Raw genomic sequence first — 72,089 nt, 5'->3', positions numbered from 1 at the left:
TTTCGGAAGGGTGAAACATATGCATTACTACCGAAACGCATGCGGAAATGTATTTGCATCATTGTGATTGAATCTCGGTAAAGGTAAAGTGTTCCACTGTGCTTAGCACCACGCCATGAAGGCGTATAGGGGGTGTGGGGGTAACGCCCCGCACTTTCTTGATCCGGTCGTGAGTAGGGGTGATGTGATCAGCATCACGCCCCTGACCGCCTTTACCCCCCAGGGTTTCCCCCAGGTACCCATGTTATTCGACGCTGGGTAGGCGCCGGGGCCGCTTCCACCGTTAGAAAAGTTCCCGGATTTGAACCGGCCGGGGATCGAACCCGGGACCTTTAGCATGGTAGTCAGACGCGTTACCGACTGAGCCACCGCGGCCACTTGAATCTCGATAGCTCCAAAACATTTTACGACACTGGCGATCCAGGTGGAGCATCGGCTAAGCAAGATAAGCTCTCTAAGTGGCTTCCAGATTTTATTGATGCCTTGTCTGATTCCATATCATAAAAAGTAACGTCTTAATAACTGTGTAAAGTTGCACCATTCATTTTGAATTACCCTCTATAGTTGTGTTTCGCTATATAACATTATTCTTTTATGTAGTGATAAACTTTACTTTAAAACCGCAGACTAAAGCGATAATAGTGTCCAGCAGAGAACCTCAACTTTGGCTCCAACCAAAATATATTAAGTTGTAGGAAAAATAAATTTACCACAATTAATTAATTAATCCACTACCAAATATGTAAAGCCTTCACGACGGCACCGTTGACCTTCATGACGGAGTGGTTAGCACATCGCACTACGACGCCAGGGGTTCCGGGTTCGAATCCCGGGTAAGACATGGATGTTCATGTGTGTCCTAAATGAGAAAAATTGACAATTGAGAAAAAGGCATATGCGTGAAAATAGAGAAATAGAGTGACAGTGGAAGCTACCGCTTAGTGGCTCTCCTTTCATATATAAAAAAAAAGTGGTAGCGTCGTCGCCTTGTAATCAAGGGCTCCCGGGTTCGATACCCGGTGTGAGGGACATAGTGGTTCGGATCCCACTTTTAACTGTAGATCCAGTCCCGATTGACCTTACTGTGCATAAAGTGGACTTTAAACACCAACTCAGACAATTTATCAAAACCAAGTTAAAATTAGAATGTTGATGCAGGAACATGACAAATTCAAACTTAAGTGGTGTTTTCTGAGGGTACGACACTCTTACGGGGTAATATGCCTAGTTTACCCCCTGATAAATATACCTTGCTTCCCCCTCCCTGGAAAAAATCTGCGGACGTCCAAGATTAGGGGACAATTGCCCCCTTGCCCCCCGGGCGCACGCCTATACCAACCCCCACGCGAACGTCGTTCATCCGCTACTATTTGATAATCAGATTTTTAGTAGATCTGGTTTCCCAAGCAACAATCTCCCGATTTTTTCAGTCTGACCTGGCAACACTGCCCCGAGCACCGACAATAGGGAAGATGCGCGAATTCTTTTGACCGAAGGTTCTTTTCCTTGTGGTCGATCTATAGCGTTCGTGCAGCTGGAAACCTCTCATCGTCTGATTCGTGAATAATCGTGCATTGACGCATTGTAATCATAGCAGAATCATAGCAAATCACTCTGTTCAAGCTTTGCTTATATACTATGTCAGCATTGTCATTATGTATTCATGATTAAATTCTGGCATTGACGCATACTGGGTTGAAAAAATAGGTTATGTCATCATACCGCTGTTCTCGAATAGGTTAACCCATGCAGCACAAATCTCCACTGGATATCCATTAGATATCCACAATGTCCAGTTAGATCCAGGGATATTATGGATTGGATGTACATGGGATACCATCCTGGATATCCTGTTGATCTCCAGTGCTGGATATTTATGTGATATACTGTACGTGACCACTTGTTTTTTCAAAAACTGACATAAATGTTTCAATGAGAGGAAATATTCATTCATAGTGTATAATCGTTCAGATATATGTTAAGGTTCAAGCTGTGATGTAGTCTTCAATCATTGTCTGACCCAGCGAGTCACGCATGCGCACAAGGCTATTCGAAAGTCATTTTTCTTAAGGGGGAGAGGGACAATTTCCCCTAGGTCTTTCTCGCTGCGGCAGCTGCCGATCACTGTTGCCAACTTCGCTCTTTTGGAGCCAGATCTGGTTCTATCGTGTACTCGTTTGGCTGTGAACTGTGGCACCCGCCCCTGCCCCACTATGATGCCACCACTGGCTCCGGTTCACAAAAACCAACTTTTGCCATGAGTGTACATTTTGCACGTGACGTGATATTGTTATATTGACTGCGTCACCCACCCCTTTCTTACCTCTCCAGCTACTTTTATATAGCGCCGTGGCTGAGGTGAAGATGTCAATATTGTTATCCAAAAACCCTTTATTTTGGATTTTATATGAGCATCATTGGATTATTGATATGTGTAATGGGCGGTGAAAATTAAGAGTAAATATCCATCACTTTAAAGCTAACGGTAATAGCAGCGCCCCCACCCCTCTGACACCTAAAATTACCTAGGAGGCACTTTATGCAGCCTTCGTTAATCTAGCTCCTTGAAAGTCATCTTTAGCTCTATTAATGGTGAAATTCAGATCTTTTATGCACATCAGGTTCGGCAACACTACCAGGATGGCCGTAGAGGCAAGGAGAAATGCATTAGGCTTATGAGACTAGTATTTTATTCGTTCCCTCGGAAATATAAAACATCCAATGACGTAGAAAAGTACATGGAAGGGGAAAGGACACGTTGATATGTCATAGCAGTAGGAAAAGTCGAAATTACCATTTGATTAGCAGTAACTTGAAGTTGAAGTTGATTTCCCATAAGGAATACATGGAATTCTGTAAATATTTATTAATCATATTTTTCAAACATCGTATCTAGCTTAGTAATCAACTGTAAAAACAGTTTCCACTTGCATCATGGAGAGAAATTCATACTCTCTTGCATGCTAATCACTTTTTAAATAGCAGTGCCCAATCCGATGATACTGAAATAAATGCACAACTGGTACCTTAAAACTCTTGTCTCTCTCGCCACGCCAGTTTGTATTGGGGGAGTTGACATGATTACCCGTTGTAATTGAGAATAAGCTGAAATTCGGTGCATACTCTGTTTTTCATGGATATGTGCCTTAAAGATATGTAGACAATGTGACAGTGTGTGTGTGTGGGGGGGGGGGGGGGTGGTTGTGTGTGTATCTGTGCTCGGTAGAGAGAAAGAGGTACAGTCAACAGCAATAGAAATGGGGCACCTATATCCTGAAATACTCGCTTCCCTGCAAGGTGTTATGTGTGTTGCCTAAATCTACGGCGGTTGTAGTAGTTGCCATTGGAAATTTGCTATTAAAATCCACTTATTCGCCGAAGAGTTAGGCAACAACCATAACAGCCTTGCCGGGAAGCAAGTATATCAGGATTTAGGTGTTCCATTTTTATTGCCGCTGACTGTACAGAGAGAGGAGTAAATGTTATGAACATACGTGTGCACGAGATCTGTGATATCCGTAAGTTTAGTCCAGGGAAGTTCTTTGCGTACACAAAATGAGCGAAAAATATCATAATGTCCAGATTATTTCCAATTCTAGTCCATAATATATCCTTATCGGCAATTAAATAAAACAAACATCCAGATAACGTCCCGCCCACATGAACGCAGTCACACTAATGCCAAAAAAATATAAAGAAATGATCTACACAATGTCGAAAACATGTCAAAAAGTGATGAAGGAGGCCTCACAGAAGCCTCCATGCACAGACCGAAACTTGAACTGGGAACCTTCGTTTGTGAGATCGTGAGCCAAAGTACAAACGCTCGTTGTGAGTTCATTTCAGTCTCAGTGAATTGATTGATTGATTAAGTCCACTTTATTCACAGAAAGGCCAATCGGGACTGGACCTACAGATTAACGTGGGATCCGAACCACTGTGCCATGTGCCTCCACCTGGTATCGAACCCGGGGCCCTTTGATTACAAGGCGACGACTTTACCACTACGGCATCGGGGAGGCTCTCAGCGGATTGAAGAATCTTTGAAAAATAGCTTTTTTAACTATACGTAATTTCCACTCTTACGGCGGTCGGTCCTAGTTCAGGCAAGGGAAGTGGGGAGCGGGTATTCCGCCTCAGACCAACCAGACAACATCGGTGGGCCGAGAGTTAAGCCGCGGCGGGAATCACTACGTGAACCTCGTTCAACTGGCTGTTTCTTTTCGTGGTGGATTGGTAGCTTCCCCGTTCCCAACTTCACTTGCCAGCATTAGGATCGGCCGCCGTAACAGTAGAAAAAAAGAACTTTAGTACATGGATATGGATTATAAGTTATTTTGCAGTTCTGTGCCTTTTTAACAAGTTTTATCTCTCTAACCGTAATAGTTCGGGAGATATTGCTCCCTTTTCTTCCGGCTCACTGGTGCCGATACGCTCACATATGCTCGTCGGAGACTTTCTAGTCATTCGAACGGAGGCATCTTGTAGCAGGAAATGGAGAGCAAGCGGTTGACCACAGACACACATACGCATGTACAGCATCAAGAGTTTTCGCAAGTTTAAAACTGTCACCACTTATGAGCAAGTCGCCCCTTCTTGTCCGGCACTTTCTTTTCCTTTTTTTTTTTAACTTTCCCTCCCCCAACTTCCCTTTCCGTTCCTCGGTTCTTCATTAGCACGCGGGTAATTTTCCCTTACGCATTGTGCGTCGGAGGATTCGAGGCTATTCTGGGGCCTCCACGGTTTTAATGAGACGAGCTTCCCTTCCCTTATCCCAACACCTCTTACCATGTTTGTCTATAAATTCTGCACTGCGACTCATCACCCTCCCACCACCACCATAACGTTACATCCCCTCCCCCCTCCCTTTCCAACCGAACACCTTCCTATTTTCTGAAAGACGCTTCCATCACACCAGCAAGTCCTCACATGCATCTAATGCAAAAAGGAGAGTGGGGGGCAGTGTCCCCCCTCTCCTTCAACCCCCCTCTCCGTTGCAAACCACCAGCAACGGCCTCTCTTTCCTACCAATAGACCTCTACAACGTGTAATATACGAAGGCGTATTGTACGTGCCAGCTAATTTTCGTCCTGAAACCGCGGGCTTGCCATTTTCCCGCCTTATTTCCAACATTATCGCAATAAGCACATTCCCATCTCACAGAGCCTGCGTTCATCTCTCAGGGCGCTCAGCTCTCTCTCTCTCTCTCTTTTTACCCCCGGCCCCCCTTCCCCCCCGCTCCGACAGTCGCCGCATCCACAGAAAATCAGCCCCCCCGATAAGCCGTTACGTCCTGCCCCTACAACAAAGGCCTAATTAGCCATAAACTCTCTGATTTATAACGGCACAGAAAATGCAAATATGAAATATGAAAATGAAGATGGGTGTAATAAAAGTGATATACGAGGCTCTGCAGGGCCATTTGTGAAGGCGCCATGAGTCACTCGTCAGTTTTATGTGTGAACGTCCATCATTCTTTTGACAGGCTTCATTGCTGTGCGCGGGGCGAGCCCATTCTCATCCGGAGGGGGGGCGGAGGGGGCGGGAGAGGCTCGGGAGGAGGAGTGGTGGGGGGTTTTGAGAGAAAGCCAAGCCTGGAGCGCCGTGCAGCGGTAGGAAAGGGAACTAAAGAGGGCGCTGGGCGTCAGTATGAGAAGAAAACCTGTCAAAAGTTACTCTGCTGGCCAGATAAACTCGGCTTGCGAAGGTTTTATTTCGTTACGTATCTCCCCCCGTCCCCCATTCTTTCCTTTTCGCAAAAGGGGGGAGGAAAGGTAACATTTTCACACCAATAATAGGGAAGCGGAGGGAAAGGAGTTGCGAACGACTGTTAAAAAGGAAGACCGAAAAAATGAGGTGAAGTGCAGGGGGTGGGGGGGGGGGGCCAGAGGAGAAACAGGACTAATTCCGAGCCCCCTTTCCCCGAAGTTCTAGCGTGTCCCGACTGCGCCAACTTAAGCCGGCATCTAATTTTCAGTTAATCTCGTAGAAACAAGAATTAACGACGCAGTTTGTGCATATGAAGGCACTCATTACGGCATCTTGTACGGCAAAACTTCATCCATTATATTATACACTTAACAACAAACTGGTACTTTTGACTTTCCTCTCCCTGCGTGCGTACATGTATGTGTGTGTGTGTGTGTGTACATTTCCAACACCCTAAGCTGAAGAAAGTTTAGGGTTTCGCAGAAGGACACCAGTAAAGTAGCTGGATATTTTCAAAAGCACCGCACCTCAACTTTCAGGGGGTGCTGTGGTGCAAGAGTAACGAAAAGTCAGTGTTGAGGGAGACAAAAGCAGTCGAACTGTAACTGCTAAGTTTTCCGATGTAATTTTGTCACTCTCGGAAGAAAAAAGAAACGTGATATTTGGAGTTTGTGCATAGAAAAGGCTATTTCTGATGATGCGAGAGTAGGTGTTGAAATAGGTTGTTCGTTTTCATGATAATGATGTCATTAAAAGTTTCCATATCGTCGGAATTCATGTGCTACGGGGCTGATGAAAATCGATTTCCCGCCTGTTTGTACGTCACGTTATGTCTCCGAAACCGTAAGCCGCAGAAAGTTCAGGTTCTCGTCGTCGCCCTCGCCGAATTATGTCTAGTATTTTTTTAAATTTATTTCTGTGCTATTTTGCGTTGCTTGACTTTCGTTGCTTAACGATGATGATGATGACTGAAAGTGCCCGTATCAGGACCTGGATTTGAACCCGAAACCTTCGATGTCGAAACTCATAGTCGACTACTGAACACCGATCAATGATTTTAAATTTTTCTCATACAGTTGTGGATTATTTAGTACGTATTAGTTTCATTATTACTGGGAACAATATTCTTTAGCTCGGCTATCTATTGACGGATTGATTGATTTGGTTTGTTTTACTTCGCCTTTCTGCCAGTATGGCTAATCGTGAAGATGAGGATAAGTGATGATATGATGAAATTGATGAAGGGACACTCAAAAACAACTTCCACGTTCAGGTTGGGATTCAAACTCTGGACCCCTGTAATCATAACGCGCTGTACTAACCACTCCGCCACTTATGTCGGCGCTCGACCACCGAGGTAGATGCTGCATATGCCTTTGTCGTGTGCTTGTGTGCCTAGGTGCGTGCCGTGTGTGTGTGTCACTTGACACTCCAGTCCACCCTGTATATTGTCTGTCCTTTACCGAGGCGAGACAAGTCTCCGACTCCTATCGAAATTCGAGATAAGACTGAAACGAAAACGAGACTATGGTAGACCATTTCGAGACTTCTCAAGGCAAGGTTGAGAACGAGCAAAGCCTCTCCAAAATCAGCATGATAACGAGACTAAGGGAGATTTCAGCCCGAAGTGACAGGCGACACATGTCGTTTGGAACGAGCCAATCAACAACAACGTTTCACACCGTATCGGCACGGCAGGCTGCACAAGTCAACGTTCGACTGGTGAAATCCTCAAGCAACATGTGTTGCGCGTTGCTTCGGTGTGAAATCTCCCTTAGGGAGCTTTTAAGACCGAAATGACAAGCGACACTTGTCACTTGGAACCCAGCTTTCAAAAATAAATGTAAATTTTCATACCGAAGCTTCACATAACACTCGGACTGGGCCGTTTTCGCGTCTCACTTATCGCACTAAATTCAAACACCTTCTTGGTCGATCGCCGTATTTCGTTTACTGACGTCATGCTAAATACTTTCGTTGTTAGGCTAAACGTAGTGCATTTTATGCTAAGAGATTTATACCTAAGAATCATAACCTAACCACGAAAGCATTCCGCGCTTACGTCAGAAGATGGAATACGGAGCTTCATAAAGCTCTTGTGTAATGTGATGAGTAGATACCGGATTTTTATGTATTTTCAAAGTACAAAATATGTACATAAATATGTAACAATAATTGATAAAATATGTACCTAAATATGTAGTATCAAAAAATATATAATGTTAATAATAATCGAGCAATTTCATGAATTCTGCTCCCCGATGGCGCAGTGGTAGCGTCCTCGCCTTGTAATCAAGGAGTCCTGGGTTCGATACCTGGTGGAGGCATATAGTGGTTCGGATCCCACTTTAAACTGTAGGTCCAGTCCTACTTTTCACATCGCAAATTATTGTAGAATAGGTAAATATTTAAGAGAGCTCTTTGTAACTTTCGAAACAAATTGTAAAATAAAGCGTCTACAGAAAGAACAATCGAATGAAAATACATAACTACTTTTGTACTTTTTATACAAGGGAACATATTGTGTAACTCGCTACGTACCGAAATATGTTGTTTTATGTAAATGAGGAAATAAGTAAAATATGCTATACATTGGCAAATATGTAAAAATATGTAACATAAAACTTATGCAATATAAATCCGGGCTCTAGTGATGAGTCATACCCGCCGTTATCTCAGTACATCGCATCGTATCACCTAGGTTTGTTGGTCGGGAATGTTTTGCTTTACACTGAAGGGACCGTTGTCACTTGTCGCTTGCCGCTTGTCCCTTTGGTCTGAAAGCTCCCCGAGACTGGTATAATATTCTACAAAACTACCTAAACTAAATTTACTCAAGTATAAAAGTTTCTGAGTCAAGAACAAGTACAAAGAACATATCTGCCCTACTTTTATGCTTAAGTCATATATTATGTTCAATTGGCCCATGTCGCTTGTCGCTTGCAACTTGTCGCTTGCAACTTGTCGCTTCGGTTTAAAATCTCCCTCACATGGAACTTTCCTTACTACCTCCTATTCTCGAGACCTGTGCTCAGCTTTATTCTATGAAAACGACTAATTACATCCTCCAGACTGCATCGATTCACTATGAAACAGGGAAAGCAAAAATTTGAAGCATACTTTTTCTTACCCACCCCCTGCTTCGAAAAAAAAAAGTTCGGACACATGCGAAACTTTTTCTCTGAAACAAAACCCTGTGTGGAACTGACGAGTGAATTCCAATTTCTGATCAATTGTCCCCTACATAAAAGCTTTATTTTTCCTTGTACACACTCACCCCCAAAAAAGGCTGCATGTACACTTGAGGTCAGGGGGGTGGGGGCAGAGAACGAGTCAACAGTTGCTGCGTGTTAACAAAGCAGAAGGAGGGAGGAGTGTTGAAGCCTGGAGATCAATTATGGCTCGGAAATAAGAAATCCTTGAAGGAGAATTTGGAGAAAAAACAATAAGGGACCCTGTTGCGATTAGATTGGTGTTTGGAGGCAAGCCGTTTGCTTGCAGGTTGCCGCAGAGGAGAAGGGAGGGGGGGACAGCTCCTTTGCTGGAGGTTTTCTTCTCATTTCAATGAGACAAGTGTCTGGTTTTATTTTTCTTGTTTTTATCAGGTCACAGTATAAAAACGTTTAATGAACAATATATTTCAGGACAAATGAATATATTTTAAAATGGGCTAGAGCTCTTTTTCCAGCTAAGGATGATGTCGAGAAGGTAGTTGGTGACTCTGAGAAGTACAGTTGATTCACCACCCATGGGTAGCAGAGTTCCCAAATGTGTTTAGTCTTGACATTTGTACACTATTATTATTATTATTATTATTATTATTATTATTCACCTCTTCTGTGCTTTTGTTTCGACACATCTCTTGCAATCAGCGAAAAACTTTCAATATTTTTACCTCAGGATGGCAGCAGGAGCATGCTCGTCTGGACATTTCCACCCATTTGAAAGCATGAAACGAACCCAGCTAGCACCACGAGAAGATGAGCTGTGGACATGGACGTCAGGAAGAAGGAAGAGGGCAAAGGAGGCCTCCCCCTTGGAAAATGAATATCTGCCTAAAAATTACATGTTTCATACATAATTTCAATTCAGTCATAGGAATTTATATTAATTATTATAAGGGCGATGAACGAACATGATAATTTCAAACTGAAGCAATGTTTCTTGAGGGGGCATCACTATTATGTGAGGGGATATTCCTCCTTCGACTCCCTGAAAAAAAAAAAATGCGACGTGCTTGCCCCTCCCTGGAAAAAATCCTGCTGACTTCCATGGCTGTGGACTATCTTGCCCTTCTCTTTACAAGAAATGTTCCATACTCTCTCAACAGCACAGCATGTGGGGAGTTTGGTGTTTGGCAACGTGAATGCTTTATGAGAGTATTCGCTTTTGCACTCAAATTCTATATGAATTTTAATCAAAGTTACAGAACACCCCGTGTGTAGGTATTCATTTCTTCACTTCGCCACGAACCTTTGCATGTGCCTTTATTGTTTATACCGATTTTAATCTGTATTCGCGATTTTCAATCACAATTTTTCTGATTTTCTCTAATTTTCATATATTTATACACTAATATTTCAGTTAGATAAATCTCCAATTCGGCCATTGTAAGTGAAATTTTCATGTACTGATGTCGTCCTGTTCCCTGTTGTTTACATTCACGAAGGTGACAACTCCGAATACGTATGACAATTGACAATACATCACAAGCATAAGAATCAAGGCCAATCGCAGGATATTTCTCATGGGGAGGTAGCAGTGCTTAAAGTGGGGGAAAGTGGAGGTGATGCCTTCCTCCAGTTAATAGAATTCTCATGAAGCATTCTCAGCATTAGCATATTTTGCATAGGCACTTAATCTGCTGTTTTTACGGCACCACTCGTCCATGTTTTCACGCTACAATTTCAAAATTTGAATTATATGAAGTCTTTCTAGATATCTGAGGGGGTGCAAATGACCCTGGCCCCCCTCCGCGAGCGCCCTTGATAAGTATATCACCATCCATTTGCATAGACCTACTGCATCATCCTCCACATATATATATCTATGTCTATGTATGTATGTCTGCAAAATGTATTTACAGATTTGGCACACACAGGAGCATAGGTGTGCGCAGTCAATTTTATTTAGGGTTTGTCTTAAGGGGAGTTTGAATTGCCTATCTTAACAATGTTAGCCTACTTGTCGTAATTTCATGTTCCTTTTCACAGAAACGTTTTGGTTTATGAAGATGAAATTATAACATTATAGTCTCCAATATTTTTATTATTTTAATAATGAAATTAAACAATTGAGAATTAATATTCTTACAGAATAACAAACTCTAACGAATGCAATACAACACAGTGCTAAATCTCTACAGTTAATATAAGCTGAATCTCTCTCACTAAGTAAATCTATAGGTTATTTTTCCATGTTTTCTAATGCACCCTACTTTATAAAGTGTAATATTATTTCTAGTAGGTCACTTGATAGTTACTATCATGTGTTATATATTATATTAAACAGCAGTGTTCTAGTTTCAGGTGCAACCAAAATCTGAAAATTGATATTTTGTTATATTTTAGTTATTGGAACTTCAATAAGTGAGTTAATACAGTGCTTCTTGTGATATCTAAATTTATATTATTACAGTGCTTGTCACAAGAACCACTGTTATCAGTTTAAAAATTGTACAGAGCTACATAAATCTGTTTGATTTCATTTTGCTTGTGAATAAGGTTTCGATGGCTACTGCAATCTTCTTGTTATACACAAATATAAATAAACAAATAAGCTTTGTGAGTTGAAGAAGGTTTCATTACCAATCGGGGCTAAGTGTTGAAGGACGATTTGTGAAGGAGCTCTGTATGATTTATAGAGTGAAAAAATATTCTGTACTAGGTTATTACTGAGTATTGTAGTAAACAGTATCATACTGTTTTGGAGAGAGAGAGAGAGAGAGAGAGAGAGAGAGGGGGGGGGGAGGGACATCTCGAATGAAGCAAAATTGGTGACTTTTTTAAAACACGGATATTATTTTCATTATTTTTATGGCAGTTTCTATTTCCTTTTTTTACGACACATTAGGAGGTGCCCAGGCATCCTCCCGTGCGCACGCCTATGCACGCACGCCTATGCACAGAAGATGTGCTATGTAGAAATGCCTGCAAAATGTATGTATGTATTCTTGTAGTCATCACAAGCTCTCTTCCACGTAGTACACCCTGGGTTGAATCTTGCAGACTATCGAGGCTCTGGCATCTGATTCATAGACAGTGGGACATGTGTGTTGCCCATGTGTGTTTGTGATTGTTCCTTCATCATTTCATCCCTATCTTCGCGATTAGACAAAAGTTGTAGAAAAAGGAGTAAATTTAAAGAAATCGATCAAAATCAATCATGGTAACCACAGAATACCTATGATCTAGCCACTGACACTATTGCTGAAACGAAAACGAAACGGACATTTACAATTCGAGACCGAGAGAGACGAGAACGATACAGGGGACGAGACAGTAACATGCCTCGTCTCGCTACCGTTGATGCTGCTCAGCGTACGAGCACTCGGCCATAACGAAACAAAGTTTGCAACAAGACAATCAATAAAGAAAACAGTTATAGATAACCCCATCAACCCCAGCTAAGCATGATGCATTTGCAACTGAAAGAGGGGAGCTACTAGTGAATGAATGTGTTTATTTTCTCGTGGTTCTGGAACAGAAGAGGACAGCTCTGATGTACACATATATCAGAGTGAGGAAGGAGGTGTTTGTGAGGCCCGCCATAAATTGCAAGTGACGTGACAACCGCTAAAATAGCACAAAAATTTACGATCTCTAATTCACTGCGTAGGTATTAATATCGTTGGTCTCTTTCTATATTCTAGTTTCCTCTGCTGTTCGCTTATTAATATATACAGCGTGTCTCTAAAGTAAGTCCCACTTTAAAAATTTTATTATAAAAAAACTGCTGTACATATCATGAGTAGAATGAAGATATTGCATGGACTCAATGTGAGCGCCGTGTGTGACGCGAGAAACATCAATGCGGTAATCTAGCTCCTTCCAGACTCTGGTTAACATGTCTGGTGTGACCGTAGCTGCAGCTTCTTCAATCCTCATTCGCAGGTCATGAAGGTCTCGTGGAAGAGGAGGCACGTAAACGTTAATGTAACCTTACAAGAAAAAATCCAGTGGAGTTAAACCTGGAGATCTTGGAGGCCATTTCAGAAGAGCATTATCCGAAGGGCCTGTTCGTTCTATCCAACGTTCTGGAAGCACTTCATTGAGGTACGCACGAACTGCACAGTGATAATGAGGCGGCGCTTCATCCTGTTGGAACAGATAATGATCTGAATCCTCATTCAGTTGTGGCATCAACCAAAGCTGGAACACGTCGAGATAGGAAGTGCCTGTAACAGTGTCCTCCGCGAAGACAAACGGGCCGTACAGCCTCCGATGTGACATGGCATAAAACACATTGAGCTTGGGGGAATTTCCTTCTTGTTCAATGACTCTGCGTGGATTTTCTGTTCCCCAAATTCGACAGTTGTGTCGATTAACCTTTCCACTGATGTGGAATGTGGATTCATCACTAAAAATGATGCGCTCGAAAACACCACCACTTTTCCCTAACTCTTGAAACTGACAGGCAAACAAAATCGTTCTTCCTTATCGTTAGCCTTTAGCTGCTGATGAAGTTGCAATTTGTATGGCTTCATGTAGAGGCGTTTTCCTACAACCTTCCATACTGTCTGGTGCGGCATTCCTAGCTCACGAGAAGCTCTGCGCATGGATTTTGTAGGAGTCCGTTGGATCGGCGCCCGGTTCTTTTCTGTGGACATAAGCAACCAATTGTGAAAAATTGTGGATGCCATTTCTTGATATACTTCCTGGAGGGAGCTAACTTACCATACCTCGTTCGAAATGAGGTTTGCACTTGCATAGCACACTGTTTTTTTTTTTCGAATTCCATCACGCAGAACGCCTTTTCAGCACCACCAAACTCCAGTATTGTAGCTTTCATGAACAGCGCCTCATGCCGTCAACTTTGCAACTACAGAGACCTGTAAGGAAAGTAAAAAAAACCTTAGGGACCTGTGCACCATATGCAACTAACAACATAAACTACAGTACAATAGTTTTCTAATAATAAAGTTTTTAAAGTGGGACTTACTTTAGAGACACGCAGTATATATATATGTATGTATGCATATATGTATGTATGTAATGTAAGTGTGTGTGTGTGTGTGTCATTGCTTGTCGCTTGCTTGTGGCTCGGAGTGGGCCGTTTTCTCAATAGCGTGCGTATATAGTCTCGCTTCGATCTGCTAGCGGCGTTTTAGACCGAAGCGACAAAGGTCGCGTCTCGCTTGGAATGGAAACGAAAACTCAGTATTCAGTAATAAATGTAACTTTTCGAACCGAAGCGACCACACCCTACACCTGTCGCTTGATGCTGGAAGGCGTGCGTCCGTACTGGGTCATTTTCTCAATAACATGCATAATATCGCCTCGGTCTGTTCTTTTCACGTGCGTTGTGAATACTTGATTAACTAACTAACTAACTCTTTAGAATGTAAATGCGCTGTTTCTAAATTATTTGTAAATGTTATCAAAATATTTAAGAACCCAGGCTAGAATCAACCGCAAGGATATAGTTTAATTTGCTGACTGGTAACATATACAAATTTGCCTCTGGAAATGAAATCACAAGTACGCCACTGAGAGGGCACCCCCTCCCCCAAAGCAAAAAGCTTATTTCGCACAGTGCTGTAAGTTTATGAGATATCTAACATTGGGGCCTCCCATATGGCGCAGTGGTAGCGTCGTAGCCTTGTATTCAAGGGGTCCCGGGTTCGCTTCCCGGTGGAGGCACACAGTGGTTCAGATTCCACTTTAAACTGTAGGTCCAGTCCCGATTAGCCTTACTGTGCATAAAGTGGACTTAAAATACCAAATAAATCAATAAAATAAATAAATATCTAACATTGGAAATATAATGGGCAAGTTTCTGTAGATATTATGAGCTGCTTAAATATTTTAACATCAGGATATTTACAAGTGTTCGCTTTAGGTTCCCTTTCTGGTCAGATAAAATAATCGGAACTGGACGTTCAAAGTGGGGTCCGAACCACCGGGAAACAAACACAGGATCGTTTGATTAAACTGTGATAGAATTAGTTTAGACAAGCACAAGCACCAAGAACGTATCTGCCCTACTTTTCATTTTGCCTATTTTCCCTACTTTGTACCCTACTGCCTATTTTTAATTTTAATGGCTTTTTTTATATATAATTAAATCATAATTTTGTTCATTTGGCCCGTGTCATTCGTCACTTCGGTTTGAAATCTCCCTCACGTGGAAATTACCTTACTTCTAAGAGTTAGAAGTGATTATCCTCTTCGGTTAAGTGAACAATGATGTGCACGTACTTGTTACACTGGCATACGATATTTTTAATTGCTTAGGCAGGTCTGTCAGCATGTGTATCCAGGGGTCAATTTTACTTTTTGGTCTGTAGATATTGCAAACTTTCATATGTATCGTATTTGGGTCTTTTGTAGTAATATTCGGACTTATTATTTAGATTGTAAAGCAGAGAGCAGTTTCCTTCCATGTATGGAATTTAGGTTTACAGTGTTGCTTATTACTAGGGTAAAAGTTCGTTATATCGGGGACACATTTCTTCATTTTTACAGAAGAAACTACTTACGAAAATGAGTCTCTCTAAGGTTTCCAACGTTCGTCGAGGTATTTTCTTTCATCGTGGAATCCATTTCACCGGGAAATCATGTATTTTTCAAGAGAAATATCTCACCGACGCACAAGTGCCATTGCTCTCGCTACGTGAACCGGATGCTGCATACGTTTGATGACGTAACCCCCTGTCAGTGTTTCCAACCCCCCCTTTTTTAACTATGCTTGCCTAACCTAACCAAACCTAAGCTAACCTTATCGGAAATGGTTCGTGGGGCTATCCGTCAGCTACCCGTGCAAAATGTACATGTGAAAAATTGTGTTTGTTTTCGTGTAAAAAGCATAATGGCACCTTGAACTATGTTCCGCAATACACAATTCGTAAGTACGAACCATGCAAAACACAAAATATCCAATTTTAATGTGTCTCGGATATAACGAACTGTTACCATTACTAGAGCCAGGAAGTTTGGAAAAATGCCTTTTTTCCCTGTCATCTGATAGCAAGTATGGCGACTAGAGTATTGCATTGGACCATTTTCGCTCGAAAATACTCGATCGAATCTCCCTCGATCGACCGTACCACGCTCGAATATATATAATATCAAATATAAATTCTATCGGACAATGATGGTACAAATATATGTGTAAAAATTCGTCCTGGTAGTTTCAGCCCATAATCATCTAATCATTTTCACATATGACTGCATTGGTAAGATAGACTGAACTACATTTTAGCATGGAGATGATGACTATGTTCACTTCAGTTTCAATTTCACTACCAGATTCACTTCACGATCCTTGAAGGCCCACTACTACAGAAAAATTACAGTTACACGTGAACTACTGGGCTTCGAGTGTATACCGATCATTTGAATGTTCAAGCGTTATTCGCTCGAGCGAATTTCCTAAGCCATGTAGCGAACTATTAGACGATCGGGCAAAAAGGCCTCGATACAGCACTCTAATGGCGACACGAAAAAAGTGTCTACAGGGCTAGATCTAATCATATACTGCATTCATTGATAACATTTTCCTTGATGCACATGTTTTATGTTGTTGCTAATGTTCTAGAAGCTTTTTCATTTTGCCTATCTTATACCCTACTGCCGATTTATCATTTTAATGCCATTTTTGCCATATTGAATGAAATTTCCTAAAATTTAAATTTGTGTATAACTTATTTTTCTTTCAAAAACGTTATTTATTAGTGCATCATGGTGTTGCTAGAGCTGGAAGAAAGGGGTGAAATTCTTATAGAATAGAATATAATTCTTATAGCATCCATGAAAGCAGTGGCGGCGATTGGGTTTCAAATCTGGGGGGCAAGGTGTCAAAACCTTTAGAAATAAGGTTTTGCATAATACGGGGGCAAAAGTAGCAAAAGGAGGCAACTCCCCTCATCGCCACCCCTTAATCGACGCCACTCCATGAAAGTCTTCGAGGAATCGGTGCAGCAGCTGATGGAAGTGCAAGGGAAAAAGGAGTTGGCTCTTGCAGAAAAGTGCAATGGAAAAATTGAAAAAAGAATGTGATATTATTATTAAAGATGGAAATTATTTTCATGACGACGTGATTCCGGTTACAATAGTCTATTTTATGTGTGGTCCAATTACTTCTGTCGAAGTATATAGAGATCACTATCGAGTGTAGAAAACTTATGTTATTTGGCACTTTTTTCGGTTTATTCTGCCTATTTCTTTCTATTGGTGCTTATTTTCCGCCTTATAAATGCCTTTTGCCTGCGCATTTTAACTAAAATAAATGCCTGAACTTCCAGGCTCTACTTTTGAGGCTCTGAAATACGGGACTTCACCAATCATTGCACTACGAGTGCGGTACGCTCGAGCGTGGGGGACTCGAAGTAGTACCAGCGAACGAATGTGATCCCATGCAGGACTGATGTGGTGTTATTTCCTGCCATGTCGATGCTGTGCTGGACTATGCAACATGCTTTCTTTCGTTTCATTCGTTTGACACTTTCATTCATGAAAGCGTTGTTTTTTTTGTTTTTTGTTTTTTTTTTGTTTTCTTTGTACAATCATGGACACTTCGGGGTTGTAACGATTACATTGAAAGTTAATGGGATTGTTACAACCCAGAAGTGTCCGTGACTGTACTAACGCTTTGAAATTAAAATTCATTTTTCTGGAGTTTGACGAGCTTTGCCTAACTTTTTTATTTTTCCCTAACCCTTCAAATAAATATAATGTTTCTTACATTCGTACCGAAGTGGCACAAAAAGCTGCACGTGTCGCTTGTCGCTCGGACTTCCGCCTTTTCAATGGCGTGCAGTGTCGCCTCGGTCTGTTGCGTAGCAATGAATGTTTTCCCACAGATTGGATGTGGCTTGTGTTGCTTGTCACTTCGGTGTGAAACCCCCGTGTTGCTTTGGTCTGAAAGCTCCCTATAGCGACAAAGGAACAAGCTGCATATAACAAATATGCTAATATACTTGTGATCATTTCAAAACCAAAGCATATTACAGTGCAATTTCATGACTTTTTATCGAACTGAATTTGTAGCATTCCTAAACCTCAAGGTTTGTTGCCATAGCAACATGTGTTTTCCACTGTCCCTAACTTAGGCAGGGTAAATCCACATTTGACAATCCTTACCAATCTTCTTCAGGGCATTCTTTAATACTTTCATTCCAACCCCATCTCTGCTCACCTTCAAATCTCTTAAGGAGCTTTCAAACCGAAGTGACAAGCGGCTGTGACAGGTGATAAGCGACACGGGAATTTCACACCGAAGCGATAAGCTACAAAGGCTCACTCCAAAGTAAAACATTCACTGCACATGCGCGAACAACACACCGAAACGACATGATGCACGTCACAGTCCAATTGACACTCGAGCGACAAGCGACACGTGCTGCTTGTCCTGTTGCTTCGGTTCGAATGGTGACCTTTATTATTGATAAATGGTTTACAAGCGACATATGTCTTTCGTCGCTTGTCATATGTCGCTCTTAGGCTTGCCAATTCCGGGAGATTTCTTTACACCCTTCAAACCCTTTAGACTAAAATGTACTGGAAGACTAATGCCCTGAATATCAGCTATTATCTCTTTGTGGTCTTGCTACTGTGAAAACAATTTGTAACAAAATTCTTCAAAAATAAAATGACATAATTTTTTTACACAGTCTCTACATTCCGCTTAAAATTCACTCCTTTTCTATGCGTCATTAAAGAAGTAATACTTCCATTGATTTTCTATCGATTCCGAAATGGCCATGACAGCATGATCACTAAAACGAATGTAACCCCACTGTAACATAACCACCAACTAAACCTATATAATTAAGCAAAATTGGGTGGTGAGAATTAGAAAAGTCCTCAGATTTTGCCACAATAATGTTTTTGTTTCGTATTCTGCAGTTCCTGTGTAGACAATTTTGCTCAGAATATGTTAAACCTATTTCTCCCTCATGTCACTTATTTAAACAATGACTCATTTTTCACGAGTAATAATTTTGAGGTAACGGGTTTGATAACTGGCCTGGGCATGGGTGTTCCATCACTAATTTCAACAATTTCATCACACATCCTCGTCGTCGCGATTAGCACAAAAATAATAAATGTGTGAAGTTTAGTTGTTTGATTTGCAATGCCAAATTTCTTTAATGGACAAATGCATACCAAAGGAAAATAATAAAAAAATAAATCTTAATACTAAATCTGGCCATTCCGGGAGATAACAAAGGTTGTCCGGGAAACCGGGAGAGTGACTTTGAATTCAGAAAACTATCGGTCATTCCTGGATGGTTTGGAAGGTTAGTTGCGTGTCGCTTGTCGTTTCGGTCCGGTTTCGGTCTGAAATCTCCCTTACTGTCCGGTTTCGGTAAAATAATGGTATAAACTATTTTAAGTTATACATTTTTTTATCAAATTGTGTTTCTTTTCTCAATATATAGAACCTGTTTGTGCTAGCAATGTGTGTGCTTCAACTCAGAGAATTTCACTTTGTGTTTACTTTCGAACATTACTCTCGATGTAGGTATCATGAACATATGACTTGGAAATCTAATATCAAAATTCGTTTTTCCAGCATGTATGGCAGATGTAATTAGCGAAAATTCTTGTGTACACAAATATTTAATACATAATACCGTTCATCATGAAACAATCAGCAACAAGTATAGAGACAAAACCGTAAAAGAAAACTAAAAAATATCCAAATCGTGAAGCAAGAGGGGAAACCACTATGGAGTTCCCGAAATGCTCACTAGATGTCGGGGCGTTCGTTGCGGTGTCGCGTGGGGAGGGTTTTGCTACGCCGTAACAACGTGAGCTCGGTAGTAACTCGCGTGAATGAAAACTTCGCAGCCCCCTCCCTCCCCCCGCCTTTCCCCACCTTCAGCCAGGCTCGCTTTCAACGAAAAATGTGCAGAAAGGAATAAAAAAAAAGGGAGGGGACAATTCCCGTTAAAAAGGTTTCCCCCCCTTTGGATTCGGAAGTGGAGCAGTAGGTCACACACTTCAGATATGTGATCCATTTGTTGATGTGAAGGAGCCCTTGCAATGTTCTAATAATTAGACCGTGCAATGGGAATATAATGTTTTCAGTTGGTCTTGTGTACAGTCGCCGGCAATAAAAATGGTATCCTTAATGTTCGTTTCCATGCAAGGTGTTATGTGGGTTGCCTCACTCAAAATTCACTTATCGCCGTAGACACACATAACGCCTTGCAGGGAAGTGAGTATTTAATGTCCAAATATTATTGCCGATGACTGTACGTAAGAAGCGACAAAAAATATATGTTTCTTATATTTATTATCCTAGACTTAGTTGACTATATATATATATATCTCGCCATCGAAGTTCATGGGTTCGAGTCCCGGTCTAGCCGTAGGGGCTCTTTGTTAGTGATGCTTCATTAGTTTCAACATATCATCACTCATCCTCATCGTCGCGATTAGCCAAAGGTGACATAAAGGCGACGTAAAATTACTAAAATACCAAATGTAATGCAAATGCAATATTTCTGCCGCCTCAGACGTCGTGCAAGTTGAGTGGGGACCGCAATCTTGCCACTAAAACGTTCCAGGTTTGAATCCCAGACATAAATACTTTTTATACATTGTTTTTCGCTTTGTCTACAAGTTAATTTGTTGGGCGAAGAGGAATATAAATTCATAAGAGCGAAAAGCAAGAAAGTGAAATGTCTGTCTTTACCTGGGTTTGAAAAATAACGCATATTTTCACTTATTAACCACGCTCAACACTGCTAGGGGCAGTTGCCCCCCGCCCCCAACTTTTTGCCCCCTTTGGCCATCTCTATGCTAAACCTTATCTACAAATGGAAAGTATACTATCCTTGCCCTCCAGTTTTGGAACACAATCGCCGCCGCCACCGAAGCTCAACAATACACTAATCGAATAGAACAGCGGTTCTTCAACTGTGGTCCGCGGACCCCAGAAAAACCCTCCCAGTGTTCCACACAGGTTCGGAAAAATACTAAGACAAGAGCATCTGCTCTTTAATGCTAAGAATGAATTATGAGAGAGCGAAAATTATACAAATTTACGGTGTTTATTTACTGAGGTAAATGAAATTGAAGTAGATAAGCCGAAAACGTAGGCACGACTATGCATCGCCAGTTCCTACAGGATGTTATTAGAAAGAGTTCGCATGTCCCCCATTTTGCTTTGCAACTGGATGAAAGCACAGACATTACAAACAAAGCAACACTGATGTGCTACGTTAGATATGTTTACGAGGACTTACTCTTCATCTCCTATTTGACGCACACTACAGCTGAAGAAGTATTTGCCAGCTTAAACGTGTTTATAATATCTCATAATATGGACTGGTTGAAATGCGTTGGGGTTAGCACAGATGGAGCACGAGCAATGTCGGGAAGGCTTACTGGACTTGCAGCACGAATAAAATAAATCGCCCCGTCGGCAACATGATTCCATTGCTGCTTTCACAGGGATGCACTAGTGGTCAAGAAGATACCAGAAGATCTTCAACAGACCTTAAATGAATCAGTGAAAATTGTCAATTTCAAAAAAGGCAAGTCACTGTATTCAAGACTTTTTGAGCAGCTCTGCAAAGAAATGAACAGTGAATATCAACAACTTTTGCTTCACTGTAAAGTTCGCTGGCTGTCACGAGGTAAAGTATTGTAAGTTTTGAGAGACGAAATAAGAATATTTCTCCTTGATAAGCAATTTCATCTCAGTGGTCGTTTGAATGATTTTTCTTGTTTAGTCAAGTTCGCATACTAATCAGATATCTTCATCCATTTAAATAATCTGAACTTAAGCCATCAAGGAGAAAAAGTAACCATCTTTTTAATTGAAGACAAGATCGAAGCAATGATCAAAATGTTGGTGTGGCGTCAGCGTATACTGAATGGAAAATATGAGGAGATCTTTCCAAACTTCTCAAACTTCCTTCGTTCCACGGAAGAAGAGTTGTCAAGAGAACGACAAGTCACTCTTCTCACAACATTTGAAACACTTGCAGCAGTCGTTCAGAGAATATTTTCCTGTGCCTGATGCAAGCAAAAATTGGATCAGTGATCCATTTTCAATTAGCGTGCATCAAGTAGAAGGGCTTACAGAAGCAGAAGACCAACTCATGGAAGTAACAACGGACGGTGCTCTGAAAATGCAGTTCAAAGAAACGACACTTGCAAACGTTTGGGCTAACTTACAGGATGATTATCCTGGACTATCAAAGAAGGCCATGAAAGTATTAATGCCTTTCGTAACAACCTACTTATGTAAAAAATCATTCTCTGCTCTCATCTATCTTGAAACAAGTACAGAAACAGTTTGGAAAATGTAGAATCAGAACTTTGATTCAGGTTTCTACCATTAAGCCCGATATATCACGACTTGTCAGTGAAATGCAGCATCATCCCTTACACAGGAAATAAGATTAACAAGTATTGTTGTGTCATCTCTTCTTAATATTTATTATTAATACAAAAATTGTATTATATATACTTTTAATTAATTTGATGTAATTGCTACAATTAACATTACAATAAAGTGCAAATAAAAATAAAATGTGTGCGTTCATTTAATTTTCCCTTCCTAAAATGGTGAAAATCAGTGATGAAACACTAAACATAAATATGTATGATGCAAATTCCGGGCTTTAAACTTTGAGTTAATTCTTGGGGGTCCGCGAGGGCGAGTGATATCTGAAGGGGGTCCGCAGTGTAGGAAAGTTCAAGAACCGCTGGAAAAGAGAAATTGCTGAAATTAAGAAGACACGCTCGATAAGCTTACTGACAATGGTAAACAAAAATATTTGGTAGTCTTTACTGAATGTTTTGGTTACTTTAAAAAAGATACGCACTATTACTAAATTAATTTGCTTCTAGTGAACAATCACTCCTTTGTGGCCCCTCCCCTCTTGATAAGTTAAGACACCTAATCGCCGCTACTGTGTGCATACATTTTTGAACAACAAAAACAACATGTAAGTAGCGAACGCCACGTGAACGAAACACTGCAGAAACCAATGCATTACGTTCTCGCCAATATCATAATCGCGCTACAACGCCCTAATTCGAATCTCGTCCTGGGTATGGATGTTTATGAGTGTCCTTTCATCAATTTCATCATATCATCACTCATTCCCATCTTCGCAAATTTGCCAAAAGTGGCACAAAGAGCGAAGTAAAATAAATCAAATCAATCAACCAATATCTTGAAATGGAACACGTAATAAATTAAGGGAAACACGTGACTCTGCATTAGATTCCATATCTCCTCAACCCCTGACTGTAAAGCCACGAAATAAAAACCAATCTCTAGAGGGAGTCATAAGCTATGAATTTAATTCAGTGACTTTAGGACGTAAATTACATAGTTTCTTACATATTTGCTGTTTTTTGAGTCAGAAACCAACTTTTACGCTAATTCTAAAAAATAAAGAAAATATTTGAATCTTTCTAATTCAATTAAGATTTATGGTAGCTCTATGAAACAAAAACCATAATTTAGCAAATTTTCTGTTCTTTTATTTTGGTTATCTTGACTTTTTGTCTACAATGAATCTCTTACGAGATATTATTATTTTTTTTAATATTTAAGTTTAATTTTGGCCAAGATGGTGGATTTCCCCAAACATTTGGATTGCGTTTTTTTAAATATATTATTCACTATAACTATACCATTCCGCACAATCTGGCACAAAAACATTTGTGTTGCAATTATTTCAGGGTGAAGCCTTATATTTCCTCTACTATAAATATTACCCGGTGGAAGCACATTACACAGTGGTTTGAAGCTTCGAACCCCACTCCAGCCCCGATTAGCCTATCTGAGCATAAAGTGGACTTAAAACAATAATTCAAACAAACAAACAAAGCCATTTTAAACTTAGTTTCGTGTTTTGCCCATTGTATAGTACCGGATATTTTTGTGACTTTAAGACTCGAAATACGTCCCAAAATATGGTAAAACATAAAATAGTTCAAATATGTAATCTCCAAATAGGGCCTGTGAGGTTCCCTTCATCAATTTCATCATATGACTCATCTCCATCCTTGCGATTTACCAAAACTGGCAGAAAAGCGAAGTAAAATATAATCCAAATAAATCAGGAAAATTTTGGGGTTCCTACCGCACCAAATTCGAGAACGCTAACCAGGATTGTTTCAATACTACAATATCACAGAAGACAAGTCAGGTTAATTTCTCTAAGTTCAGAGAAACTTGTGAGATTTTTTTCTAAAATTTCAAAAGAAGTCTGAAAGGAACAGATTCCCTACCAAGGATTGGTACGCAGGCACGTATCTAGAAATATGTTTCGGGTGGAGGGGTATAAACCAAGTGTCTGGAAATAATAATTATAATAATAATAATAATAATAATAATAATAATAATAATGTCTAAACTAAAATATCTATAATGATATTAAATTAATTAAAATAGTATTAATTAAAATATTAAAATTAATTAATATTTATTTGTATTACATGAATAAAAGGAAGGCTTAAGAATAGTGATATAACAGCACATATTCATTATCTAGCTTACGTATAGTTAAGGTCGGCAAAATGTATAAAAAGATAAAGCTCAGGAAAAGAAATTAATGTCAAATAGATAAAGAATTGAACATTTATCTTCTAATATATAAAAATGGATGTGTGTGTGTGTGTGTGTGTGTGTGTGTTCGTTCCGACATAACTCCCGAACGCCTGGTGCGATTTCAACCAAACTTGGTATGCGTATCACTTGCAATCTCGAAAGAAATACTGTGGGGTAGGACAACCCTGGCACCCCTGAGGTGTGGTGGGGAGGGCGTGACATGTAAAAATAGTCGAAAACGACCGATATTAGCGTGGAATCCATAGTTTTCTGGGTCACTAAGATGAATTGTGACATTCCTAATGCCGTTCCACTTCAAGTTCATCACCTAAAGGGATGGGGGAGAGAGGGGGTGAAAATTAAAATGTCAAAAATGACCAAAATTAGTGTCGAATCTATAGTTTCTGGAGTCGCTAAGCTAATTGGTGACATTCACGATGACCAAACTTGGTACACATATGATTTACAATCTGGAAAGAAATACTGTGGGGGTAAGACACCCCGGGCACCCTTAGGGGTGGGGGTGGAAAGGGGGTGACATGTAAAAATAATCGAAAACGACCGATATTAGTGTGGAATCTATAGTTTTCGGGGTCGCTAAGATGAATAGTGACATTCCCAATGCCGTTCAATTTATTTATTCTTGCTCTTGGAAGTGGAACTAAATATGTTGTTCATAAATTGTTGTTAAATTTATATTATAGTGAATTTGTAAGAATTTTAAGAATTTTACGCTATAGTTAGAATTCATTAAACACCCGGGAAACGCTGGGTAATCAACTAGTTAAATTTAAAAAAGGAGGTTAGATTCAGTTGAAAAAAGTAAAATTCTTGGTGATATTTTATGAATATTACGTTGTAAATAGTAATAAATCTTGCGTAAATCTTCTTTGGTACTGTCATTCAAAGTCGTATGATCCCAATGTAATCCATGGCTTCCAATGAGTTAGACGGAAATAAATAACGCTCGATTAAACAACAAGTATATTATTTATTTCATTATTTAATTTTTGTACTTCGTAAGTCTTTCGGGTGGGGCCGGACCCCTGGCCCCCCCCTGAATACGTCCTTGTTGGTGCGAATAAAATCTGAGATGCCACCAGGAAACCGAATAGTACTTCCATTATATTAGTGGTCGTTGATTTCTTTGTCCTCAGCAGTAGCCACGTTTGACAGCAGTACTGCACGAGATATATTGATGTAATACGTCAAGCTTAAACCCATTAAGAAGATCCCCGTGGATGAAAAGACTGGTAAACCAACTTGGAAAGACAAGACATATTGGCTACATTGACACAGCGAGGTTTCACACATTAGCACCTTAATAACACACGGCAGCTGCTCGCAACCGAAAGGTCAATGCAAACACGAGAGAATTACACACTCACTCACGTGTGAATGCACCAAGGAAGGATCCCGCCTACCTCCCAAATGCAAACTCATTTGACGGGACCAGAACAGTTGGCGCATCCCTAACCGGGAGACGAATTAGAGCCATCATCTTCGCCTATGGATTCTTTTCTTCGACGTTCTGTTAGCACATTCTTCCAAGTGTTTGTTTGTGGTTCTTGCCAAAAGAGGACGTGCAGAAATATATATATATATTGATGACGAAGGCTTGTGAAAAGGATTCACAGAATGGCAAGCAATAAGTATCTATCAACAATTTTATGCCTATCTACTCCCGTGAAAGGACAAGGTAAAGGAACGAACCATTGAAAGCCTCTTTCAGTGCCTGCCTGCGTAATCCCGTCGCCTATTTTCGTGGCGAGAGAAAAGGGAGGAAGACTCCGCAACCGGCAGCCTTCGCTTCTCCCCTGGTCCTCCGTGACATCTGACAGACGGCCATCAATTAAGTTTGGACCGTGACGGACAGGCGGCGCTGCTATGAAAGACAACCTCAGTCGTCTTGGCGTGGAAGAAACGGGGAGAAATGAAGTTTCCATGGCAACGGAAGAAACCGTGGCTAATCCTTCATCGCATCCTGGGAGAGCTATGCTGAGGTCTGTCATGCAGGTTGGGACCACTGTGGAAAGAAAGAGGTGGTCACCGGTGAAAAAATGTTGAGATGTAAACATATATTTCATCTGTATGATGCGTCTATGCATAGATAAACTGCACTAAGTCTGTACTAAGAATGGCCAAATGCCGATAAACTTTTATCTGGATATCGGATAGTTTTCGGATGTCTGAATGTTCGGATTATCCGTTGCATCCGAAGCGGAAATCAGTTAGTTTCAAATCCGGATTTTGTGTCCACACCTATTCATTACATATGCAAATGCACACGTGTGAGTGTGTGTGTGTGTTACGTATAGCCTCGGTAGCCAAGGCCATTGACTGTTCTACTTACGCCCTCGCCACCGGGTTCGAGTCCTGGACCGCAGAAAGTTAATCCTTGTACAGTTCCCGCCACTTGGTGATTTTTCGTATCCTGAAAGACTTACACGTGATTGTTTCCGTTCACTGACAGAAGGAGCTCTCTCTGAGCCTTCTGCGAGGGAAATTTGAACATTTGGTTGCCACATTCATTGCGGAGGGGAGGGGAAGCAACCCCCACACAGCGAGCAGGTATTTCAGCGGAGAATAATTTGTCTTTAATTGCTTGAATAACCCGTTGCAATAATTTGCTCGCCCTTTCGAAAGACTAGTGCAACAGTCACTATGTCTTCACCAAACATTCGCTTGACAACAACCCCCTTCAGGAGACAGACCACTTATAGCGCGATTGACCAAAGAACAAATTTCAAATTCTATTTTTCTCTTTTCCTTCGAAAGCCAGGGAGGAGCGCATGAACCCATGAACCAATCGGCTTGGTCCAGTTGCTCTGGTGAGCGGAAATTCTTGATGTATTCTGCTTGGCCAAACTTATGCCTGACAGCAATAGGTTTTCGTTTGGCTGCACCTAGAATACACACATACACACACACACACACACACACACACACACACACACACACAAATATACATATATAAATATATATATAGGATAAAAGGAAGGAGGGCCACAAGGGCTAAATAAAAAGTGAAAGAGGAGAGAGGAAACACTCACCGGACAAAGAAAAAATTCAAATTTTCGTGATGGTATGTCACATCTTCAGGAGTAGAGAGACGTTGTATAACTAAGTGACTAGAGGGAAGTGTAAGCATGACCTGCAGTGTTGCCAGGTCCCGAAGAAAAAAAAGTGTTGACAGTACCACAAAAAAAATGGTTCTTTCGCCTGGCTTGTTGAAAACTGTGAGTAGTACACCTCTGTAAACTCCATTTCTGGATGCCAACGAGGCTCTGGCCTCTGGACCTACAGCCCTGAATAATCCTCTGTGGGGTCGTGTTTTCTTGTGTTTCTCCTTCCATATGCTGAACGTGGGTGGAGAGAGTTTAGTCCTAAGAGTAACGTATTGATTTAAGGTGCAATGGGGCTTGGCCCCGTACAACAGGTGCAAATAGCCTAAGTGCTGAGGCACCTACAATCTTCGCTTCAAATATAAATATATATGTATATATATGACCTACGGAAACTTTGAGGATGCATGTTGAAGTTTCAGAGGGACCAGTGCGACCCTCTAACGACATCTCAGTACTTCAGTGTGAAATCCAAGCGTCGGGTGTCGCTTGTCGCTTCGGTCTGAAAGCTGCCTTACACTATTTTTTTTAAAAAAAAGTGGAAACCGGACTGAAGGGGGGAAGTCTGTATGCGTGTTGAATCCTTGAGGGAGGTGGGCGGGGGAGGGGGGCTGATTTTTTATTCCCACTCATTCCGCGTGCCCTTTTATACTTCCTAATTCTCCCTCGTCTGAATTTGTTGTTTCCTCCTCTCCCTCATTGTCCGCAGTTTTCAGGATCAAGAAATGTGTCAACGGCAGCAACAAATTTTCATCGCTTTCTTGTCACATGCAGTTCCGAATCACCTTACGAACCGCATATGAAGTTGACAGCCAGCCACGGTGCGGAGGGGCCACGCGAAGGCCTTGGGGAGGAGAAAAAAACAAGGATGGAGCGGATGGGGAAGGGCGCGGGGAGAGAAGACACGGGATAAACGAAGATCAGTTATTGGCAATACCGTGGAGGTAGATTGGAGCGTGGATTTGCGTCCCCGATTGTTTATTTCCCACTCATCAAAAGGTAACTGGGACTCTCAAATAACCTGATAATCTTGTTATTTTTTTTCAAAAACGGATACCTCCGTTCGAAATTCCACACCGTTACAGGGTTGGACCTACATCGGAACCATTACAGTTAGATGCATAAGTGGCTACAACACCAGGGGCCCAGGATTAGAATCCAAGGTAGGTAGGATAGTTGGGTTTGTTGAGAATGAGAAAGTCGAGAATTGAGTATCCTGATAACGAGTGCCCTCAATTAAAGTTACCATACTCAGAGCCCTCTGTTGCGCGTTCGAAGAAACGGATTGAGCTGAAACTTGGTACGGGGGCTATTGACACCATGGGGAAGTGAATACTGACGAAAAAAAAATAGTTCAAATTTTCACCACCAGGTGTAAATGTGGCGCTTAGAATTAAGTTTACCCTTCTGCCTTCCGAGAGACCACTGGAGTCCGGTCGAAGGAACGGATTGAGCTGAAACTTGGAACAGAGGCTATGGAGACAATGGGGAAGCGAATGCTGACGAAAAAATAGTTCAAATTTTCACCACCAGGTGAGAATGTGGCACTTAGAATTGCATTTTCCCTACTGAGAGCCCTGTGAAGCCCGTTCGAAGAAACGGATTGTGCTGAAACTTACGACAGATGATATGGAAGCCATGGGGAAGTGATTGCTGACGAAATAATTCAAATTTTCACCACCAGGTTGAAATGTGACGCTGAAGTAACAACAACTAGTAATTTAAGTTTTGTCGGGTCTAGTGCAGGACACATCCAGCTTCTACCAAGCTCTAAAACTAATTGCTAAGAGCTCTAAACTTGGCCCTCCTAACCTGACAATTCCGCTGAGGTCTAATAGTAATACTGATATAAGTATAAGTATAAATGATATTCTATATCATTTGTACTTACTTATATAATACTGTAAACTGTATATTGGACAATAGTTATTTGCTCAGCCAACTGCAATTCTATACGAGGAACAATAAGTTAAGTGGGAGAAACTTACTGATTCCCAAAACACCTAAAACTCAGAAATAAAGGGTGTCTCAAAAATATGGGATTTTTTTAAAATCGTAACTTGGCAACACTGCGAGGAATGTAAAGCCACGTAACATACAAAACATGTAGGTGCCATGCCATTCCGTTATCATGGAGCAGTGGAGTGGTGCACAGCATGTTATAAGAATAATGACCTTTAAAATAATAAGGGCCCATGATGCCAGACGATGACACTACACTCCATAGTCACTTTGTTGCTGTGTAACGGCACTTAATTCAGTTTTCAAGGGTCCAATATCGGAAATTTTTCTTATTGACGAAGCCATTGAGATGAAAATGGGTCTCGTCTGACATCCACACACAATGAATTGCAGCCATTAAGACAGTTGTTTGCCCAAACGGTAGCCATCTTCCTGACGCCATCTTGTGAATGGATAATGTGTTTACAATTAATTGCGTACCCTGTACTATTCATCTCCATAAATACACTTGCTTCGAAGTTCATCTTCTTCTTTCATTTTCCATTTTTTAGACACCCTTTATAACAGCAGTCCATTAAGTAGAATGTGCGATTTGTATAATACGCTTTCAATTAATAACTAGAGCTTTGGTTTCTCATTACCTTTCAAACTTTATAAAAAAATGATACAATCAAAAGTATAAAAACAAATACATTGTAATCATTTCGGTACCATGTTTTATCTCTTAGTATATTCTTCAACTCTTTATTTTTGTATGGTGAAAGACGAGTGAAAGATCAGGGTTGTTTAATTTGATTACTTGTGATAATTGATTACTTATACTATCGGTCTGCGTATGTTTCTATGTATATGTTAATTGTATTGGTTCTGTTTATGTTTTTTGTGTATAAACTTATCTTTTGTGTGAATGCTTATCTGCATTCCGTAATTGGAGGATTTACCTCTGTTGAGGCAGTAATTAAATTAATTAATTAATCAATCCCTTTGGTTCGCTCTGTAGTATAGCCCTTCTTCCTGCACCATACAAAACCAAGGAGCTCTTTGATACAATAGGTTTCATTGATTGATTCATGTTCATTTTACATCGCTTCTCTGTCACTTTCGGCAATCGCTACGATGAGGATGAATGATGTAATGATGAAATTTATGAAGCGAGACTCACAAAGAACACCCATGTCCAGGTCGGGATTCGAACCTGGGACGTCATAGTGCGCTGTTCTAACCACTCCGCCACAGAGGTAGGCTTGAATACAATAGGAAGCAAGACAATTCCTGCAGACAATCAAGTATTAACTCGACCTTCATTTCTTGAGTCAAACAATGCTTTAATCACCTCAAAACTGCATTTACACCGCTCTTTTTAGCGGGTGAATTAGAAGAAAATTAAACAAATGAAGGAGCAAAACGTTTTGGCCTAGGTCGATGAGAAACATACACTCTCGGGTAATGAATTATGCATCAATTCCAACGGTGATTGGGAAAAAAAGAAGAGAAGATCGCTGCCCTCTCCCTACCCCACTTCAACAACTCCATCTTCCCCCAGACCTCTACGATGTTTCCATCCCCCTCCCCTCCCCCACTCCTAGCAGCAAACTCACCCTTGAAACGAATTCCCTGTCAGTGAAAAAGTTTCGCTCCAGAAGTTGTCTGCCTATTCTCAGACAGGCTATGGTAAATTTTATGCAAGGATGGAAACACTGTTTTTCTTGTGAGTTTTCGCGCCGTTCGGTTTGGAGGTGGTTTTCTAATGCTTGTTGTTGTATACCACTTACGCAACGAAATGAAACCTACAGAAATAAACAGTATTTCCTCCGGTGATAGTTTTGTCAGATGCTCTCTGTGGAGATTTAAAAATGCACAAGAAAAACATAAATTACTTGCATTAATGTGAAAAGTCATTCAGGTAATGAAATTAATGAATATGTTAAATAATGGTTTGTATTGGTATAATAATATTGACGATTTCCTTTTACATTTACAATTTGAAAACCTTCTGACGGTACCGTTTGAAAACAATTGCCCTATAAAGATTATCCGCTACTTTCGTAGGACAGTTTCTGACAGTACATGTTTAGAGCAGAGGGTTTGTGTCTGACAAGACGAGCGGGACAGTCCGATGAGCATGAGTTACATAACACGGTCGTGTGTTCGAATCGGTATTATGGCAATGAAGTTGCTTTCTGCTTACTCCCCAGTTCCTCTTCGTCGCGATAAAAGTGACTTAAGAAAACATAGACAACGAAGATTTTGTGATTAGGGAGTGGTAGGCAACGTCCCGTCTGGTGTTGTTTTGGATTGTCGTGTTGGGTGCTACATTCACTAGCGCGAAGCCATCGGCCTATGCTACCGTACTTCAGGCTAAGAAAGCTGGTATTTTATTTCACCAAAACACATCTCCGCGTGCTAAAAACTGGAGAAACTGTACGGACACAACATATTATTTACTTTTTAGGGGGTACAAAGGGTCAAGAGTACCCCTATGTCCAGGGATGCCGGCCCACAGGGGGGGATTATGGCGCAGGTTGCGCCATCGAGATTTTTGGGGGGGGATGTTTTTTCTTCAAATAATATAAAATTCAACATTTATATATTTTCCAAAATACATATAAAACTTTTACACTTTAAATGCAACATATTTAATCCATTAGATGAAGAAAATGAAGTGTTTAACGGTATTATCGAAGCTGCTGGTGGGGGAGAGATATCCAACTTCTACATAATGGGTTCTGGGGGGGGGATTCTGAATTAAATTTTGGGGTGGGACAGTATCCAACTCCAGGTCTTAGATTATGGCGGGTATTTTATTTAGAGGGAGATTGAACATTAAAATTAAAGGGATATCCAATTCTTGTGTATTGCTATTGTCTTAGACTGTTGCGGAAATTCTGGTGTGGAGACTGAGAATTAATTTTTTGGAGGAGCCAATATCCACTCTTCATTATCAACAGTAAGTCTAAAATTAATTGAGTATGAAATTTAAAGGGGGAGATAGAAAGCTCTTGATAAAGTGTTAAATCTTAGATTGTCAAGGAATTTCTGTAGTGGAGAGAGAGTTCGAACATTAAATTTTGGAGACTGTATTTATCGATATGGTATCCACACGTTTTCGACCTCGAACGTGCCAAAGGATAAACTGGAAAAGACTAAGAATGTATTGACATCCTATTAAATTAATATTGAAAGCCCGCAAAGAAACGGATGTAAAAATTTTCTTGCTCGCTTTGCTCGCAATAATATGTTGATAGGATGCGTGTTTCGCGCTTTAAAGTGGTGAATGTGAAGTTTTTATACTATAGCTGCATTACAAGACAAGCGATATTCTCGATTATGATGGACGATTTTATGGGTGGTCTTGAGTAATGGGCCCCCTTTTAGGGAGAAGGGGCAGATCAAGTATAGTGTTCAGTTAAGCTAAGGAAAAAGTTACTTTCGGTAGACACGCTGTTGTAATTACCTATGTAAATACTTTGTGAGGATTACGATATGGTTTGAGGGCACGAATGATATGATTTTTTGGGGCGGGACGCATGACGTGATTTTGGGGGGGATGCGCCATTGGCCTTGGGGGGGATGGGCACCACTGCCTATGTCTTCGACGCAAGTTGACTGCTTGTAGCGCTAAGACGGAAAGACGGGACGAAAAAATGTACACATTTTAATATAAAAACGGTTTGTTCATAAATATTTATGTTTGAAAATTAATTAAATAAATAAATACTGTGTAAGTAATTTACTTAATATGGTTAGATGCACTGCACGCCAACGAACCAGTCCTTTAGAATGAGAAGTCATTCATTGATATTTTCGTCCGTACATCCTTCTTTTCAAAAAACATTTGTAAAGGTTTACACACGTGTGATTCAAGTTTACCTTATTAATCAACATACTTTTCAAAGTTTGTACTGAAAGAGTGTTGTCACTTGTCCACAAACCATTCATGTACGAAAACACTGGGGGCATTAGTTCCAGGTAAATGCGAAACACATTGTTGATATTGAAATGTGAAATAATTTCTACCCAACAATGCCATAGTTCATAGTAATAGTAGAGGAGGTGTATTGTTGAAGTAATTCTATACCGATAATTCATTGTCACAAGAAGGGGGCATTTTGGCGTTCCAAAAAAATCGGGACAGAGACTCAAAAATAGGAACTGTCCCCGCTAATACTTAAGTGATGCTTCCCTCCAAAAGTGGTGAAACTAGAAAATATTAATAATAAAAAAGACACAGATGTGACGTGAGGCAGTGTTGTAGATTGGTGGTACACCAACGTGGCAAAGTCATTTGTAATATGTCCACTGTTAAGCCATCGCGCCAAATGTGGTAATGAAATGAGAAAGGGATTTGAATGCCTGCGACCGCTAAAGAACAGAACAGTGCTTCAGTATTCGAGCCACAGAGGAATTGAAAAGTATTAAACCGTGCGATACATTAGTTAGAAAATGATGCGACAGAGGGCTGCAAAAGAGCAGAGACAAACAACACAGAAGTTGTTTTGTTTCCCGCCGCTGTCGTGAATGACAGGTGCTGTCATCTGTCCGTGTCGCGGAATATCTTCGCCGTTCCCTGCCGCTGCCGATGAGGTCATGACCGCAGCCCCACCATCAATTCCAAAAGATGTAGATGAAACGTTTCAATCCGTCTTCGGCGAATACTTTCATGACGGGATCGAGCTCAAAAATAGACTTAATGTGCTCTGACTGTGTGTCTAGAGTGACGTATGTCTCCAAGCGACAGTGTTGCAAACTGAATTGTTCCAAATTATGGCAAGGGTGATATTTTGAATTTTCTTACAACGATGATGATGGATGGCCGCCAAAGCTCGAATCCAGATATTTCTCAAGAACACAAACAGCAGCTATTTATCCAGGATCTAGAATCAATCGACTTTCGATTACGTCACAGAAGTTTCCGGGTTCGAGTTTCGGCTTGGACATGGGTGTTCTTTGCGCCACTTCACAACTTCCGTCTAAAATTCTCATCGTCAAAAGTAGTGACTCGTTAGAGGGGAGATAAGCGCAGCTACCAGTCGTTTGCAGCAGCGCGCACTGCTTTGCTCTGCCAACTCGCTTTCTCCCCTTCTCATCCGTTATGCGCGGCCTTGTTCCGCATATTTCAGAGAAAGAGTGTACTGCTTCGGATTCCAATTTAAACTGTAGTCAGAGTCCCGATTAGCCTATCTGTACATAAAGTACACTATTGAAAACAGCATCTTCAGCAATGGAGTTACCACACAAGTCTCTGCTGCCTCTTCTTCGCCAGATCTTTTAGTTGAGTTTGGTTCATATGTTGCACAGGAAGGCTAATCGTGACTGGACCCACAGTTTAAATAAGGGTCCAAACCAGTATGTGCCTCCACCGGGTATCGAACCCAGGACCCCTTGACTTCAAGGCTCTCTCTCTCTCTCTCTCTCTCTCTCGCTCGCTCGCTCGCTAACCCTTTGCTAAACAAAGGAAATGTCATCGGGATTAGCATTTTTTTAAGTATCATAAGTATACAATTTTGAAATATGGAGCTTTTTCAATCCGTTAACATATTCTTGAGAGAGGGGAAGTGAGAGAAGAATAGGAAAGGGACAAGAGAAAGTGACCATTCCTCCCCTCCGCGCTTTTCTCTCCTTTCACTTGCTTATGTGCATATGTGTACACTTCTTTCTCTCCATATTTCCTCTATTCCCCCTCTTCCTCTCCGCCCCCCTCTCTCTCTCTATTTCTCTTTCTCTTTCCTTTCCTTTCTTTGCCATCCATCCATCCACCTCCTCCTCTCTCTCTCTCCCTCTAAGAGAGAGAGAACAGAGGAAAAATAGAAAGAGAGATAAAGAGGAAGCTCTTTCTTTCTTTCTTTCTCTCTCTCTCTCTCTCTCTCTCTCTCTCTCTCTCTCTCTCTCTCTCTCTCACTTTCATTACTTCCTTCTGTGTCTCTCTCTGTTTCTTTCCCCTTATATCTCCCTGATAGTGAAAGAAGAGATGGAAGGAAAGAAAGAGAACGAAAGAAGAACGAGAGAGAACGAGAGAGAACGAAAGAAGAAATAAAGAGAAAGAAAGAAGACAGAGAGAGAGAACGAAAGAAGAAAGAGAGAAATATAGAAGAAAGAGAGAACGAAAGAAGAAAGACAGAGAAAAATAGAAGAAAGAGAGATCGAAAGAAGAAAGAGGGAGAAAAGAAGAAAGAAAGAAAGAAAGAGAAGTAAAGATAGAGAGAAATTAGAGGGAGGGATAAAGAAAGAAGAAAGAGAGAGAAAACGAAAGAAGAATGAAGAGGAAGAAATAAGAGAGAGAGAACGAAAGCAGAAATAGAGAGAACGAAAGAAGAAAGAGAGAACGAAAGAAAAATAGAGAGAGAGAGAGAGAGAGAGAAACTGAAAATTCTCTTTCTAGTTTTTTCCTGTCTCCTGTCATCTCTCTCCCCTCCACTTCTCTAAAAAATAGACAGAATGGTATTCCTTTCTCTTCCCTTCCAAAAATATAGAAGTATTGAGGAACCGAGTGAATATACCCAACACAACAGCCCAACCACAGCGTAAAGCTGGGTAGTTATCAATTATAATTTCATGAACCAGAAACCAAGAGTTATCACGAGGTTGGTAACCTTGTGTTTGTGTATGTGTCCGTACGTGTGTGCGTGGTCTGGAAATTTATGATGCATCGCAAACGAGTGCGACACACATCCTCCGTGAAATGATGGCTCTGCTTGTTAGGTGGGGAAAATGCGTCTGCTATAAATGAGTTTGACGATCTGGGGCCGTTCATGTTCTATATATGCGGGCAAACAACAGGTGCACGGCATGTACGTCTTCTTGGAGGTGGCAGGTGATGTATGTGAAGGACACACAACTCTCTGCCTCTTCTTCGCCAAATCTCTCTCTCCGCTGTCTTTAGCTCTTACACTATCTCTTGATCCCCTTTTATTTTCTTGCCTCTCTCCATTATCCTCTTGTCCCCATCTCTCTTTTTGTGTGTGTCCTTGTGACATCCATATGGTTCACATCTTGCTATCCTCACTCTATATCTCTCTCCCTCTTTCTAATTCATTTTTCCCTTCCAATCTCCTCTTTCACTACCCTTATTTTTCATTCTCTTTCACTATATCTCCCTATCCCTCTTTTACACTGTCCTTGGTTCATTTTCTTTCACTGTATCTCCCTATCCATCTTTCACACTGTATTTTTTGTTCTTTTATTATCTTTCACTGTATCTCCCCATCCCTCCTTCACACTGTCTTTTGTTCCTTCATTCTCTTTCTCGATATCTCCCTATCCCTCTTTCACACTGCATTTTGTTCTTTCATTCTGTTTCACTGTATCTTCCTATCCCTCTTTCACACTGTCTTTTGTTCTTTCATAATTTTTCACTATATCTGCATATCCCTCTTTCACAATGTCTATTGTTCTTTCATACTCCTTCACTATATCTTCCTATCCCTCTTTCACACTGTATTTTGTTCTTTCATACTCTTTCACTATATCTCCCTATCCCTCTTTCACAATGTCTATTGTTCTTTCATACTCTTTCACTATATCTTCCTATCCCTCTTTCACACTGTCTTTTGTTCTTTCATATTCTTTCACTGTATCTTCCTATCCCTCTTTAACACTGTCTTTTGTTCTTTCATACTCTCTCACTATATCTTCCTATCCCTCTTTCACACTGTCTTTTATTCTTTCATACTCTTTCACTATATCTCCCTATCCCACTTTCACACTGTCTATTGTTCTTTCAATCTCTTTCACTGTACCTTCCTTTCCCTCTTTCACAATGTCTTTTGTTCTTTCATTCTCTTTCACTGTATCTTCCTATCCCTCTTTCACACTGTCTTTTTTAATTTACTTTAACTGTATCTTCCTATCCCTCTTTCTCAATGCATTTTGTTATTTCATTCTCATTCACTGTATCTCCCTATCCCTCTTTCACGCTGTCCTTTGTTCTTTCATTCTCTTTCATACAGACTTCTCCACTTTCACTTTCACTATCTCTCCCTGCCACTTCCTTCTCTAACTCTCCCTCTCTCTTTTCTTTCAATATCTCTCCATCTTCATTTATCTCTTTCACCCTTGCCTCACCCTCCATTTCACTACCTCCCATTCTCCATCTTTCTCTCTTACTATCTATCCCCCTCTGTATTTCAATTGCACTAAGTCTCCAGTTTCATTTCACGATCCCTTTGTCTTTCTCCTTGATTGTCTTCCCTCTCTATTTTTCTCTTTCACTCTATTTCACTAACTCCTCTTCTCCAATGCTTCAATCTCTCCCTCCCTTTCTCACACACACGCACACATCTTCTTTCACTGTCTCCTTCTTACACCCACGCCTTCTTTCATTATCTCCCTCTCCCTCTACCCTCTTCACTCTCCACTTCAGGTTTCTCTTTCTCTCTCTCTCTCTCTCTCTCTCTCTCTCACACACACACACACACACCTCACACACACTCTCTCTCTTTCTCTCTTTCTCTCTCTCTTTCTCTCTCTCTCTCCCCATTCCCAATTTATCTCTCTTTCACTATCTTTCTCTTCCATTATCTTTTACTATATCTCCCTACTCCACTTTTGTTATCCATTCGTCTATCTTTTCTTTCACTATATCCCCTTCACCTTCCCTTTCACAATCACCCCTCCATCTTTCTCTCTTACAATCTCTCCGTCTCTCCACCTCTCTTTCAATATTTCCCCTTTCATATATATCCCTAACTCTCTTTCACTATATCCCTTCTCCTCTCTCTCTCTCTCTCTCTCTCTCTCTCTCTCTCTCTCTCTCTCTCTCTTTCTCTCTCTCTCTCTCTCTCTCTCTCCCCTCTCTCTCACACATCTTCCTTCACTATCTCTCATCTCTATATCTCCCTCTCTTTCCCTTTATCCCTTCTCTCTATATGTTTCTCTCCCAATCTCTCAAACCTTATTTCATTATCTCTCCCTCTCTCTCCTGCTCTTTCAATATCTCCCCTTTCCCTTCTCTCCCTTTCTCTCTGCTCTTTCTTCACTACCTCCTCCTTTCCATCTTTCAGTTTCTCTATCTCTCCTCCATACTGCTTCTTCACTAAGTCTCCTCAGGTTTTCACTATCACTCTGTCATATTCTTTTTAGACTTTCCCTCTATTCCCGCATAGTCAAAGGTAAGAGAACAATGGAAGAAATAGGCGAATAGTTCGAATCGTCAATAGCCTCCATTAAAGGTACCATCCCAGTGACTCACGAAGACCACAGAAAAGCTTGAGAATGGCTGAGATTTGCCCGGGAATCGACCCGAGGATAACCTTAGCGTCGACGCCACGATCACGCAGATTCGGAAATGACCCGAACAGGAAGGGAAGGGGGGAAAGGTCTCGTAAAAGGGCGACAAGAAGCGGTCTTTGAATTCCCTGATTTCCCATCGTCCCCTGCGCCACCGCATCGAACGTTCATCCGCTGCCGCCGCCTGGCGGAGCTGCCTGTCAGTTATAAGTTTTTCTCCTTCTGACAAGGCAAGACGACGGAGAGTGACGCTGTCCGATCGATCCATCCCTGACGTCTCCCTCCCCCCTGCTCCCCCCCCCCCAAAGCACCTAGCCGCTGCTGCAGTGAGGAGATGACCCAGGCGCTGTGAAAATCAACTCGGGAATCCTTGCTGTGTTAACTCGTTTTTATTAGTACATGTGCTGCTTCTGTCTTATGTACAAGTTTTCTTTACATTGTACAGTCACCTGCAATAAAAATGCGTTGTTGCCTAACTCTACGGCGGTGGTAGAAGTTGTCATTGAAAATCCACTTATCGCCGTAGAGTTAGTCAACACACATAACGACTTGCAGGAAAGCGACGGTACACCCACGAGCATAAGTGGTTTTAGGTAACACGAAACTGATAAGGGTTATGAGGAGGGATACTTTCTGAAGACACCAAAATGAAAATCCTCCTGTCACGTAGTGCACTCTGGACTGCATTCTTGCAAACTAACGAGGTTCTGGCGTCTGAACTCACAGCCATATTATCCTCTGTAGGGCTCGTGTTGTGTGCTGTCCATTTATGTTTGTGACTGTTCCTTTATCCATTTCATCTTATCACTATTCATCATCATCTTCACGATTAGCTTAAAGTGGCAGAAATGCTAAGTATACTGTCCCGTTAATCTCTGGAGCATGGCCGCGCATGGCGGCAGAGAAGGGAGGGAATCGAGTGGGCAGAGCCAAGCAGTGTGTGCTCCTGCAAATTCAACTCCGTTCCCTCTCATTGGTGGAGTCGTCTCGCGTCACTACTTGAGCAGAGACTTGTTTTCGTTCGCTTGCTCCAGAGATAACCGATACAGAGTATAAAATAAAGCAAATCAATCAAACTGATTGAGCTTTCTAGCTCTAATTAATAAAGTACATCTTCGTAAACAAAACTTCTCGCCCATTTATTGAATGTCTGTTGTATCTTCCTTGAATCCGCTTGATGCTCAGATAGGTTATTTGGGATTGGACACAACCGTTTAAGAAAGGGTCCGAGCCATTTTGAAATTAACGTACACCGGAGATCGAACCTAGGAATTACAATTACAAAGGGACAGAGATACCAGTTTGCCATTGGGGGACCTATTAATTGAGGTGATTGAAGTTCATTTGTCTTAGGTACAGTCATAAGCAGAAATGAGTTCAGAGAGACATAAATTTTTCTTGTGTGTCTGATTTTTCTGTTCTTGTAAATCCAACGTTTATAGGAAATAAAGCTCACTCTCGGTTGCACATTATTATTATTATTATTATTATTATTATTATTATTATTATTATTATTAGTAGTAGTAGTAGTAGTAGTAGTAGTAGTAGTAGTAGTCATAAGCTCAATTATTACAACTCGAGAAGTACTCCTTGATTTTTGTGAAATACGAGGGATGATTCAAGAGTAGGACGATCGTCTCCCATCGTCTCTTCAGATGTAAGCCGGGATTTAGTTAAGAACGCTGTGTGTACCTTTAGTGGTTAAATGGTAACTCCTCTTTAAAAAGAATCTTCTGCACTAGAATTCAAGAGAATTAATTGTAGTAGATGCGTTAACGCGCCCATACTTTAAAAATCTATCTACTGAAGTCTACTAGTTACATTTCAGTTACCCCTCTACAGATGTCTTAGTTAAAGTGTGAATTTTACCTATTTTAATCGTAATAAACAATTAGATGATGTGAAGTAAATTATAAATGATGTTCATAATGTCCGATGTTAATAAGCAGGGGGCGGTTTTTTGTATGTTTTCCAGCTTGGAAATTTGCAAAATGACGCGAAGATGTCGTAAGCTATGAACAGATTTTTTTGTTTTGTTTTAAGTCCACTTTATGTACAGATAGGCTAATCGGGACTGGTCCTACGATTTTAAGTGGAGCCCGAACCACTATGTCCCTCCACCAGGTATAACACAGAACCTCTTGGTTGCAAGGCAACAACATTACTACCATTCCATCAGAGAGATACTGGACAGATTAATTCAATTTATTTCATTTACTTGTCCCTAGTGGTAAAGTCGTCGTCCTGAATCATTGGGTCCTGTGTTTCGGATCCCACGTTAAACTATAGGTCCAGTCCCGATTAGTCTAACTGTGCATAAAGTGGACGTAATATTCAAACGTTCCCAGTCTGGTTTCGAAGCATCTACTCTCTTTCTCGTCTCGGTGTTTACAGGACGAGACCGAGAGTTGGGTCAGTACTGGGCCTAGGATATTTTGATGCCAGGTCTTTTTGGTGCTTAACACTTGAGGCCTTTCTCATTTCCACAGCCCCTAAATCTTTGACCCTCTGGTCCACAATGTAAATGATAAAATAGTGACATTTGTGAACGAACAGTACCAGACATTTGTGCATTAGTCTGGGATTAGTGTACAATTAAATGAAGACCACTGTCAGCAAAATGCAACAAACAGTCAAGATTTGAAGTTTGCTGAAGGTGAGGTGACATCATATGAGTATCTGCCACCTATTGAAGCTATTAAAAAGCACTACGCATTCTTGGGTTTTCTTGTCTTCCGGAAAGTTAGTTTCCTATACGTTATTATTTAATTTTTGTAATATTAATAAACTTAGTGGTTTCCTAATATATAACATCTTATTGTGCTATTTATGAAAGCTTAGCGAATTTAGTATATAACTTATGTAATATAGCTAGTCTCTAAAAAAAATAAGAGTGCAATGGAGCTAAATGAGCCAAGGTTTAAGTCCACGTATAGTATGTTTCCTCACAAGTTTCAGAACTTCATCATTCACAATGTGGACGCGGGCGTTGCACTGCTTCAGATAGCACTGCCAGTACACTTTCCCTTTACTACTGGCGTTCTATTTCATAACATTAGTACTGGCGCGAGGTGTTCTGTACACCCCTCTGGAAATGATTACTTTAATTGACTTGCATTATGTTTTTACAGTGTGTATTTTACTTTAACATAACTTTCAAACAATTGCAATGAAATTTTACTAAAGTAATTTATTAAAGTGTGTTTATAATATTTATTTTAATAATTAGAACCAAATGTTACTAAATTATTCTCCATTCGTTCACTGAAAAAATATCTTTAGAGGACATTATAGGCTTATATGATTACAAAACATAAACAAACTCATTCTCTTTTTTTTTTTTTCATTTTTACTGCACTATGCATGTAACAATAATTTGGGAAAGTACATTCATTGACGTTGCTGTGGCATTTTATTTTGTTTCTGAGTCTTTAGCGTTATAGCAGTCATCACAAATCGTAATTATATGACTAAGACACATCTTTCTCAGGCAGCACTTGCAGAAACATTTTGTTTTGACATATTTTCTTCTGGGGCATATTACACACTGTTGCTTCCCTCTCTTCTTTCTTCAATCACTTTTCCCCTTTCCGTTGAAGGCAGGATTCTCATCTTATTCTGTTGTCATGTTACTAAGCTTCCTCTTGAGGGGCTTTGGTAGATACTTGTTTGTCGCCCTTTTTTGAATTGTAGGCGTTATGAATCCAATGCCAACTTCCCGGAGAAACTCTCTCGTGACAGTGGTGCTATCTGGAGTGTTGCTGGAAAATATTACTTGGCTATTCACTCCAGCAATGTCCAGAACTCGAAAAAATACACAAAGGGGCCATCTTCTAGTTTTCCTCGACGTGGAGTATGTGGCACACATTTCATCTAATGTATCAACTCCTGTCTTAGTGACATTGTATATTGTAATTATTTCGGGCTTTTTCTTTTCGCCCGTATCAGCGTCTATTGCAGCATCAAAATGCATTGTTTAAAGTAGGAGGACGTTCTTATTCTTTCTCGGTTTTATCTTTTTGAAAAACAAACAAGCTGCTATTTATTTCCCTTTGTTTTACTTACACAAATTCAGTAGGCAGCTCAGTTTTGTTCTTACGTAGGGTTCCCACCAAAGTCAGTTTCTTGTTCTTCAGCTCTTCAGCTAAACTGTAACTGCAAAAGCCATTATCTGTTGTTATGTTGCGGCCAGTTCCTTCAATGGTCTTGCTCAGTCGACACACAACATCTTTCGGAGAGTTTGAAGTCTTGAATGGTCCCTCTGGCTGGCTGTTTTCCTACGTAGCTCTCCATATCTAGAACATACCAAGTTCTAGCGTCACAAAGTGTGAAGATTTTCATTCCATATATAGCTGGCTTACTTGGTATGTATTGTCGGAAACTACATCTTCCTCTGAATGGTACTAACTGCTCGTCTACAGTAGTACTTGTATATTCAGACACTGTATAGTTCTTACGGCAGTTTTTCAGGAACAGTTCAAAGATTTCCCTTATTGCTGCAAGTTTATCTGTTTCTCATCTCCCTCACCTGTTTCGAACATCATCAAAACGTATGCATCTGAACAGAAATAGGAAACGGTATAAACTCATAGTTGTGTGGAATATATCAACACCAAATCCATTTGTATTCCACAGATTACGTAAGATCCAGATGACCGCAGCGATAGAATCCTGCTAATATCAATAAACCAATGAATGACATACATAATTTCAGTCCGGTCCGTTTCTTTAACATTTCGTTCTCTGGCAAAGTTTACTGAAATCCCTCTTATGTAGATGTTGGTGTACTCAGTAATCCTTTCCAAGATATCTTCATCTAAAAATAGCATAAAACATTCAAGGGCTGTCTTGGCATTTTTCGCTTCTCCTTTCACTCCTGGAAGGATTCCGTGCTAGTAGCAAACGTGCTCGTAGCGAACAAGTACTATTTGCGAACATCTTAAGGAAAGGATTTGCAGGTGCGTGCTGTTAGCGAACATACACACGGAGATATAGGTCAATAACTGAGAGTCTGCGAAATTGATGTTTGAAAGTAAATCGGGGTAAGAGATGATAGGGTGTGCAAAAGAGAAGAGTGCTAGAAAAACCTCTGGTGCCAAATTGCTCAGGCACCGAAATGTCTGGCACCAAAAAGTCCTCCTGGTACCAAAATATCCGCACCAAGATGTCCAGCACCAAAATGACTTCTCTCTCTGTACTATTGCTAACCAGAACACCTGCCAGGTTCCAGTTCATTTCCAGAAACCACGACCCCGGACTTCAAAAGGGCTCAATGGAACATACAGGGTAAAAATGGGTAGTTTCTCTCCATCCCTCACACCCCATTCTAGCCTAAAATTCACCCAAAAAAGATTTTTTGTTATGAGATCTATTTCGTGTGGATTACGTAGCATTACTTTGGTCCTCTCGCCCTCTTTCGTGGAAATTTTTAATTAGTTCCCTTTTCTAATCGCTGCTCTTGCCATTTGTCTGCGGAAGCGGTGGATTGGGAGGGTTTTTCAAGAGATCTCTGGGGGCCCCTTTACCACGGCCAATGTTCCAGGGACAGTAAAAATGAAGTAACCCTCCCGTTCGTCATTGGCGCTAATCTGAAAGGAATTTTTCCCAGTTGTCATGCGTACTTTATAAGGCACTTTACTTTTATTCCCTGCAACGAGGAGGCAGATGGGGCTGGCGGGAAGGGGAAGAAAGGATTTCCAGCCCGCGCGCGGGAAGGGTTGCGATTGGCGGACAGGGAATAGCGTCTGGCGGGAAGAATGCTCTCTTAACTGTCCAGCGAGCCTATCTTTCACGTGGATTATTTTAGCCTTGCCTCGCGATTGATTAACATGTTATGAAATGGATAGAGATATTTATTTAAAGAGCATAATAAAAAATCAGGATGGAACAGTCAACTTGTATGGAACGAAAATGCCGACGTAGATTGCGTCCCGGGTGAAGTATGTTGATTTCGGACATTTGCGGTCTGCTGCAAATAAACATTTGGTTTCCGGTGGCAGAAAATGGGAAGCAAACCCCATACCCTCATTTCTCCTCTTACAATGACCATCCACAGTGACAGTTGATCCGAGGTTGCCACATCGTGCATGCAAACGAATGTCGTTTTGTAACGGTGGGAATTATTCAGCGGAAAAAGCATGGATGGGGAGGGGTAGTGTAATGTTATGTCTCTCTTTCCCCCTCCTCGTTTTTTTACAGCAGAACGAAAAAAAGAGGGGGGACAATGTAACGTTATGCTTCTCCCCCTTCCACCTCGATATTAGCGCCACCTAGCCAGAAAATAGGTGTCATTTACCACCTTTCATGGTTCCACGTTCCCTGATGCTTGTCCGAAACTTGACAGAATGGCATCCATTTTTGTATCTCCTGAATTGTTTTCTGTCTAATCATGTAGGTGAATCCAACTGAACAAATACAGGGTGATTGTTTTTCGTATGTTTTTTTGCTCCACTCCCCTTGCCCCGAACGGGAAGAGAGAAGGTGGGACGATGCAACAGGCATTACAGCACACCTTGTTAAGTCCATGATGTATTCTAGCAGTACCTGGATGGAAAACAAAAACATTTCCATTTTTCCACCTTGGTTTGGAATGCCACAATTAGAACCGCCAAGCAGAGTGTTTCCATAGTGATTTGGACCGAGAGTAAAGTAAGTCACAAATTTCCACCAGGTACGCACTAAACAGGTGCGTCGCCAACGAAGCGTGAGAGGGGGCACATCCCAAGAGCCTACGCAATGCAATTTTACAGATTAATATCGCAAAGAAGCTGGTTGAGTAATGTAAGGGTGATCTTTTCATAAAACACCCAAATGCCAATCTCCCTTGCACCCTTGACTGCATTCTTGCAGACTAACGAGGCTCTGACGTCTGGACCCGGATCTAATATAATACTCTGTGGGGGGTGAGTTGTGTACTGTCCCTGTGTTTATGATAATCCTATCAGCTTATATCCATTTCATCTTATCGCTTTTCATCCCCTTTCTTGCGATTAGCCAAAAGTGGCAGAAAAGCGAAGTTAAATAATGAAAGGTTCCGACCTGGTAATAGGTGCTAGTGAGTGTCTCCTCAACAATTTCATCCAATCATTGTTCCTTTAAGATTAGTTAAAAGTGGTTGAATGTATTGTATCTCTTCATATAATAACACATGCGATACACATGTTTACTTTGGAAGCACCACTAGCTTACGCAGGATTTTTTTATTCGGAGGTGGATCAAGGGGTCCTGGGTTCGATACCCAGTGGAGGCACATTCCACAGCGGTTCGGATCCCACTTTAAACTATAGGTCCAGTCTCGATTAGCCTATCTGTGCATAACTTAAAACAACAATTCGAGCAGGTTTTCTCAGGTGTTCATCCCTGAAGATGAGAGCAATGAATGCGCTCGAAACGTTGGAAGCTAACGCTGATTTAGCCTGGCTGATAACCCGACAACACCTGTTCAAATCACGTCGTCAGGAAAGCTACAATTCAAATTTTAAAACAAAAAATCAAACAAACAAACTAACTAAAGTTGTTTAAAGACATGAGTTAGAATTGAGGGTCATTTCAAGGGGATTTGCATTTATCACTTTGGCTTTTTCCCTATGTCCTTTATTGCTTTCATTTGATAACATTGATTTTCTAAAAGTTTCGGGAAGGCTGAGCCCTATCAGTTCTCCCCCGTACGCCATTGTCGAAGACCTCTTATGCTTTTTGGGCATGTGCCTCCGATATAAATTAAACTCGTTCCAACTGGTTCTCATTGGGCCTACTTGGTCAGCTCGTTAAGTCCCAACCCCAGTCTCCCGGCAATCTGGCTTTCTAGATCGAAGTCTGCCAGTTATACATCCCCCCCTCAGATTTCCTCAACACCACATAAAATGTTCACTAAGGCCACGTTTATGGTCATTTTGCTACAAAATTAGCCTTGTCCCACCCTAAATGCAAACTCACACCACAGATGGAAAATTCTGTATAAACTCTTGAAGACTGCTACTTGTTCAAGTAGTCCTCACGATGCTGGAGCAATTTTGAGGAGCCTACGGGATCCAACCCTGAACCAATCTCATATAATGCGAGAGCGTTGGAGCTTCTCTGTGTCCCCAATCAATAGGTAGTATGTATTATTTTTACAATAGCTCTACAATGTGATTCGTAAGTCCGTGAAACATTTTAGAATGGTTTTACAGGTAAACGATGCTAATGACAGTGTTAATTCTGATGCCAACTGAACGACACTCATTATTTTTTTCTACACAATTCACATATCCTCTGCTCTCCAACTTTGATAATATGTTACACATCTAACCGATACTACACGCGAGTTTTGAGAAGTTCCTGGAAATTATCGGGGAGTGGGAGCACAAAGACAGTATCCTTCACGAATCCCCAGAGGAAGAAGTCATAGTGGACAAAGTTCTCGCATCATCAACCCACAATACTGATTCTCGCGTTTGCTTAGCGCCATATTCCTGACCACTGCTACTACTGCCACCTAGCAGCAAACTATGGTACCTCTATGCTCATGTGGTTCGATTAACTGTTGCATGGTTTATCTGTGGTGAATTTCTAAAATGGTTCACGGACTTATAAATTACCCTGTACAGTCATTAAGCAAAGGCTTGTGCGAAGTACAGCATATTGAGCTGCGGCCCTTTGGAGGTTTCAAAATGCTGTAAATGCAAAGCGAGTGAAAGTGCTCCTTGGGTGAAAGCAGGGAAGGGGGGGAGAGAAAGTCGGGGGAGGAAACGAACGAGCTGGACGGAAGCAGTTTAGAATAGCGGGAGGATTCGGTTGCGCGTAAATAGAAGGGAAAAGGGCGGATTGAAGGGCGAGAATTGGACATCACGTGACCCTTGGCTGTGAGGTACGAGGCCCCGCGGGGACGCGCGGAGTGGGTCCCCAGGGCCCCGTGAGTCTGTGCAGTCCACGGCCGCGGCTGATGGGGACCGACAGAATGGGGGGCCGCCGAACGGTCACAATTTCAGGAGCTCCTTAACGCCGGCCGTTTGAGTGGCGTGCTCGATACCCGTGGAGGACTGGAACCCCGGTCCCTGTAGCCCCTGCCCCACCTAATTCACTGCAGACGGAGGGGGGGGGGGTTAAAGGTGAGGTTGCCAATCGTAATCAAAATTCACCAAGTCTTCGCTCCTTCGTATTCACGAAATAAACTACTGGCATCATTTATGCCATGGGTACGCAGGGGAAAGCTGATGGGGCTACAGCTCAAAATCAAAATTTTCTAATAAAAGCTAAAACAGTAAATGCAAATAGGCTACTCCCATATAAATGCTTCACTCTACCACTTCAATCCAGGCGCTAGTACGATGCAGAATCGATTCTTGTGGTCCCACTATAAAATGGCAATTATGAAATATTCGTTGTGCATCCACCCCCAACCCCCTTTCCTAGAACGTAGCTATATAATATCCACCTTGAAAATTTCAGCCTCCTTCCAGTGAAAAGGTTCTGAGCACGCCAGTGGTCTTTTGAGATCGACACTGAAACCCACAAATCAAACGTTAAAAATAAATATTGTCCAAATGATGACACTTGTATTTTTTTTACTTCGCTTTTCTGCTACTTTGCCTAATCGCGAAGATGGGGATGAATGGTGATGAAATCAAGAGGCATTCAAACACATAAGGGGTGACCCTTTTTCATGACACCCAAATGTGAACCGTAGTACACCCTGGACACAACACAAGTCCTAAAAAGGATTAACTTTGCTGTAAGTCTAGACGCCAGATCCTTGGTAGCCTGCAGAAAATACAGCCGAGGCTATACCGCGTGGAAAAAAGGTTGACATTTGACTGCATTCAGAGAAGGTCACGCTTTTCACCACAATCCTGACAATGAAGAATTCTGATGGGTCGAAATTGATGAAAGGACTCTCACAAATGAACACCCATGCCCACGTTAGGACTCTAACCTGGAATCTCCGGTTATGAAATTGTCAGTCCATACACCCCTAATATTGTTGTAATCTGAAAGTATAGAGTGTGTGCGTCTTGCAAGCTGTGGACACTTGCTTTTTCTTACATTTTACTGATTAATTTGTTTTAATTTTACCTTTGTGCCATTTTTGGCTAATTCAGAAGATTGGGATGAAAGGTGATAAGATGGAATAATGAAAGAACAATCAAAAACACGCACGGACAGGAAACAACGCAAGCTCCACGGAGGATTATACTTCGTGTCCAGACGCTAGAGCCTCGTTAGTCTGCAAGAATGCAGTCCTGGCTGTACTAAATGGAAGAGAGATTGATATTTGGGTGCTTACGCCGTTTAAGTTGTAGGAGCAAGGGCGCCTACAGAGAAGGGGGGAGGAGTGCCGTGAAAGACAGCAGATTAAGTGCCCTTGCAAATTATCCAGATGCTTTATGAGAATTCTCTCAACTGAGGGAAACCTTCAATCGACGATTCCCGCACTGATGACCCCGTAAACAATCCTGCGGACAGCCTTAGTAAGAAAATAACCGTCTATGAGCTAGTTGAAAATAAGCTTTTCGTACATGAGAACTCCGAAATTCACACCGAACACTAAAAATTGAAGTTGTGACCTATCCTTAAGGGGCCGCAACACCCCCCCCCCCCATACACAATCATGTACCTCCACTGAAGAACAAATAAGTGACCTACATACCTTCCACCTTCAGATATAACCGGACTGTTAACTAACTAACTCTCTAGCGTTCTGAAACCCGAAGGTTTATGACTACAGCAACACAAGCCTTCCATCTGTCCACATTCTGGGCAAGACCAATCCAATATTTTCCACCCTTACCAATTTCCTTTAGGCCCATCTCAACGTTTAGGCCTTCTTGGTCGCCTCTTACCATCAGGTTTCCCAACAAGAATCCTGTATATTCTTCTTTCCTCTCCCATTCGTGCCACACCGCCTGACCACCTTAGTCTTCAAGTTTCCTGTTGCACTTCTTAATTAGTTAATTATGCAACGGACGAAAATAGTCCAGCAGTTGACGTACCCATCTAAATTTCATTTTCTCCAGCTTCCTCCAGCACGCTGTTTGGCCTCTTCCGCATCATCTCCTTAGAGGCTGGAGACTCCATCAAGCAGCAAGGATGTCCGCTTTTACGCCCCTGTTAATCTGACATTATTGGTTTGCACTTAGGTGTTTCAAACTTAATCTTTACGAGCTGCGCTGGAAGTGAATCTGAGAGAAGCAACTTTGCTGGAAATGGCTGGAACTTGTGCTGGAGGGTTGGGGGGATTATGGAGACAACGCCTCGACTCCTTCAGGCGGAATGTTTATTGGTAGTTAACTGAATTAACCGAAGGGGCAAAACACACGGAGGAGGGAAATTTCTGTATCCGTGCGCTGATAACGTGCGGTGAGATAGCCTAATCTCAGCTCACCCGAACGGTGCACCCTTATTAAATCATTCCCAGGTTTCTTTCTGTTCTTTTGTCACATCTTGCTCTCGAGATCGAGATTTGTGTAAGGCGTTGCCTTCCCGAAAGCTGGGTTGACGCGTTCTCTTGGTAAAGCAGGCAGTACCGGATCCAGGAATGGCTCTTAGGAGGGGCCATTTTCCAACAAGAGTCCAATCTAACAAATATTTACATGGTTTTGATGTAAACAATACGTAGTGCTACTAAGCCGTCTGTATAGATTAACGTACACAGTGTGAAGATAGTTACTGGGTTCGAATTCCGGATAAGTAAAAGATGTTTACTATTTTCTTTCATCATTATTATGTCTTTCGATTGTCGTGAAAACCAAAAAACAAGGACCTTTCCTCTAGAACGATGTTGTCCCTGTTGAGCAAGGAAAATGGAAATTATACATAAATCATTAGAATCGTTATTTACTTATTTAATTTTGATTTGAAATGCACATTATTATCAGAAGACCTCAATAGTGTTGACAAGAAATGGCGTCTTTGGTAGTTATCTATTTATGTACAACATTTATTTACACTTCTACCCTTCGCCTTATATACATCTTTTCATTACAAATCCAATATCAAGTGCTCCTGGTTGCCTTTTACCCCAAAACACAGAGAATTGCACTTCTCCGGACTTCACACTACGAATGCACTATTTAGCATAGCGCTAACCCGCCCCCGCTGTTTATCACGCAGAGGTCATATATACAGGGTGGTGCAAAATTCCGTTTACAACTCTTGGGAGGTGAATCGCCAAGTAAAAACAAGGAAAAAATGCCATGTGAAAAAATGTCGAAATCGGCACCGTTTGCGAGTGACAGGCGTGCGAAAATCGCCTCACACCATGTGTAAAGTACAATAACTCAAGAAGGAAGAAATATATCAATGTCGGATTAAAATAATACAAAGAAAGTCGTGCCTGACGAATACAATGGTGCAGAAATTGAGGCCCAGTGTAAATTGCGCAAGGGAACTCTCAAAGAAAGTGGGGAATCCCATGATGGAAAATATAGGAAATTTGCTACTATTTTCTACATAATGTTGAGATCGGAATGTAGGCAGTAAAAAAGTGACGACGTATGTCCACATGTCCCACTACTGCTGGGACACCCTCCCACAATCGGGAAATAGGAAATTCACCCGAAAATGACGCTATGCCGTCAGATTACGCTGAGATTGATTTCAGCTAATTTATACAGGAAGCCCCACTAGAGGCGATGTGAGTGTAGGTCACCTGTTACGTATTAGCGTTGGTGGATACTACGTAGAGAGTGTAATCGACCGTTGTTCTTCCTGTCTGTTCTGCGTGTCGCAGCGTGGAGTTTAGTCTGGCGTGTGTGTGTGGTTGAATTGCGCCAAGGAATATTGTACGTAGAGTACGTATTCCGTGTTCTTTCTCGGTTTGCAAAAACTGCGTGGACACCTGTGTGACATTACGTGGGTGCTAATCACGGTAGTTGTGATCCGTCACTCGGAGGGAAAGTGTCCCTGTTGCTGGGCAGTTCTCGAACAGGACAATGGTGGAGTACTCTACCCACGAGCTTGCTGACATGCATCTCGTTTATGGAGAGGCAAACCGAAATAGCCGTGAAGCACGGCGTTCGTATCACGAACGTTTTCCCAATAGGCGGTTACCAGCAAATGCACTCTTTCAAAGACTTGATGCTCGACTGCGTGAAACTGGATCTCTACTACCCCGTAGGTGGGATTGTAGAAGACCCCGCACTGTGCGCACTGTGCAATTTGAAGAGGACGTATTGGACGCGTTACGAGACCGACCTGGCACCAGCACACGTGCCGTTGCTCGTACGCGACAAACCCACCATAGCAATGTGTTCCGCGTTCTTCAGGAGGAGGGATTTCACCCATACAAATTGCATAAGGTGCACCACATACTGCCCACGGACTTTCCCCTCCGCATGGATTTCTGCCAATGGTACGTGCAACAAACTCTTGCCATTCCGGATTTCCCAACAATAGTTTTGTGGACCGATGAGGCAATGTTCACCAGGGACGGCATGTTCAATAGCCACAATAGCCACGTCTGGGATATGGACAATCCGCATGCAATCATTGTGCGCCATCATCAACATAGGTTCGCAGTGAATGTATGGTGTGGCGTAGTAGGTGACCACTTGATAGGTCCGTACATTTTGCCCTCTACTTTGTGTGGTGGGAATTATCGGGTGTTTCTACATGACGTATTACCTGAACTTTTGGAAAACGTTCCACTGGCAGGTAGACAACGTATCTGGTTTCTACACGACGGCGTCCCAACACATTTCGACCGGGGAGCCAGGGCCTTACTCAACGATATTTTCGGCGATCGTTGGATTGGCAGGGGTGAACCTTTACCGTGGCCACCTCGTTCCCCTGACCTCACACCACAGGGTTTCTGTGTATGGGGAGAAATGAAAAGGCTCGTGTATGAAACCCTTGTGGAAAGTGCTGAAGACCTCGTTGCTCGTGTTAGTGCCGCTGCTGGGACAATTGTTGACATGCCAGAGGTATTTGCGCGTATCAGACAATCAGTACTTCGCCGATGCCATCTTTGTCTTGAAGTCAATGGTGGATATTTTCAACAAAGTCTCTGAGTATACCGATGTTTGTGAGCCCCTATCAGCACCTCATAGTGTCCTTTAGTGAAAGGTGCGAGTGAAGATGCTGGAGATCGCTGTACTTCATACCATCGATCTGCATGTGCGGAGGTTGTGCGCTTCTCAGTGGAATCCCTTCCAGATGTGCTGTGCCTGGAAATGTTACATGCCATTGTGTGCGTTTTCTCGCCATTCTCCGTCTTCATTCCTTCGAGGATTACCCACTTTCTTTGGGGAGCTCTCTTGTAGTATGTACAGCCTGACGTTATGTGGCCATTGTTTAACTTTTGTTTTTCGTACTGCAAAGTAGTGTGTCAACATTAAGGGATTGAAACGTTTTTTATGATTTTCCGGTATTTTTTTCCATTTGGGATGGTGTCCCAGCAGTAGTGGGACATGCGACAACTTGGTTTCTTTTCTTGTTCGTACCGCAATAAGAACCGTGTGCAACAGGAGATTTGCAGTTATTTTCCTATTTCCCGATTGTGGGAGGGTGTCCCAGCAGTAGTGGGACATGTGGACATACGTCGTCATTTTTTACTGCCTACATTCCGATCTCAACATTATGTAAAAAATAGTAGCAAATTTCCTATATTTTCCATCATGGGATTCCCCACTTTCTTTGAGAGTTCCCTTGCGCAATTTACACTGGGCCTCAATTTCTGCACCATTGTATTCGTCAGGCACGACTTTCTTTGTATTATTTTAATCCGACATTGATATATTTCTTCCTTCTTGAGTTATTGTACTTTACACATGGTGTGAGGCGATTTTCGCACGCCTGTCACTCGCAAACGGTGCCGATTTCGACATTTTTTCACATGGCATTTTTTCCTTGTTTTTACTTGGCGATTCACCCCCCAAGCGTTGTAAACGGAATTTTGCACCACCCTGTATATGGCTCTCACTCTGTGTGTATGTCTATGCAACCATAAAAACTGCCTCAACCCATCGAGCTTTGTATCGAAGTATCTGCGAGCCGATATTACAATATATACAAAATATCCATAATAAAAAATAAAGTGTTCCCCTGTGCTTTCGCACCACGCCATGAAGGCGTATAGGGGGTGTGGAGTTAGCGTCCCGCACATACTTCCTTGATCACTGCTGAGGGTGGGGATGATGTGATCATCACCGCGCCCCTGGCCGCCTTTGCCCCCCCAGAATTTCTTTAAGGTCCCCACTTTGTACGACGCTGGGATTGGGATTTACTCAGAAGATATTCAAATGCCAACCTCGAAGTTTCATTTCTCTTGCAGAGGAAAGAGTGCAAGGGATGACCAACACCCTGAACAAGTTGGAATTTGAGGGCACATCGCTCTAAACCATTTACCTAGATCATGCGCGTGCACTCCGGTACAGCAAGGTCAGCAGTGATGGCACACAGCATAACTGTTACAAATTACTTCATTTGGTTTTTCATTATTTCTTTCGTGATGCCTCAACAGAATCAACCTGCAAGCCTCCATAGTTCGTCCTTTTCCAATATGGGGCCATCAAGACCCTCTAGCGGCGTGTTGATCTGCGTAACTATCTGCGTAACATCACCCTGGCCAGCATGCAGCCTGGGATGCCACCAAGGGCCCGAAGACGACCTTGAAGGATCCAATGGGAGGGTACGTTGTGTGGACGCAAATTCTTTTTCCCAATCGGCAAGGGCTGAAAGAAAGTCAGAGTGCCATCGCTTCAGTTTGTTGATGTCCTCAGTGTTGCGAACTGCACAATTGAGTGTCCAAGTGTACTGTATACTGTCAGCGATGTAGCATATCCACCAAGCTAGTTAAAATTTACATTCATAAATAAACTATAAGGTTTCAAACACAGGAGAAACACAAAAATATGATTGCTGACATACTAATGACATATTCTATGTTAACATAAACGTTTAAGTGCGTTCGGTCTATTAAGACAGCTAACATGTCCATGGACACATCAAATAGAGTTGATAAAACTCCCTGGCAGCGGTCACACTTTCTTCAAGCGCTTTGAGAGGTGAAAAGTTACTGGTTTTCGGGCGGGTGAATTTCTATTTGTTTGCTTCAGAAACTTTAGTGTTGGCATTGTTTTCTATTTTCTACGGAAATAACTACGTGGTGCCAAAGTGGATTTGTGAATATTGCAATGTGTGAAAATCTTGAAAATTGTTTCAATCATCCGCGATCGTCTGTTGCATTAAATACGTTTGACAACAGACCAACTGAATTTCGAAAATATGAAGAACTTCGCCAGGACATTCATCTTTCCCCTTAGAGACGTTAGAAACAGTATCAGGTAGAATGGTAATTTCTTTCAGTGTAAAGTACCGTGCAGAAGGAGTGAATTCTTGGTTTTCTTAATTTTTCGGGATCTGCTGTTCCAACGGAAAATGTGACCTACACGGCTCGGTTACAGCCAAAGTATATAATGACTTGTTTTGAATCCTGAACTGTTTACTTATATAAACTCATTCAGTGTTCGAATTGAAGGCAGGGAACCTCCCCTTCCCGCCGGAGTTTCTTTCCCTGGCTCTGTTTTTTGTAAATTAATACCCAACGAAGGATCAAAAATTTCCTTCCGCCTTTGAATAAGTACTATCATAGTATTTGGAAAGTTACTGAATTAGTTACTTTGCTGAAAAAATTACTCAATTACAGTTACTTCGCCAAAAGCGGAATTCAGAGTTACAGTTACTTTGCTGAAAAACGTAACTCAGAGTTGCAGTTGCTCTGCTGAAGGAAAACATAACTCAGAGTTTCAGGTACTTTGATGAAAGAATAACTCGTGTACCTTGATGACAGAATATCTAGGTTACTTTAATAAAGGGTAACTCAGAGGTGATTACTTCGATGAAAGAGTAACTCAGAGTTGGTTGCTTTGATGAAACACCTACTCAGAGTTGCAGTTACTTTCCTGAAAAGGTAAATTAGAATAGCAGTTACTTTGTTGAATGAAGTAATTCAGAGTTAATTTCATGAAAACAGTAATTCAATTTTGAGGAAGAAAGTAACTCAGAGTAAGTTGCATGCATTGTCGCTAATACTTAGAGAATTATTTGGTGAATATTATCAAGTTTTACTGTACTCTTAACGATCATGGCAGGAATGGTTGGTTCTCGTTCTAACTCAACAGATTTCCATGTACTCAGTGTTCCATTCCCGGAGCGTGCTTGAGTCCGTTCTCAGGGGTTACGTAATGACCACAGCTGTTGTAGAACCATTCCCTCTGCGCAGAGGGTTCCGGGAGGTAAGGAGGAAGAAGCCGCGAACACTTTTGAGCGACGTGAGACGCCCCCGGTCGCTGACGGCATCCCGGGACGCGTATTTCACATGTGCACATTGAAATAGAGATTGGGGGCGTGGTTTTGTGTATGAATGCTCCCTATTGGCTAGTAGACTGCCTCAATGATACAGGATAGGACACTGGCATTTATTTCATTGACTTGTGCGAACACTTTCTGTAAACCACAGACTACAAGCAGAAACATCTAGTGGGAAAAATACAACGCAATCGGATAGTAATCAATACTCGAAAAGCGAATAGACTTTCTTATTGGAAATAAAAGAGGCAATATTTTTTTAAAATGTTGCGTTGGATGAATATCCTTATACAATTATTTAATATATTGGGTCATTTTCCGCTTTTCGTCAAATGCAAACAAGGAACATTTTTAATTCTTACTTTAAAAATCTGTCAAAACCTTGACTAGCGCCAAAACCTTAATTTCGACTATATAAGCGCGATGCTATTTGTTTTGTAAAAAAGTTGTTACAAACCAGATATTACATACTGGAAACAATAACACAAGATGAAAAGAGAAGAGTTTCAAAAAAGAAAAGTAGATGGCAGCACAAGGTGAAGAAATATAAATAAATCGCTGGAGGATATAAATATGGATTTAATGAAAGTGAACTACAATAGAATGATGTAGAAAAGATCAAAGCAATGTATAAAAAGTAGAAAATAGATGGAAAAGGAAAATATAAGTGGTTTACATCAGTCAACAAGTTCAAGCCTGCAGTCAATTGTTAGGCACGCCATAGAAGTACTCAATAAAGAAAAAATAGACCAGCCAACCAGAAACGTCTCCATTACAAGCCACGCCCCCAATCTCTATTTCGATGTGCATATGTGAAATACGCTCCCGGGACTTCATCTAATGACAGCTTGATTACAAGGTGGGCAGATCTTCGCAGACTCCCAAGAAGTCACGTGATCGGACCCACTGTGGATTCTTGGGACGGGGCTGCATGTGTTTCCTTCTCGAAATGTTAGAGCTGTGTTTACGCGTATTCATCAAGTAATGATTCAACAGTAGCTTTCCTCAGTGTTTGCCACCGTATCTGGAATAGCGGTTAGCATCCCGCGCTGAATCCTGAATTCTGGTCAATTCCTGGATGATTATCCGTGCTTGTTCTCTCATGCTTTCCAGCAAATTCAGGCTCATCGTTATTTGGGAGGTCACAACTTCAAATCTGCAAATGCCTATACTCACCGAGGATTGCCCTCCAAACACCCCTGTGAGAGCTGGACCAACGCCAGCGAAGCTATTTTCGTAATGTACTCTCATTTCGAAAAATCCATTTTTTTAATATATATATATACTACGCTGCTTTCTACAGGGACATGATTCACAATGAAATGTTTCACAATTACCATTTTTTAACCTCAGCTTCAGAAGTCGTTCAAAGGAAAAAGTGACAATCAGAGGCCACTTTAAGGGGAGTTTTCATTTACGAGTACAGCTTTGATTAACCCATTTTCTCAAAATTTCGAAGGGGGCTGCAGCCCCATCAGCTTCTCCTGCGTACGCCAGTGATCAGCTGAGAATTCCTTCTGGAGCATTCACGTGAATCGTCTTTTCGTTGTTGTCCAGGTATTCCAGGCATGTAGGCATGGAGAGTGCTAGGGGGGCTGAAGCCCCGCCCCGTAAACCTACAAATATCTAATTTAAATAGTGTATAGTGGTAGTTAATTTTACTTCCTTAGCAAGATTAAACATTAGATCGAAAAAGGTTTAGTGTATAACAAAGGAACCAGTTTATATTTTTATTTTCTACCATTTTATCCAAAGAATAAATGGACCCACAGCTCCCAAAATGTATAGTTTTCTTTGTGAGAGGTCGCACAATATATACTTTATGAGTAAAATTTGCACTAACTTTTAAAACCTTTTCTAACAGAATGTGTAAAAGTTAATAACAAAATACAATAACTACACTACACTAACTGTACAAAATGTAAGAACAGTAATGTCATTCATACGGTGGATTGAGTAGCAAAGTCCCTCCATTTATATAATAATAATAATAATAATAACAATAAATTTGGATTAAAATTGGAATATTTGTAATAACTTATAATATGTAGCATTGTAAAATGGCAATTATAACCGTGGTAATAATTATTATTGTCATTACTATTTCTATTAATCAAGTTTTATCATCGCCCTGGCCCCTACAGCAGTGGTAATGTAATCAAGGGGTTCCGGGTTCGATGCCCGGTGGAAGCACATAGTGGTTCGGATCCCACTTTAAATTGTAGGTCCAGTCCCGATTAGCCTTACTGTGCATAAAGTGGACTTAAAACACCAAATCAACCAAACAACCAGTTCAAAACATGATCCCGTTCTTAGATATTTAGCATACAATTTCTGATGTAAATCCCAGTAATATTTAGTAACTGAAGTATAGTTTGGAGTCCACAACAAATACGAATTTGAATGTTGTCATATTTTTTTTTTATTTGTACACTACTGCAAAATACAGATTTTTCAAGAATAAGAATAGACACTACATTTCAAATATTACATGTAAAGACAGTCACCCCTCATTTTTACTCGTTTCCCTCCCTTGGTCAAGCGAGATTTTAAGTGTAAGTTGCCGGCCTCCGTGGCAGAGTGGTTAGCACATCACGCTACGTCACCAGGGGTTCTGGGTTTGAATCCCGGCCTGGGCATGGATGTTTGTGAGTGTCCATTCATCAATTTCACCATATCATCACTCATCCACATCTTCGCAAATTAGCCAAAGGTGGGACAAAAGCGAAGTAAAATAAAGCAAATCAATCAATCAATCTATGTTGACCTTCATGTATACTAATTGCTCTAAAGATTTGATTTGGAAATTTTCGGGATTTCGTCTGGAAAACCTGGAAAAGTCATGGAACTTTTTTTTTCCGGCACCCTGTAGACACCCTGACTGATCAGTCACTGATACTGATTTGAAAATGCAATCCTGCAATCCAAGTCAGTACAAATATTTTTATTATCGTTGAAATTGTACAAAATGCAGAACAAACTTACCGTTTATACGAGTTTTCCTGTAACCCGGAGACAAACGCCGAGTGAAACCTTCGGGATGTCTATATTTATTCCCCTTCCTGCTGCAGGGAATCTTCTTCGTAATCGTCAATCTGTCGTCAGCAACTCAATCCGTCATCGAGTTTGCGGTCTTCCCGAATTACCCCGCCTGGCTTTCGTCTCCGAGCCCAACATTTTTAACGGCCATCACTCCCGCCATCTATCCGCCGGGGCCTCAATCTCGCCCGGGGGGAGTTTTCTCAGCAGAAGAGCCACGTCAAACACCGAAGGAGAAATAAGACAGCTTACGCCTAAACAGAAGCAAAGATTTCCAGTAAATGTTTGATTTTTCAAGCCTCGGTTAGACGTGATCCTCATCTTGAATTAACAAGAAGCAGATTTTGGCCGTAGTTTTTTCTCCAGATGGTCCAAGTGTCTAGTTAGTCGGGCCTGTTAAGGTTGAAGTCCTGATTCGAACGCCACTTTACTTCAAAGTTCCTTAAGGTCAGTTCCCTCTGTTACAGGAGTATACAACCATACCTCACGCCCGCGTGAAGCCCAGTATACCCTCCCCTCAAAGCTTTCCCACCAATAGCATCGTTTTAGGAACCGACAGTACTTGTCAAGTCCACGTAGAGTAAGGTTGAGGTTGCAGCTCCGTTATCTTTGTTAGGTTATATTAGTGTGTTATGTTATTTCTTTATACAATGTGGAGACCTTGGGAGTATAACATCGCAGTAAATGAACGGATGTCTAAACGCTGCAGGTAAATATAACAACAGCGTTTTAGAAAACAACAGGTGCTGGCTCGAAACCAGATGCGCGTCCGGTCGGCTTCCTCTCGAGCTGTGTCAAAGATACCGAACTGGCGTTCGAATCAGGACTTCAATTATACTCTTCCCGTAAAACCCCCTCTCTGCTAGCAAGCGGGCCAAGAGGGGTATCCGAACCAATTGTCTCAGAAATAGTTACAATATAAAAGTTTAAATTAAAATAATTAAATTGTAATACAATTATATATTAATTAAAATATTTAATTTTTTTAATATTGCATTTTTATTATTACATGAATAGGTAAGAAGATGGTTTCAGAATAGGTATACAACAGTATGTATTTATTATCTAGCTTGCGTATACTTCAGATCGTCAAAGTTTATATAAAAAACGGAAATTAATGTGAATAGATAAAGAATTGAATATTTATTGAATTTTATTCATATTATCATAAATAGTAGTCCGCCTAAATCTTCTTTGGTACTATCCATCAAAGTGATATCTTTCCAATCCTTGCCTTCCAAGTTCAGAGGATATAAGTAACCTTCGATTATAGTACATTTCCTTTATTTTATGTTGTACGTTAGTACTTTGTAAGTCTTGCGCCATACGCCCTTGTTTGGCAACGTATGTTAGTTCTGATTTGAAGGAATCCGCACCCTTCTTTCAATCTTGTGAGGACAATGTCTGCGTCTCTCCCGTTGACACGTTGTTTTGTTGACACATTTACAAGTCTCGTTTTCTTGTCCAGGGCTGCCGTTAGAAAAGACGAAGTAATACACGAACTACGCCCATGTATTTGAAAATTTAAAATATGAACAACTTCATCTTTCGTAAAAAAAATTCTACCTTCAAGAAAAATGGTTATTAGTATGGCAATTACACACAGTGTGTGTGTGTACTGTATGTATATATCAGCGCCGTGCTGTTACATTTATCCTTTGATAAGCAGCCCCATAAAAAACTAAGGTCAAATATCCTTTGAAAGAACCTATAGTTAGTTGATATTTGAAGGTGAATGATAGTTTTCTCTGCGTTTGCAAACCCACAAGTTATTTCTTGATAAAAATGAACTTTGCTTTCAATGTTTGGAAGTTATTTCTCATGTATTACATAATGTGTTATTGTTCTGTCAGAAGTCTTAGTTTTGTGTATTTTCTGTGCTTCCAAAACTTTCAGCTTTCTTTTTGTTTTTTTAAGTGCTTCGCTGTTCTGCCTCAACGCAAGTAATAGCATTGCACGGTAAACAGAATCCATATTCGTATGCATTTAACTGTACAGTTCGCAACACTACAGTAGATACAGCAGCAGATCTTGCTGGTGGTACTGCGATTGCATTTCAGTTCCTGCAGAAAGGTATCCTGCATAGACGCTGGCCTGTTATTGAACGGTTAAAGGTCACATTGCTCCATTTTCATGTCGTGTTGGCCGAAATACCATATACACAGCTATTCTGTTAAATCGCCACAAGATGGTGCTAAAGGTTTGCCATTTTAAAAATGAACGAACTGGGTAAACTACAACTTCAATCTTTTAAGTTTGTAGAAAATATAGAGAAAAAAATTTAAACTAAAAAAAATATATATTTTGCAAATTCAATGCTATGGTTCAGAACTGCTGGTCTTGCTGTACTGGAATGTACATGCATGTCATGTCGCCGTAAACCACCGACAAAATGTGACACTCCGTAGAGAACAGCAAGACATTATTCTTTACTACTAAGTGGTTACCATAGCATAATGTAGAATTGACTTGACTCGACTTAATTCCTTTTGCTCCATCAGGAGCATAGGGCTTCAGTGAAACGCCTCCATTTGGCTCTGTGACTTGCCAATTCCTTGACCTCTCTCCATGTTTTTTTCTTTTTCGGCTGCTTCTTCTTCTACTGTTCTCTTTCATGTCTTCTTCGGACGTCCTATTTTCCGGGCTCCTTGGGGGTTCCAGTCTAAGGCTGATTTCTCTATTGCTCCAGTTGGTTTTCGTAAGGTGTGTCCTAACCGACTCCATTGTCTTCTTTTTATTTGGGTTATTTTAGTTTCTCTCCATAATTCTTCATTTGATATTACTTCTGGCCATTTCATATTGATGTATGAAGACCTACTGGTTAATTCTTAATTGGAATCCAAACTCGAGTTCCATAATTTTTAATCTCATAAGAAAAATCAAAATTTATTTCATCCAATTCTCCATTATGCGATGGTAATCAATTATCTTTTCGAGTAGGCCTTTAATTTTTTACGTCGTGAGAACAAAATGTGACAAACAGTGCCAGTTCATTTTTTAGTTTTGCAAACGACCGATCTCTTTAAAATTCTATAATGAAAAAACGGCTTGTCATGATCAAATTTTAATACGGTGCAGGTAGTAAGGTGTTATACACACTTACTTTTACGAGACAAGGGACTATTTTCGAGACGAGACAAGACAATCGAATATTTTCGAGATGAGACGAGACAGACCGAAGTCTAGTCTCGTGGGAAACGCTAGTGTAGTGACTGAGGAAAACCACAAAATAAAGCCTAGGTTAGGATGGGCAACGGCAGATTGATTGAAGTGTTGTCTTAAATCCACTTTTTGCACGGAAAAGCTAATTGGGACTGGACCTGCAGTTTAAATTGGGATCCGAACCACTATGTGCCTCCACCGGGTATCGAACACGGGACCCCATAATTACAAGGCGACGACGCTACCACTGCGCCATTGGGGAGGCCCCAACAACGGCAGATTTGAACTAGCGACCTCCCAAATACCGTTAAGTCTGCATTTATTGTGAAGCGCTACTAGTTCAAGGCCAGAGGTCCTAGCAATGGTGAGGAAACAACGCCAGGCTGCCACACAACAACGAATCGTGGTGGTGGACCTCTAGGGCAGCCACAACCGAGGAAGAAGACATGCGCGCCACCAAGCTATTTTTCGACAAGTGCGTTCCCCGTCTACGAGGACCATCTCGAGAACCGATTTATGCTTCCCTCCGAGAATTGATCCCTTTTTATCCTTTCCCGTCCTCCCCCGCCCCCCCCCCCCTCCTTCAGTCCGGAGCGAGTCAACAACTTCATAAAGCATGTCGAGGATGTGATCCGGAATTCAGTCTGTATATCACTGACTCTGAGCTCTCGCACTTAACCCCCCCCCCCTTCAAAATCTGTTTCTTGGCTAGCGCGTGTTTTGTTTCTGTGCTTATTAATTTGTGCCAGCCGTTGCTGAAAAAAACCTCCAAAGCGATGTCTAAAAAGAAAGCAGTGATAGGGATATTTCTCTCGCGTTGTCTTCTTCCTTCATTTGCTTCTTGGTTATCTTTCTTTGTATCCTCGCATCTGAAATCCCTGGCACTTTGACAGCCGCTTCTTTGATCGTCATTTGCTGTCACGGTTGTGATGAATTCCCGGCAGATGTCACCTTCTGCGGCCTCTGAAGAGTTCTGTTGTCCTGCGCCGGTCGCAGTAGTTCTCCGTTCAGTGTTGCCAACTGCTGACCTTTGGTCCATCCAGCAAGACTATGGTAGGAAAGAAACACCACCCCTTCCTTCCGTTGTTCCAAATTGTTGCTACGTGATATCTTGAAGGATTTTGAACAGTTAGGTCCATTAATTGTTTTCATGCTAAGAGATATTTGCGGAGTGTTGCTACGTACTCAAACGCGGAGAGCCGATGAATGATGATGGACTGATGAAATTGATATTGGGACAAACACAATGATGCACATAACTTGGAATGCATCAAATCAAAGTGGATGCACCTTCTTTGTATCAATGAACACAATTAAACATGGCATTATGGGGTCCGATCCGATCTCAAATGATGCATTCTTAATGCACAGTTGTTCATCAAAGTTGTAATGCCCTTGAGCATTACACTGAAGTTGAATGTTTCATTTTCTTGGTGACTTGAGTTCATTTTTAAAGATATTTATTAAGTCACAGACAATATCATTTAGAAAGAAAACCCATTAATTTGGTTCCTGATTTCAAATTGTGTCATAATCTACTACCGGTGAAGTCAAATTTCTAGCTCTCTGGGCGGGCTCCCGTGGCGGAGGGGTTAGCACATCGCGCTACGACGCCAGGGGTCCCGAGTTCGAATCTCGGCCTGGACATGGATGTTTGTGATTATCATCACTCATCTTCGCAATTAGCCAAAAGTGGCAACAAAACCGAAGTAAAATCAATCAAATGAATCTAACTCTCTGGATGAAGAGTATGAATGGCCACAAAATTCGGATAACTGGTATCCAGATTTCAAATTACCCGATACCAGTTTCGGATTCAATTGATAATTCGAATGTCCACATAGTACGAACATCCGGACAATCCAAATATCAGGATAATTCGGATATCCGAATCCGGATAGTACAGATATGACGAAAGATGTGTAGAAAATCCGTACAGTGAAATACGAACTTGGCGAATATAAAGTAATATGTTGATAGCCCGCAAAACGGACAAACGATAGGAACGTCCGAATAAAGATAAATTATACGATATCTGGATTTGGTCATCCCTAATGAATATCCGGCTTGAATATGCCTGCCTGACAACCAGTGGCGGCGATTGGGTCCCAAAACCGGTGGCGGGGGCAAGGTGTCAAAACTGGGGGCAAAGACAGTATACAGGGTGTCTCATAACCAATAGCGCAAACTGACACAGGTGAAAGTACACAATAATAGAAGCAAAAAAGTCTCAGTAAGTATGGGTTTGCAAACGAGCCGTTTCGAGATAATCGCGAATGTGTGATTACAAGCCGCCACTGACTTCATTGTTTGTAAACGTCGTCCTAGTTGGTAAAATGCTAATGATGTGTTGGAATATGTGTTTACAAGCCGCCACTCACTGATTGCATTTTGTAAACACCGATTTCTTTACTCCTTGCGCGTTCCGAGGTTTGCTCTTTGTTTACAAACCAGAACATTTCCGAGAGGTGGCGTTGTAATCAAACAGGAAGGATACAATCAGTACACAGTCTGTACTGTGGGAGTCACGTCAGTTGTGCTGTACTGCGTAGTAAAAATGGAACCTTACAGCAACGAAGAGTATGAACACTTTGAACACCTCCTTTAACAGGTACGAGTGTACAGTAATTGTGACATGTAACGTACTAACGTAGTAGGGAAGGAAGGGTAAAGTGGCCCACTCTAAGGTTTGATGAATTCTTATCATATCTTTTTAATCAGCAAAGTTATAGAAACATAGACCAAAAGTAAGTATAATAACTTTACTTCCAATTTTTATTTCTTTTTTTTAATTCTTGTTGTTTAGAAATGTACACGTTACTTTTTGTAAAGAAAGTACGAAGTGGGCACTTTGCCCGCCTAGGTTGGGTAAAGTGGCCAGCCCCTTCCCATTTTACCTGCATAGGTAAATGAACAAATCGCATTGATTCAGATTGTGTATTTAATCAAGACAAGCTGAAATATAGGAATAAGTATTATGTTTTTTAAGTATTATCTGAAGTATGAAATGTTTACAAGATAAAGTAAATAGTAATTCGTAATCAATAGTCTATCAATAAAGGATTAGGATAGGCCTATTTGCAAAATTTGTACTCAACCTCAGCATCATCTTCGTCACAACCGGCGCACTCTCATGTGCCCACTTCTTACATTTCAAAGATCTAATCCATCCTACATCGCCTTTCGAGTCTGTCTGTTTCGTGGCCACTTTGCCCGGAATAACGCCATTACAAAAACTGTGGGCTAACGTCTAACCTACATGACTTAGCGTTTTCAAACACACATCATTTAAAAGGTTTTTTCACGCTGATCAAACAGCACAAGAGCATATAATTATAACACTTACTATTATTTAGTTATAATCAACAATTTGTACCACTTAGCTAAAATCAGACTTGCGAAAAAACAATAAAATGAGTTCACATCTACAAAAGTGCAGCCTCTCGCTTCAAAGTCACAGACAACACTGACAGCATCCGTGGCGATTGTTTCGCCAGGCTCCCGCGTGGCGGAAGCGCTATACAGCGAAGAAAACTCACATGGCCACTTTGCCCGCACTGGCCACTTTTCCCTTCCTTCCCTACTGTATTTCTTGTTAAAATAGTTCAATAAAAGCAATGAGATCTCCAATGACTTTTCTTACTGTATTACAGTAAGTATTAGCATTTTACCAACTAGGACGACGTTTACAAACAATAAAGTCAGTGCCGTAATCACACATTCGCGATTATCTAGAAAACGTCTCGTTTGCAGACCCATGTTTACTTAGACTTTTTTGCTTCTATTATCGTGTACTTTCACCTGTCAGTTTGCGCTATTTTGAGATACCCTGTATTTCCCTTTGTAGATAAGGTTTAGCATAGTGCGGGGGCAAAAGTGGTGAAAAGTGAGGGGCAACCGCCCCCTAATCGCCGCCACTGCTGACAACCGTCTGAGAGGTAAACAAAAAACCGTTCTCACAACAGTATGGTGATAAGAAACAGAGAACACACTGAGTTTCTCGAGTCATTCAAATGGTAGAGCAATGGCGCGGTATGCCAGAGACCCTGGTTCGAGTTCCGCTCCTGCAACCCGCTTAAATTTGTACCAAAAACGGCTTTCTGTGTTTACCAAATCAATAAGTATTTGTCTTTTAATTTCGCTTGTCTGACACTTGACTAATCGCAATGATAAGGCTGAAGGATGATGAAATTGGTGAAGGAGTACTTGCAAATAGCAACGATGACCTGGCTGAAAATAATAAGATATACTAAACAAGGACCTTTGTTCATATATTGTTAGGCTGAATGACGGTTTGCAGAGTGTTCAATGATGACTGGTTTTTCGTTAGTGTATGCTGAAGATTGAAAAATAAGCTTTCTTGGCTCACTATTAAATGTAAATAAAAAAATTGCCTATTTGTCTTCCTTTATTATAAAATGGGTCATGTATAATTGGGAAATTAACTTGGTGAATTGAAACTATGGTCTTTTGTTTTGTCATTGTTTCCAAGCAGTAAAAACCAAGCAATATATTTCCTGGAGCTAAGAATTTACTGTTTTATATAGTAATCGTCTGGATATTTATGATAATTACACGTATAAGCAGCCATGTGAAAAACTGAAAAATATTTTTTAGTAATACTTGTATCACAAACCGCGCTTTATTTGTTAATGCAGTTGGAAACACTTGCACGGTTTTCATTCCATTTGCAGAACCCGCCGCGGTGTCTATGTAGGGCGACGGTTCAAAGATTTGTGAGTCTCATCTGCTAGGCTGTCCATCTTGGGGACATCATTGCTTCACCGAATGGCTCAGAGAAAATCTGCCACTATTCAGTGTTGCCAACTCACTGGGATATATTCCCAAGTGCCTGGCTCACCACCAACTGTGATTATGAAGGCCATAGGTTCAAATCCTGCAGCCAGTAATCTTTACAAATCGCCTTTGGTGATTTTTCTTGGTCATTGCAGCCCAGTCATCATGTATGAAGAGATCTCAGCGACACCTCGTCTAGATTATCACGACACGTGCACAGACATATTTCTTGAACATGATCTCGCATCGGTCCATTGGCCAAAACGAATCCTGGTAGAACAAGATTATTTCTATAAGGTCTCTGGCTGTTCTGCACTGCAGCTTGGGAGCGAGTCATCTACTGAAGCATCCAATCAACAACTTAACAGCTGACGTCATCTCAACACAGCACCTATCGCTAGGGTTTTTGCTTACGCTTTAGGCTGATGGTAGGCTGGCTAGCTACACTCGTGCGGTCAGCTGGGGTTGTTCCGAAAATAAGCAGCCTCTACCAATCTTCCATTGGTGTAGCCAAGCATAGTTTCACCTAGTATCAGTCATTCCTGAATTTTAGCCAGTGGCGTGCGGTGGAATTTTTCGTTGCAAAAGCAGATCAAGAACAGTGAAGAAAACCAAGAATTAATTGTTTGTACATGTTATGTTTGAAACAAAGAGCACTTTACCTGATACTGTTTCTTTAACGTCTCTATTCCTTCAAGACGGTCTTAAATCTTTTGTTATTTGAAGGCGAAAGGCGAGTGTTCTGGCGCAGTTCATTTATTCGAACGTCATTTAGTCTGTTGGCAATCGTATTTAATGCAACAAACGAACGCAGATGACTGGAACAAGTTTCTTGGTCTCCACAAATTACCAATATTCACAATTCCACTTTGGCACCTTAGAAAATAGTAAAGTTAGGAAACAGAAAAGTTTTTGAAGCGTTCGGTTTCCACACAACCACTCGAAATTTCGGTAGTTTCCAAGTTGGTAACATTTGAAGCAATTCTCTGCTGCCACAATTGAGGGGTCTAGTGACAGAGGGAGCTATGCCACAAATCTTGAAAATTTTATTTTTTGCCATTTTCAGTCTTCTCCTACCATCTGTCATCTATCATGTGAACTACAACCATGTGGCATAGCTCCCGCTTGTTCTGCAGCAGATTTTCTGAGTTCTTGAATACGTCCTCATCAGCATTTTGAGTGAGAGAAGGAGCTATGCCACTTACTAATGGTGTCTGCAATAGGAGTGGCAGAGGTTGTGTTGCAGTAACCGGTGCTAGACTTAATATCAGCCCTGAAGTTAAAAGATCTCATGGCAATAATGCCTTATATTCCTCCAGTTCTTCATGGTGTTTACCAAAATCTAAAATCCACAGAAACAATGGACAGTGAAGATCCTCCAGAAGACATATGAAGTTGTCTTTATGTAGATCATATGTAACCCTGTGAACATGATTTACACTCATGGAAAAGTATTTAAGCCTTGTTCAAAGTATTTGATGTGCTAGATTGATTTTTCCACATGGGTATACTACAACAATATACCACACATGTTCATAATAAATGGTATTTATATTGAAATTCATATTTTTCCTTTTGAATGATTTACCTAACAATATGTTAAAAAAAAATTACCCTTTGTTATACAAATTATGACTCAACGCAATGCTTTAGAAAACTCAATTTATTTCCATTTCTTGTCAAAGTGGCATAGCTCCCTCTCTCACTAGATCCCTCAATTCATGAATATCTGGAATTGTTCTTCCTTTGAAAATGATGGCCTTCGATATTTCAAACGTGTAAGTCGCGAATGATCTCTTTTGAAGCTCTTCAACTATGTCCATCATATTCTCTCTCTCTCTCTCCTCTCTCCCTCTCGAACATCCCATGTTGTATAACACACACGCACAGAGAGAGAGAGAGAGAGAGAGAGAGAGAAGGAAAGAGGTGCCCAAAAATAAACAAACAAAAATATACATGGCCAAAGAACAGTAACATCTAACCTTGCAAATCACTTGTAAATAACCTGACCTCGGCCAGTGAATGTTACCAACTATATTTGGCGGATGTGTCTCTGAAACCTTTATCTTCTGAGTTAATATTTGTTTCTGCTGTGCCTTGAAACTTATCTGCTACAACGCCAACAACGCCAATTCAGTATACATGGTCACTTGATCGTGCAGTTCGCTACACGCTACATCAACAGACCTCGCCGTTGGTTGGTACCCGATTGTATTTCAACCACTTCCGATTGGAGAAAAAGTCTCTCCATTTTAAAGCAGTCTCTTATTGTATGGTTCAAGGTCACCTCTTTCAATTTTCGAGCCCTGCTTCCCTGGCTATACCCTCGCTGGAGTGATTGGTCGCAGATGTTTTGTCAACACGCCACAAGAGAGTGCTAGTGTTTTCTTATTGGAAAACAGCAAACTTAGAGGCTTTTATATCGATTTTGTTGAGATAATATGGAAGAAATATTGATCAATTAAAAGTTTAATAAAAGTGTTTTGCATCTATAATGGTTTTAGGGGGCCATGCTGTGCTGGAATGCATAAATGTGATTACACTACAGTTGAAGATACTTACAAAAACAAAATAGTAACCATTCTTTACATATTTTGGCATAAACCTATAAACTGATTCTAAAATGATGTATTGTTTTCTTGATTGGTTCGTAATATGCAGGAATTTTAACCGAAATCGCACACAAATGTTTATCTATGGCCTATATGTGATAAATTACGATCTAAACACGGCTTTCATTAAGACAAAGTCGCTACATAAAGTAAATGTAGTTGTAATGTTTCTCGTATGCAGCTTTCAGACCAAAGCGACACATGTCACTTGGAAAAGTTCTTTCAGATATAAGTGCAACCTTTCGTACCGAGGATTCGCACTACCAGTCACCAAAAAAAAAAATCTCGTACTTAAGTTGCGCCTTTGGAAACACTGCTTTTGTTACACTTTTTCGCCAATTTCTTACAACCCAGTTGCCAGGTCGCATCCTAGAGAAGAAGCTAACATTCCAGCCTCCCCATTTCCTCGTCTGGTGATGAACAACCAATTAGTTCCTTCGCGGAGGTATACGGTCGTTTGCGTGTGTCGTTGGTGGCGTATGTTCGCGGTCGTAGGTGTTAGCATGTGGGGACGGCGGAGAGAAAGAGAGAGAGAGAGAGAGAGAGAGAGAGAGAGAGGCCCGGAGGAGACGACATAAAGCACCCAGACTCTATTTCTGCACGGCCGTTCTGGCGAATTCGTAAGTCAGGTCGTGTTTGACACGTAGTGAGGCGATTACCAGATGTGAGTCTCTCAATAGACGGAAAAGAAGTAGTAACACGTTTCTTTGTTTGTCATTATACAGTTTTGTATATTCGCATAATGTCTTCTAATTTTGTCGTTTCTACGACGTATTAGGCGCGAATCTTCTTATGAACGGTCAGCGTCGTTACGCACAGGTCCGGGCTAGTTCACAGTTTCATTGCAAAGAGCTCATCATGAGAGGAGTTTGTGGTTGTAGAGCGTACTGGCCTTTCAAGGTAAATAACTTGCTGTTTAGGACGAACAACCCCAGGACTCCCTTTATGAACGGTTGGCATGGTTCTGCCTCAACTGATTTTAATTCTCGCGGAGGCATCCAGGCTGTCCCGTTCAAGTTCTGCCGGCATTTCGTAATGGATTTCCTCCATTACACTGACTGTTCTCACATCACATATTTATCGTCTGCTGTGCACGCTACTCAAACAGCACCAAATCTTGGTAACTAGGCTTCTTTGTCGGTAGTTTCTAAACACCCAATATGTATGACTGCTGCTTGCCCTGCGTAGGCGAAACGAACCATATAACAGGGAATACTTTTTGGACGCATCATCATCTAAGCGGTTCCTCAAATACATGCCGCTGGGCGTCACACCCAGAGAAAGCCAAGTGGCTGACAACCGAGAAGAGTATCAATGCTTTCGAGTATCAACTGTGGCACGTGCTGTGGTTTCGGCAGGAGGATGGGGTAAGGACGCCTATTCACGGCAGAAAGAATAGCATAGCATTGACATAGCATCCGTACCACTCTGTTTTACCGTACATAGCTTGCATAGCGCTCTGTCTCAACATACTTACCCTACATAGCGTGTGTAGTTCTTTGTCTCACCGTACGTAGCGTGCGTAACGCCTTGTCTCACCGTACATAGCGTATACTTACCGTCCGTAGCGCTCTGTCTTAACCTACATAGCGTGTGTAGTTCTCTGTCTCACCGTACGTAGGGTGCGTAACGCCTTGTCGCACCGTACATGGAGTATATAACGCTCTGTCCCACCGTACATAGCGTATACTTACCGTCCGTAGCGCTCTGTCTTACCCTACATAGCGTTTGTAGTTCTCTGTCTCACCGTACGTAGCGTGCGTAACACCTTGTCTCACCATACATAGAGTCTATAACGCTCTGTCCCACCGTACATAGCGTGCTTAGCGCTCTGTCTAACCGTGCACAGGGTTCGTAGCGCTCTGTCTCACCATACGTAACGTGCTTAGCGCTCTGCGTCGCCGTACATAGAGTCCGTAACGCTCTGGTTCACCGTACATAGCGTGCATAGCGCTCTGTCTCAGCGTACATAGCGCTCTGTGCGACTGCAGCTTTAGAGCGACCGTGATCTTCAACCAAGATTGAGAATGTGCAGAGCCCTACTTTTATCAGCTTGAGCTTTTAATGTTGTAACACGCTGAATGTGCACCGCAAACCAGTCTTTGCTTACCTTTCGAAAATGAGACTTTGGAAGCAAAGGAAGCAGAAGGTGATTTGACGAGCGTCCTTTTTTTTTTTAGGGAGGGAAAATTCTTGGAGGGGCATAATTCATTGTAGAATGTAAAGCGGAGAGCGGCGCAGTTCATCACGAGAGTCGGAAGGCTGTTTCGGCTGATGGCTATGAGTGAGTGAGTAAAAGCGGCAGAGAGGGAGGAGGGAGGAAGCACTTGGAAGCACCAATCACCGAAGAGCTCGGCTGCGATTTGTCTTTCATTTCTCTTAATTTATGGGCCACCATTCTCGCAGACCAAGAGGAAAAGACGGA

Source organism: Lepisma saccharinum, chromosome 1, assembly GCF_977018435.1.
Source record: "Lepisma saccharinum chromosome 1, izLepSacc3.1, whole genome shotgun sequence".
Taxonomy (NCBI): Eukaryota; Metazoa; Arthropoda; class Insecta; order Zygentoma; family Lepismatidae; genus Lepisma; species Lepisma saccharinum.
This window is presented reverse-complemented; position numbering follows the sequence as displayed.